Below are 60,948 nucleotides of genomic sequence, written 5' to 3' on the forward strand. Positions count from 1 at the left end.
AAATAGATGCATATAGTCATGCTTTTGGTTTTTTTTTTTAATGTTTTCTCTGTAAGATATTAACTTAGTTACTCAATAGGAGAGAGAGGGAGAGAGTCAGAGGCAGACACAGAGACAGAGAGAGAGAGACAGAGACAGAGACAGAGACAGAGACAGAATGCAATTCTCAGCAGACCTGAGAAATAGAATTACAAGCCTGCTGCTGTGTTCCTTATATAATCATCATACCTGAGAAGAATTCATTTTCATAATCCCCAGAGTCACATCACAGTTCCAACTTGAGGTGATTTTTAAGTTAACATCATTTTTCTTCTTACCGTTTTCCAGTCTCTAGCCCATGCTACACATCTGCACTCCTGCCTTCCCCAGGAGTGTGGATTAGCACGTGACCAGCTCCCTCTTTTGTCCATGTTTATCTGGCAGTGAGTGGTGGGGGCTGGAAAAGATTTTCACCTTCATAGTAATAAAATGTGAAAAGCTACATTTCTTATTTACTAAAATAGTAGGATGCAAATTCATTTCTGTTTTGTTGTTGTTGTTGTTTTAATTTTCTCTTCTTCATTAAACATTCTTCATGCCTGGGACTTTTTTGTCACTTGAAGCAATCATTGTGCTTGTCTATACTAAGCCAAGCAACAAATTCCTCTCTGTTTCGCCATTTCTACAGAAAGAGGAAGAAGAGAGACATGAAAAAATGAATGTCTATCTTTACTGGCCATTTCAAAAAAAAACTCTTCTACTATGGCTTTTCTTGCCCATGTCCTTCTTAAACTGACTTCAACTTTTCTTTGAAATTTGTTAGTCACATAATAGAACTTGCAAACAATTCCCTATTAATTTCTGTGAATAGCTAATTTATTCTTTCATTTTCATGATTGCAAGAGTAATGGTTGCTTCAGAGTAGCTACAATCTTTGTGCTTCATAGCAACCAAAAATGTTTTTCAAATTTTCTCATTACAAAAAAAAGACTGTTTGCATTCATATTATCTTAATGACTTCAAGATCTCCAGGTAACATAATCCACAGAGTAACTGATCCCAGCCATTTCAATTTCTGGATAGCTCATGGGAAAGACAAAATAATACATCCCCAGAAAAACAAGTCTCATTTCTGAGGTTAGTGAATTGTCAGTGAAATAATCCAGCTTGAACAATGACACAATCAGGCTTTGCAGATGAGAGATTAGATACTGATATACCCAAGCATCTAGAAAGCTGGACCTCTTGTTAGACTATATTTCATGAGTACTTCTATGTGCTGGCGACACTCAGCCAAGTGCTTCACATGTATTAGCTCAATTCTCACACAACTTCATGAGGTAAATAATGTGATTTTCATAATCATTTTTCAGACAAGGAAACAGATTTTTTTTTTGTTACAAACTGGAACCAGAAATGTTTAATTGTAGATATGTGGCCAGGGCCCCAACTAGTTGGCCCCAATTAGCTGAGTCAGAGCCAGGCCCTCTGCCCAGGATAGGCACATACAACAGGAAAGGGCAGAGGGGACGTCTGGAGTCTCAGAGCTATGAGAGGGTCTTGGGGGGCAGGCTGAAGGTAAGGCTGGTGCATGTTCAAAGTCTTACCATTTGTCATCTGTCATTGTGGAGACCCTTTGAGATAGATATCCAAGGGGGGCACCAATGAATTGTTTAATAATAACTCTGATCCTTCCCCGAGATCCCAGTGAGATCAGCTAGGAACTGAATCTTTTCTTCCACCTTGTGGGCTTGACCACCCTTCCTATGCCACATGAACCCCTCAGCCTTCAGAGAGTGGCCTGTGCCACAAACCCCAGCAGGTGGGTCTTGGAGCAGCCAGGGGAAAGACTTCAAACAGCACATCCTTCTTGCCCTTGATCAGCTCTGTCAGGTTTACCTTGTTCCCAGGCTCCCCTTTGAATGCCTCCACCAAGGGACTGACATTGCTCATCTTAATCCTTGTCACAGCCTCTTTGGGATATTCCCACCCTCCTGCTCCTTCTTCCATTCTCAGGGAAGCCATGCCATTGAGTAAACAGACTTCAAAGATAACAAACTCTAGTTGGAGCTAGGATCCAAGCCTAGACAATGTAAGCACAAACTCTTGCTCTAAACTACTATACTGTGTTGTACTGCAGCCTGTCTCTTTCTAGAACTATTTAGGAATCAGAATACCTTTCACTACATTTCAGATCCTTCTAATGGTCACAGTAACAAGGGGATCCATATTTATCCTGAATAGATCTCTTCTTTAGTTTTTAGTGTGGGAACTTCAGAAAGGAAGAGTCCAGCAGAGATGTGCCAGGCTGGAAATACATCTCCTGGGAAGTTGTTGTGCATTTTTAGTGTGAACTTTTCCCACGGCCATCCTTGAGTGGTATCACACCTAAACATCCCTTAGCATGGCACATAGCCCAGAGCTTCAAGCCCCGCTGCAGCCTCAACTCCAGCTCCATCCTTCTCACGGCCACCTCTGCTGTCACCCACCCAAATCCGGTATCTCCTAGCTTCAGGTCAGCCATGATGCCTAGTACCTTTCTGCTGCCGTATGTTTAGCTCTGCCTGGAATTCCCTTCCCTCTTTCTGCCATGGAGCAGATCCTTCTTCATCTTTCAGAACCTAATTGTTCTCTAGATAGCTTTCCTTGACTGTTACCTGCACTACCCATTTCCATGAATACCACAATTAACACTCTTATTTGTTTTATCATAACTATATTTTGGTTGTCTATTGTCTCAAAGGTGTGTCATTAAAGACTGGCAGCAGTGAAAACCCCACAGCAGAAAACCATAACTACAATTTCTGTTCTCTGAAATCAATCTTCCTCTGTCAACCAGTTCATATTTTTTATGCTTGTAAAATATACAATTCTAAATCTATAAGATAATGTGCTTCTCCCTATCCCAGCTCTAACCAACCTATTACCTTTTAAAATTCCTTCATTTTTCAACTTCAAATTATTCTTAACTTCACATGGCTGGACAGTTTATCCATACCTCAGTCATTAGAACTAGGAAAGCTGTTTTCTTGGCAAAGAAAAGAATCTGAAGTGAGCTGTGTAGGTTGAAATGAAGTTAAAAATCTATTTTCAAATTTTCCTCTGGTCCCAGGAAGCCATTACTTTATGCTCTCAGCTATCAGGACAGTTTCTTAAAGGATCAAGAGTCATTATTGCCTCCACATAATAATTGTTTGGAGCCCTAGGCATGTACAAAGCACTGTGTGATGTCTAGGAAACAAGGACTTCATCATGTCTATAGTTTGGAGGGAAAGAAAGGTTTCATAAACAATTGCTCAAATAAGTAGGTTATGCCAGTTGTAGAAGTGTAACATTAAAGACACAGATGTTCTTTATAAAAAAAAGTAGTGACTACAGGCTCCATCAAGTCTCTCTCAGAAAACATTTAAACTGAGAAAAGAAAAATGGGCAACAGTCATCCAAAAGAGTGAGGAGGGGAAGTTTTCTGAGATAAAGGAGAAAGCCACTGTCAAGAGAGGCATATTTATTTTGACTACTAAAATACAGAGAACTACTTCCAAAGACAGTGGCTATAACTCACCTTTTTATTTTTATTTTTTAAAAATTTTTACTACACTTAACTACTCATCGATTACCATTCAAAGTAACTATCAGTTATGGGTAGCAAACAGAGAGACACACGGAACGAGACTAAAGAGGATGACAGACAAGACCAGGAATTTTATTCACATCTCTGTCCAAATAAGTAAGAATTACTGAGAACCTCACTTTGTCAGAATATGCATGATCCACAGACAAAGTAAGCTGAAAAATATGTGCATTTTAAATGATAACAATGAATAATTAATTATCCCAGGTTGGTTGGACCTGCCATAGGGAGAAAAGGCATGTTATCTTATAGATATAAGATTTTATATTTCAAATGCATAAAAAATAGGCTCATGTTGACAGAAGGAAATGGATATTCAGAGATTAGCAATTGCAATCATGGTTTTCCATTGTAGGGCTTGCACTATTGCCAATATTTACTGACAAATTTTTGTAACAATAGACAAGTGGTAGAGAAGCCGAGGGGCAGAAAGGCAAGGAGCAGACAAGGGGCTCAGAGGGAGGCACCCCATGTGTTGGAAGGACGAGGCAAAAAGTGAGCGAGGGGAGGTGGCCCCTTTCAGTCTCCCAAACATTCTTGGTGTGCCCATGGAAAGAACCCACAGACTCAATCCACTCATACCCTTGTTGGGATTTTTAACCTTCCCTCTGCTTGGTCTCCTTGCTCATCAGTTCCCACCAGTTTCTGCTTGTGCTGGCTTTCCATGTTGGCTATTTCTTCTTGGCTTTTTGACCCAAGGTCCAGCTATGGTCTGGCTGCTTCTTGCCCCCCAAGTCCACGTAGCTGAGGTAGGAGAGAGCACAGCCCTGGGTGCTGGCCAGCTCCCTGGAATAAAGTTGTAGTCAGATCTACAGGACCAACTGATAGGAAAGAGGCACAGACAGACTGCTGTCTAGATACCAAGGTGACTAGGGTCACATGCAGGCTTTTCAGCCCTGGAGGGAAGCTACCTCAACTGGGTGGGCTGTAATCAGATCTATGTTTTAAAAATGGAGACACATGGGGTATGAAAATGGGTTTGATGGGAACATGGATGAAAACAAGAGGAGACCAAGTAATCTGATGGGATCAATAAAACCTGAGCCAAAGGAAAGGCATAAAACTTGATGATGAATTTAAGAAACATTTTGAGTGGGATTTGAAATGATTTGGTGAACATTTAAGCATAGGACGATGGAGAAAGTACAATTAAGGATGACCCTGAGGCTGTCGGCTGGGAACACTGGGAGGACTGTGATGTCCTTAAGAACAAGGGAGAAGAGCAAGTTCAATACAAGATGGAGCACATAAGCACAAAAGGTCTTCATTCAACCATGTCATCAACAGTACCTCCTCTCTGCAGCCTTTAGTACTAATCTGATGCTGCCTGTAGGATTTGTAAGATGGTTTTGGGAACTGGAGGAGGGGATAGATCATTATTTCCATATAAAAACTTGTAATGCAAATTTACAACCCTGGGTGGAAGATACCTTTCTGCACTGATTCTCCTAACATTTAATTATCCAGCAATGAAAGTCTGTGTTTGTTTGTTTGTTTGTTTTGTTTTTAAGACAAGATTTCACTATGCATTTCAGGATGGCCTCAACTCATGATCTTTCTGCCTCAGCCTCCTGAGCACTGGGATTGTAGGACTGTTTAGTACTCTTAGTAAAGGCCTTTGTAAAAAGTATTACAGTCAAGACAATTTCTGTTTAAGCTTCATAATTTTTAGAAGCCAAGCACCTGCAAGGATCAGTGTGCTGAGAGGTGGGAAACAGGAGTGGGGTAGATGAAAGGATGGAATATTTAGAAAGTAGGTGGAGACAAAGCAGTGTGTCAGCACAACCTGGCCTCTGTGAGTTTCTGGCACAGCAGACAGCTTCTAGGAGTATGAAAAGCACAGTGCCCGAACTGTGCAGAGCCTGTCACCAGAAATGGGAGGTAGGAAGGTGGAGACATGTTCCTTGAGGAAGCCATGAAGAATGACTTTCTGCCCATCTTCACCTCTAACTAGGGTGGAAATGCCAGGGAGCCTCAGTCTGCTTCATCTAGAAGTGTCAGGTAGCTGCAGGGCTGCGTCTCTAGAGCTGGCATCCCCGGGACATGATGCACTGGGTAGGGAGATGTGGGGTACAGGAGCTCACATTGCCTGAGCACAGCCCTTGCTTGCACCACCTCTTTCTTTCTCTTTTGTTGTTTTTAGGGCAGAATTTCTCTCCCAAATGGAAAATTGGACTTCCCATCCATAGGGTCACTGAGCTAATAGGAGAAAATATCCTACTCTTCCAAAAATAGGAAAATTCTGGACAACACACAGGAACAGAATGCTTGAGTACAAAGGTGGGATGAAGGTCTTCTCAGGTACATTTTCCAAAAGCCAGAACTGAATGGCAGTGCCATAAACTGAAACAAAACCAGAGAAACCCTGGGGGCAGCAGTGCACATCTGTAACCTCAGCTTCTCAAGAGAAAGGCAGGAGGATTACAAGTTTAAGGCCAGCCTGGCCAACTCTTGAGATCCAATCCCAAAATTAAAAATATGAAAGGGCAGGGATAGAAAGCCTTTGGGTTCAAACCCTAACTCTAGTGTTAGGGAAAACAAAATTAAGCAAAAACAGATAGACCATGGAAAAAGGTAAACTGAGGCCTCAGCCCTGGCAGTAAGCTTTGAATCCCCAAGAGAGTGATTACTGTCTCAGCGCAAGAGGTTACATGGCACCACACTAAGTTTTTCAGTTTAAATCTGGAAGCCATGAAAGGCCATTAAGTTCCAAAGCTAAGAGTAGAAATTGACCCACCCACCACTTTGGGCTCAGGGGCACAGTGTAAAAGGAACTTGGGCGGAAGAAGAGTTACTCTTACGAAACCAGAACACCAAGTGCCAACCCTGTGTAAGTGGGGAATGGAGGTGGCATTACACGTGAGACCGCATCCAAATTGACAAACTACCATCCAACCTGGTTCAGACCTGCAAAAGCAAATGGGAATGCACCCCACAAGAATGCTTTCAAAATGAGGGCATCGACATGACCTAAGTGGAAACCAGTTTCCACTTAGATAACCTCAAATACAAAAATCACAAGCCACCAGAAGGAAGGAGCAGCCATGTAGAAAGCCAGCAGAGGCAATGAATAACAAACATTGTATCTTAAGAACTTCTGCTCAGGGAACAGAGATTGAGGAAGACATAACAAAATTAACATGTTGAATTGATTGCTTCATATTCCAGATTTCATTTGTTGATCACGCTAACCGTATGAATAGGTGTCACTACCAGGCTTTATAAATTAGATCACATAACGTAACCAAGAGCACATGGTCACTAGCAAATGGTGTCACAGTGTGAAAGGGGACACCTGGCTCCCGAAGCTGCCCTTTTATTCAAGCCGTGCACTAAGCATCTTCCCCAGTAGGAATGCTAAGACAAAAACCTAATGAAAAAGGCCAGACAAAAAATAAAATAGATAAAGAAATGTAAGTACTAAAGAGTGACTACAAGGTTGAAGATTACAGTAAACAGAAGTGAAAGAAGAAGCAAATTAAAAAATAGATTTGGGGAAATTGCCCAAAATATATCATGGAGTAATAAGTAACTGTGAAACAAAATACCTGCAATATAAATACAGGACCCTCAACATTTAATAGAATTTGCAGAAAGCGTAAAAGTAGGTGATATGTGCAAGAGATTTGAGGAGCAAGTAAAGAATTTTTTAGATTTAAGGATTAAAATTCACATTGAAGTATGCATTTGATCTCTGACAATGTGACATTAGTTTAATCACCATGGCTTTTAACAATCTGTTGCAAGTTACTAAATTCCCTGAGGTAGTTCCCTCTTTTGTAAACTTTGAAGACTGAATTTTTATATTTAGGAAGCATTTAACCCAGATTCTAATACATATGAGCACTTATTAGTTGTTTCTTCATTAAATTAGCATTTATTAAAGCTACCAAATGTTTGCATATTGTATTTTATTCCCCTGATAAGTTTTATTTCTAAAGTAGATCTATTAGCTGTTCTTCTGGCAAAATTTTCTGAAAATAAGAAGGCTCATTGGGGAGACAAGAAAATGGTGCCTCTCTGGGAAAAACACCTCAGACACTGGAATTTGACAACATGGAGAGGGCCAGACTGAGGGAGAGGGATTCTCACGACCCAGGAATCAACTGAAAAAAAAAAAAAGGAAGAGGAAGGGTGGAGGGCTGGAGCTGGACCCGCTCATTGAGACCCGTCCTGCACTGTGCTGTGTGCCATTGAATTGGACTATTCAAGGTCACGCTGAATCCACTGTCGCTGATAACAGGTGTTGGTGAGTCCTGTGCCCTTGGCAGGAGGACGCTGCACAGCGTGGAGTAGAGCCAGGGCAGAAAACTGCATTAATTTGCAGTGAGTGCGGGAAATTGGGTCCCACAGTGGGTGTGGCTGGCTGGAAGACGTGTTGGAGTTGGGCAGGATAGGCCTGAGTCCAGCACCATGGTGGTGTCAGTCAGCCACCCCTGGCCCAAACAGAACTGGTGGGACCTGCTTGGGCTGAGTCACACCCCTGGCTGGGACCCAATAACCAGGGACGAAACTGTCCGGACCCTATAACATCTGCCACAGCACAGCCTAAGTTGCTGAAGGCACTTGCTGACTGACTGGCTCAGAGGAGAGGGGCCAGCCCACATCGATAACAGCGAACTGGAGAGGGCAGCAGGCCCCCAGCCAGCACCCTTCAGAAAAACTGTAAGCAATACAGAAGGGGCCTGAGACCTCCACCACACACCTGTCTGAAAGAAACCAGAAACATGACAAGAGAAAGAAATAAGAAAAAGCCTCCAGCCACTGAACCTGGGAAAATAAGTCCAGGAGAGGTATATACAGAAGATATCCAGGGAAGTGATCATGTATTATTGGCCACAACATCAGCGAACATAAAGAAATACCTTCATGACCTCATAGATGAACTTAAAACTGAAATTCTAATCCAAGTGAGGTAAGATATAAAAAGATTAATTAAAGAAATGCTAAGTCCCTCTCTAGAATACACAGATGGAAGAATGGAGGAACACAGAAAAGGAAGAGAAATCTTGGGTGAAGAATATAAACAAAATCTAGAATACATGAAACAGATCCAAAGAGATTACCAGGAAATTAAAAACTCCAATGAGAGCTGGCAAAATGCCTTGACAGAAACTAAAGTTAGCCTTTCAAAACTTAAAGATAGGTTTGAAATGTGTGATCATGAAAGAAAAGATCTCTTAAAAATAATAAGGAACCAGGAAGTAACAATTCAAAGGCTAGGAGAGGACAAGAGGATCTATAGCTTAAGAATAAAAAACATGAGTGAAAAAGCAGGAGGAAACACAAATGAATTACAAAGGCTATTCACAAAAGTAATTAAGGAAAACATACAGAACTCTAATCAAATACAACCAAAACAGATCCACACCTAGACATATAATAATCAAGATCCCAGAAATTCACCACAAGAACAGAATATTAAAAGGGGTCAGAGAAAAAAAGTAGATCACCTATAAAGGAAAATCCATCAAAATAATGACAGACTTCCCAACACAAACTATCAAATCAAGAAGAGCTTGGAGTGAAGTAGTCGAAAAAAAAATAATCTCCAACCCAGATTGATATACCCTGAAAAACTCTCTTTCAAAATTAATGGAGAAACAAGTTGTTTCCAAGACAAGGATGAACTGTGGGAGTTCATGGCCACCAAGCCAACCCTACAAAAAATAATGAAGGACATTCTAGAGAGAGACAGGAAAAAATACCAGGATTCCAGCAACAGTGGCAGAGAGGTCTCAATGAATGGGGCAGACAGTAGAATGAAGGAGAAAAGTGGACAAATAATAGCAGAAAAATTGGATAGCAGAAATAAGGCAGAGAAGGTTGGCTATAATCTCTAATATAGATAGCTTTGATACACTAACAAAAAGAAACACAGGGAGAGTAGATTAGGAGGCAGGATCCATTGAGATGCTCTGACTAGGAAATATAATCAACCTGAAAGAGGGTTAATAAAATGAAAGTCAAAGATGAGAAAACGATGCTGTATGTGACAGGGAACCAGAGAGAAATAGGGAGAACTTGTCCAGATAGGTTGGAAAGTCATGACACTTTTGGCCAATGGAGAACTACTCAGGTGTAAGGAAGGAAAACCTTGTGTCTTTACTAAATAAAGGAATAGAGCTCAAGATCAAGCTCAGGGGTAAAAAGGTTCAACACCACTTAGATAAATAATGGGTTAACCCCCTAATCTAAAAACTAAAGAAGTTAGTGGAACCCAAAATATACAAAGCACTATGAGAAAGAGAAAGGGGAGGAATTGCTTATAAAAGAAAGGCAGTGGACATTGTTAATAGTGTATCAGGATTTAAAAGCCATATTGGCTTATTACTCTGTTTAGTTTGATTTTATTTTGTTTCAGTCTGTCTACTCATACTAGATTTGAGGGCACAGACAGCTATTCCCAAAGTAGCAGAATATACTATGGTAAATATTCTTAATTTGCTATTAACTTAAACTAAAGCCCTGTATTACTTACATTGTCTTACTATGACTGATTTTATTTGAAGCTGGTTTGTTAGACCGCTGTTTTGTCTTGACTGATTTTATTCAAATTTGGTATACTTGATAATATCAAGTCTAAGAGTAGAGGCAACTACTCTGAATATGACAAGATGTAATAAGATACCCATTCCGGTTTGATTATTAACTGCTTTTGAAGTCCTACAATGTCGCCAATGTTATGTTTTTATTAAAATTGCTATCTAATGCTATGTTCAATTATATTATGTCTGATGACGTAGACAGTTTTATTGAAAATAACAAGAGAATGCATAGTAACTACTGTAGATCACCTAATATTATGCTTTTATATGTCATTTTCATTTCATGTTTTTCTAGGAGTTTGTTTTGTTGTCTTGTTATAATCTGTTTTTCCCTTTAATACAGAAAGGATAGGTATACATGTAGAGATTCACACATGGGCAGAATTTCTAAACAGTTTATGGGAACAGATTACATCCACGATGTAATGAACAGATACTCTGAAAAAGAAGAGACACTAAGAAACCCAGTGCTTATTCTGTAGAATTAAGATATAAAATCTAGCAATACTATTATTCACTGTTCAGAGTGATATTAGTCTAGTCTCTTATGTTCAATTTCAGCATACATGAAGATATGGACAGCTACTTCGAAGAGAATGAAAGACATACATAATGGCAGCCATTGTTGACTTCCCTGTCAGGTCTTGAAGACCTAAAAAGCCTTCATCATCCATCCTGTTCTGATTAGATTAGTACTACAATATTCAGTGTGTATTCACTGTGTGTGAAAATGGGACAACTATTTGGAAGAAAACTAGAGAGAGTATGATAGACACTGAAAATCTCCAGTGGACTTGCTTTGAAACCTGTGTTTCTTAAAATTGTTTCCTTATGATCTGTTTTGTTATGTTTGATCTTAACTCTTTAAAATAAAAAAAAAGAAAGTTCATTGGGAAACATTTTCTTCATTGCCAGAATTACTGTCATGACTTTTAATATCTTGAAATGAAAGATAATACTATAATAAAAGTTGAGCCTTAAATGTAAGAAAAATGAAATTGTATACTATATGGTAATAATATATACATATAATTTTAAATGAATCTATTTTGCAAGCATCTAAAATGTATATATAGCCATTTAATTTAAAAATATAAGACTTTGTGAAAGTAAAAAAAAAATCACTTACCTAATAAATTTTTCAATTTCAAGCTTCTGCCAAAACATTAAAATGCGAATGTCTTATGGCACCATCTAGTGTCAAGTGGTTATTAATACAATCTGCTTACCAGAAATAAGCATCTGTGTGAGTTTTCATGAGACATTGTTTGGAAGGGGACATGAATACCTGTCATAGTAGGTAGAAAATCTCTAGTCTCTGTTGAATCAATGTGCTCCCCATGCCAAGGCCCATTTCCTTCTTCATTGTGGCTGCCATCATATGTGCATTGCCTGGAAAAAGGCAGGTGCTAAATAAATCTGAATGAATGAGAGCAAAAATATCGCTCATTTGGTAGGATTATACCACCATTCCAAAAGACATTCACTCCTGACTAGATAAATGTGTACCCTTATAAAGAAAAGGACCATAAATATAGCTACGTGCTGGGCACTGAGGTGCTGAGTTCAACCAATAAAAGGAAGTAAAAGCAAAATTAAAGTGTCTGGTAGGAAAATTAAGCCATATCATTTCTCCTATAAGTTGCTTTAATTGAGGTTCTCTGCTGTTCAATTCTGATTGCTTGATCCTGCGCCTGTCAAGAGTTTTCACAGGCAGTGCCTTACCTTCCTGTGGTACGCTACACAGAGGAGCTGGGGGAAATGCACAGTGGTCACAATCGCTTCAGCATGCAGCCTCAGCATTCTTTCTCTGAGGCCTGAGGATTGGCGCAGTCAGGCTCAGGGAGGAATATTTCAATCCATTTGTTTTTTCTGTTTGTTTTCTTTTTGGTTTTGCAGGGGTGGAACATAGTTTATTAATTATAATTTGAACTGTCTCAGATATTTCAATAGAATAGAATAATGATTATTTTTGAGAGTCCTTATTGACATCACCAAACTCTCAAGATTGAGAAAACTAATGAGCTGCAGACTCCCTGAAAGCGTGACCAAATTGTCAGCTCTACAGAATTTCAGTGCAAACAGTTGTAGACTCTGCAAAGACAAACGCAATTTCCTATCTGTTGTCAACACTGAATCTCAAGGAAGATTTTTCTATTGACAGTCCGTTCCTGCTCCTGCCTCATTTTAAAGATCATGTACCATCACTGCCTACCCTGTCTCAGGTCCGAGTTTAGATGAACCTCAACGTTACCTAGTAAGGGAATCTCCCATCCTTCCGTGGGCTTGTTGCAAGCAGCAAAGCGCTGGATGATGGGATGCGCAGGTTTCCTCATTAAATTAACCTACTTTGTATAGCCTGTTGATAGAAGAGGGCATTTCAACTATGAATTTTTTTATTCTTGATAAGAAAGAAAAGATGGAGATGAATTAAAAAAATGTCAAACTAATACACTATCTGGCATACATATGTCCTTATTTCCAGTCCCTGCCCTCTGGTTTATCTTTAGATAATTTACAATTGGAAAGAGACAAAGGGAGACAGAGAGAAAGAAAGAGGGTATGCAATACAAGGTAAAAACAGAAGGGCAGAAATACCAATCTGGAACCTACTGCAATGGTGAAAAATTTAGAAAAGTAAAACTAAATAAAAACACCTGAGTTGGGATAGGAACGCAACACTGGAGCAAAGGAGACGGGTTTGAAAGGCACTGTGGAGAGAGAGCAGGCCTTGGTGGTGATGTGGAAGGGCAAAGGGACAGAGAGGAGATGTGTAAGGTGACTGACTGCTCATGGCTGAAGAAGCAATTAGCATGACCTTGGATGTTACGATCACCATAATTTACAGAAATAGATAAATTGCTACAGAGCACTAATCCTCTTCAACAAGTGAAACTGTCTTAGAGGTACAAGGGCTCTTTGCATGCATAGAGGATGTGACATTCACTACTCTGTCTCCTCTCAGTGAAAGCAAGTTCAGAAAAACAGTGCCATGAGAATTTTAACGTGGAGTACAGCATCTTCCTGCTCTGGCCTCTGATCCACAGTGTAGATCCTGGAGGTGTCATCTGAGGTGGGAGGTGTGTGTGATCAGAGACTCAGCGGGAAAGCGCACAGTCCTTCCGCTCAGCCCAAACCTGTGCAGGATCTAGAGAAGCGAATGACACTGGATGCTTAAATGTGCCCAAAAAAACACTGCTCAGTCTTGCTCTTCTGCCAAAACAGGGTTTTTTTTTTTCCTCCTGGCTAATGAGAAATATTTTCTCCCACCTAAAGCTAGACCATTTACTTCATCAAGAAAATGCATTAATAATTAATAAGGACTCTGATACACAATGAAGTCATAGGCAGTAGCTGTTAGAAAATGTATAAACTGAGAGGCTCTATTGTCACAAAACAGGTATACTTTTTCTTCTTCTGTGTGTGTATGTGTGTGCGTGCTTGAGATGGAAACCAAGGCCTTGAACGTGCTGAGCACACACTCCTGAGCTAGACCCCAGGCTGGGTGTGCCCTCACTAGACAAATGAACCCAGTACCTCTGACTTGCTGGAAAGAAGGGATAGTGATCTCTTTTAAAGCTAAAATGGTTATTTTTGTTAGATGACCTCAAATGGTAACTAACATAGAGAGACTAATTCACACAACATGCTGGTTTGTTCCATTGCTCTAAAAATAGTTACTTATTTTAAGTTTACTTTAGAAGACCATACACCAGGAAGGGACAGTCACAGTAAAAATTCTGTGAAACTCACTGAATTTTTTTTTAACATCAGAAGAATTTTCACACAAATATTTTAGGATTTTCAAATATAGACTATCAGCGACATTTTCAAGGAGTTTGAAAAGGACTTTTCAAGGGCTTTTCTTTTGGTCACTGCAGCAGGCTCCAGTTTCTGGAAGAAATCCTGGAAGCCTCCAAAGATGTCCCCGCACGCTCCCTCTGTGTGGAGGGGAAGCAGGTTCTGGCCCATGCACTTGGCATGCTTGTCAGCCCAGATCCACCATTGCAAGTTAGAACGTGTCACTGTGCCTCTAGGGACTGACACAGGCAGCCGGGACCCAGACCCAGGTCTCAAGCCCAGCCTGGAATCACTGGCAAAAATCAGTATTTTGGTGAAAAAGTGCTTGGAAAACATAAAAGCTACCCTCTACAATGCCATGAAATTCAATTTGCTTTACTTTATGAATTTTGAGGCATGTACCCACTTACTTCTTTGAATAAACTGTTAGAAAACTGGGAGTCGAGCAAATTTACCCTTAGCAAGTTATCACAGACAGCTATGGGTTTTAATTTTTATTATGAATATCTATGTAGTGACCTTGCCTCCTGGTTCCTTCCATATTTCTTGTTTTTCATTTTCATTTTTTTTTCTGTGTTCCTATTCTACTAAATTCAGATTGATTTTTACCTCATTTTTAGCTATACCAGTTTAAAATGCCTGAAAGCCTTAAAAATAGGAAAATAGAGACGAGATATCTGATCCCTTGAATTATTTCTAAAAGGCAAATAAAATTCTCTTTTCCTGAAAAGATATAACAAGAATATTTTGTTACAGAATTAGAATATTATGCGGAACATTGTTTTGAGCAAATCTGCTAGTTAGTACTAACCACACCATTTCATGAAATACTGAAATGGGCCCAGAAAGTCAAAGCCAGAGGCAACAGAACAGGAAGAACCATGATTTAAGGAGCCAGTCCTGAGGGAGGGCACAATTTTCTTTTAAACCGGTACCAGGGATCAAACTCATGACTGCCTGCTTGCAAGGCAGGCGCTTATGCCACTGAGCTAAATCCCCAGCCCCAGGAGGGTACAATTTCCTCCAGAGCTGCAGACCTTGGGTGATCACTTCCATCTGCAAAGGGCTGCATAGCAATCCCTAAAAGATATATCTGAGTGAAACCTGGGGTGAATGTTTCTATTTTTTTCAAGTGTAATTAAGGTAAGGTAAACTCATCCTGAATCCTGGCAGGCCCTAAATGGAAAGGTATCTTTACAAAAGAGAGAAAAGGAGCAAACACAAACAGAGGAGACGGACAAGTGAAATCAAAACAGTCACATCTCTAAGAATGCCACAGATTGCTGATAACAATCAGAAGGGAGAAAAGAAGCATGGCGCTGATTCTTTCTCAGAGTTTCCTGTAGGAGCCAGGTCCACTAATACCTTTAGGACAGTGAGAGAATGCCATCCTGTTGGTTTTGCCACTTGGTTAGTGCAAATTTGTTACGGCAGTTCTGCAAAGTGATGGATCACATTCATTCTCAAGATCCACACTTGCACTAATTCAGGTTTGTAACCAAGAGTTTAATTCTTGATTAAAGACACTTTTTAAAAGAAAAACTTCTGTGGAAGACTATGAAAACATATCCCAAATACAAATCAGTAGTTATTTGTATATTAAATTAAAGGCTTCATATTTTAGTCTAAAGATTTTAACTTTCCAGAATTTTACATAAAGTACTACTCACCGTTGCACATTTACATGCAATCAGTGCACAGTGGTATGACACGTATTAGTATGAAAAATGACTAAATACAATCCACCTGAGACTGATTCTGTTATTCTGATTCTATCAAACATGGGGATTCCTCAAGGTGTAATCATCAATATTCTGCACATGTCACAAAAAGATCTTTGGGGCAAACATTTTAAAACTATGACAAGAAATGCTGACAAAGAATATCACATAATACAGAGGCAAGGAAGATGGGTGAGAAAAAAATTATGAGGTGAACTCTGGCCAAATAATAATATAAAACAAATACACATTAATATGAGACAATGAGAGACAATATCATTTTATTGCTCAGGAGAAACTTGGTTTTTCCAAAAGGAAAAGAGGTGAAGTGGTTTCACAAAGTAGTTAGAAGAATGTTAAAAGGCAAATGTGAGGTTAATGTGTTTATTATAGAATATTGTGGATGTTCTTCCAACTATATTCATAGGAATCTGTTTGGTTAAAGAAATTGAGTTGCAATACCAAATTCTACCAGAAGATGGTACAAAAGGGTCAAAACATGAAAAAGTGCTAATTCATGTTTTTTGCTCAGGAGGTCTCGACTATATTAAGTGTTGTGTCTAGCAGAATTGTCAAAACTTCTAATTTAAAAACAAAACTTAAATGACATGGTTAGAGTTGTTTTCATTAGTCAGTCTCTCTGGAGGACAGTAGTGGAAGGAGGGTGGGGGAAAACTCTACCTTGTAATATAAAGTATGATGTGCAAGTTCCTTGTCACATTAAATCCACACAAAAGAAATTAAGTCCAGGAGAAAACTCTGAACTTAACAGATGAGCTGCAAAAAGCAAACTGAGTTGATTTGCAGGAATTTCAAAAAATTGAGAAGAATTAATTACTCAACCTCCACCTCCTATTGTGAGGGGCACACGTGGCAGGGGCCAAGGAATACTCAGCAGGAAAGAGGAGTGTTTTCCTCATAAGGAAAATCCCCAGTGTCCATCCTGCCTAGCTTTCCCTTCTTACCACATGCCCTTCCCCTTCTCACTCATCCAGCCTCTAAAAATCACCAAGCAATTTAGAAAATCTGCAATGGGACTTTAGCTGTTGAGGAGAAGATGCTAGAGGAAAGAGAATCCTCCCTCCACCCACTGCCCCCCCCCCAGACCATAATTCATTTCAAACACTGAGTGCCTGCTGTGTGTACGCTACCGGGTTCTGGGGGTTTGAAGATTGACAAGACTGAAAACAGCAGGAATCAAAAGTCACTGGCTGGCGCAGGGTCCCTCCAGCCTGCAGGCTCTCACTAATGCCCTCCATAGCCCTCTGAACAGGAGCTCTGACTGTGAGGGTCTGGCTGGGTACAAAACCCCTCTGAGAGGATCTAACACCTTTCTGCCCCCTCTACCTGGGGTTTCTGATTTCCTCCATCCTCTCACCCCATACAGTGTATTGAACCCAAGGGCCTTTGGACTGAACTATGTCCCCAGCCCTGTTTTATTATTTTATTTTGACAGAATGTCTTGCTAATTGCCCATGCTGGGCTCAAACTTGTGATCCTCCTGCTACAGCAGTGCAGAGGGCTGGGAGTGGAGGTGCAGTGCGCCCCATCACACACCCTGACCCTTCTGCATCGTTTGAAAGGTTTTCTGCTGATTCTTCTGCCCCCGAACATCCTCCCTGAATTCCCAACTCCCTGCCCTTGCAGCTCTGGGAGGCTACAGGCACCCTCTCTCAGACCAGCCTCCTCTCGCTTGCCCTGGCTCCTTGCCCTGCATTCAGTATCTTTTTTTGCTTCTGCAAAAACAAGAGTCCTGTGTTTGGGTTTGAGGATGGGAGTGGGGAGACTTCTTACCAACCACGTCTGACATTGACAGAAAAGCATCTCAAGGTACCCTCCACAGGCCAATAATGGGAAAGTCAGTTATCCAAGGAAACTACCAATATTTACACTATAACTTTGCATAATATTGTACTTCACCATTTCTTTGTGGCAAAATGAACAAATTCTAAAAGCCAGAATCCACCTTTTGCATTCTTATTTCTTGGAAATGATCCAATGCAGAAGCTGAAGCATGAGTTCTGAGTTTCTCATTCTTCCATCCGTTTCTTTTTACCTGCTGGTGATCTTGGATGAATTGCTTCACATCTCTGAGGTTTAGTTTCCTCATATATAAACCCAAACTAAGAATAACACTTAGCTTATCCTAGGTGAGTTGTGAGGACCAAATGAAATAATACTGTATACGAAAAATATATGTTAAAAATTCAGTGAAAGGGCAAATTTGTGGTACATAATGTTATAGGAAGCTGAGTTGGACAGAAATATTCTAGGAAGTCAGACAGGGCTAGGCTCCCAAGCCAGAGCAGAAGATCAGATTTTGCAAACTTGGAGGAGGCAGACATCTCTGCTGTGGGCCAGATCTCAAGACAAAAGGCAAACACCCTAAGTATAAACATCAGGAATTGATTTTAAAAAGCTTTCTTTCTTTCAGTAAATATATTCTGCTCTGAACCTCCGTTGTTCCTAAAATTCATTCTTCAGTTTTGGAGAGCACAAACGCATACCAAACATCTACTAGGTTGGGAGTTTCTTTCCCCATATCACTATCATAAACGCATAATGTTAATTTTGTTCAAATTAAGAATTACTAATTTCATTTAGCATAATTGTAGTAAATAAAACATTTAACATAACATAAATGTTTTCATGTATGATTATATTGTAAAGCGATTACCACAATTCCTCTAGGTAGTATATTTATCACTAAACACATTCACCTTCCAAGTATGGGGCAAACAATTGTCTTAGCAAACAGCAACTGTATAGGGGACACTACACTGATGTCTGTAATCACCCTGTGATCTGTAGGTGTTTTGTAGAGCACAAAAGAAACGTGAAGCCTTTTAATTAGCGTCTCTCAGTTTCACCAAGACTTCATGTGATAGCCGTCATTGTGCTCCGTAATGCTGTACAGTTGACAACTTTAGATTCTAAACATGGCTATGATAAAAATTCGTCTCTGACATATTTTACTTAAAGATTGCCTACCTAATCTATATTTTCACAAATGAAAGGATTTTTTCTTTGTAGTCTAAATAATATTTCATTGAAAAAATAAAATATACTTTATTCTTTAAAGAAAAGTATCTTAGCACATTACTTGGAACAAAGTAAATGTTAAGACAAAATTACATGATCATTTTCTTTTTTAAACTGTTTTCCAATCATTTAATAAATCAGAAAGTATTAGCATTATAAATTTTATTTATATCAATATATTATAGACAGCTAAATTAGTCAGAAGTATTATGGGCAGTCAGACAGAGATAGGCCCCCTAAAAAGTCAGTGCAGAATATACATTACAGCTGTGGGAATGGCACATTTGTTGAAGTCCAGACCTCAAGACAAGGATAGAAAGACTGTAATCTACATACTGCCCCTAGGGGTAGCAGCGAGGGACCTTCTAACTGCCTTGGTGAGACCTTGACCTTGACCCATCTCTTCCAAGAAAGGTCCTTGTTCTTTCCATGCACACTTGCTGTGCCACTGGCTTCTGCACTGGATCCATATTGCTCAGTGAATATATTTGTAATCACATTGGTTGATCATAGTTCCGTCCCACGTTATTCCCATCTTGTGATGAGACTTGCCTCCCCATTGGATTCTTGTTACCTAGCAACTCTATTACCTGTAGTCATATTGGTTGAGCATAGATTTGTCCCACCTTGCACCCACCTCATGATTTGATACCCACTTTGTGATTTTGCAAACTTCCTTTGGGAAGTGGGTTCACTTTCCAGGTCCCTTTCTGTCTCTCTTAGACAGAAACTATCTTTCACTCCATAAATATATCCAACTCTTAATCTCCATTGTTCCTTAAAATTTACTCAATTTTGGGAAACTAATTCAGCATATCAGACATCTAGCATGTTGGGAGTTACAACATTTGCCTTATATTTGGATTTTTTTAGAGGCCCAATATCAAATATCTTTGTAGAAACTTGTTTATAAATTTTTATTTTTAATTCTGAAAATTTCAAATGGCAAATATATAATCTATTCAATTAATTAATAAGAATTGATTTTTACATCAGATTATTCAGTCCTCAATTCTTAGGGACTGGGGATTTAGCTCAGTGGCACAAGCACCTGCCTAGCAAATGCAAGGTTGTGAGTTCAATTCCTGGTACCAAAAAACACCAGAGAAAGAGAATACTTATAGGGCTGCTGATTCTGGCTTCTCTCTTTATAGTTGCTTCCCCTATCATTTACATTTTTAGTTGGATTTCCCTTGGACTTTAGGCTTAAAACAAATACACCAATTAAAAAGTTTTTCAAAGTAGAAATAAGTATAAAATGAAAAGTAAACCATTCCCTCTCATTCAAAACTTTCTATTTGTCCCCAGAAATAATCAGTTTCTCAAGTTCTTGCCAATCTTTCAAGCTTCTGAACCTATTCTTTTTCATACACAAGAAAAGTATACTGCAATAATCCTTTGCATCTTGCTTTTTCACATACTATAAATAACATACAGCATAATATGTAGACCTGCCAAGTGATTTCCAATGACTATGCAAATCGTCACTCTGTGCTTAATGTAATATGCTGAGCTGCCCTATTGCAAGGCAGTAACATGATCCGTGTTTATATAAATAACAATGCTTTATGTGTTTTTGCATATGTACACTTTCTTAAGATGTGGAGGACAAATTTCTAGAAATGCCACTACTAGGTCAAAGTCAAGGCATTTCTAATTTGAATAGATATTTGCTGCCACTCTGTCTTCCACTTTAAGCAAAGTACACAGATATCTGCTGGCCTGCATACTTTGTCCCATTGGAAATAGTTTCAATCTGATAAGTGAAAAAATACTACCTCTTTGTTGTTTTAATCTCCATTTTACTAATTATGAGTGAAACTGAGCATTCTAATGTTACACATTAATGAGCCACCTGTTAAAATATTTCCCATTTGGTATTATTTTTCTTAAGAATTTGGAAGTGTTTTAAAGAAAGCAATCCATATCTGTCATATATGATGCAGCATTGCAATTTAAAAAGTAATATATATTCATCTTTATGTATTATATAGATAGCTACTGCATATATACAGCCTATAAAAGAAAAAATAAAAATTCAGAGTGATTTTATTGTTACAGAAAATGTCATGCTAGCAATGTTATTGTATTTTTAAAATAAATTAAGCAATATAAATACACAAATCATTTATTTACTATAATTATCCATAGTGATCCACATGTGATCCACAGATATAATAATACCTCACTCTTCATAAAATTTACTGTGTTAGTATCAGGGACCCCTGCAGGGGACCCCAATCTCCTGCAAGATGTTACACAATGCATAGCAAAAAAAAAAAAAGAGCAAGAGACAAAATGGCGACGCAATGGGGATGTGGGATGGCCAGCTGTTCAGGAGGAACAAAAAGGCCATGAGGCAGCCAGCGTCTCGGTGTTTATTGATCACGTTTACACTGAAGAACATGGTGAGGGGATTATCAGATGGCTTCAGAGGGCAGCTGTGAGGATGACTTTGGATGACTCAAGAAGCAACAGTGATTTTAAACTAATGAGGGTTTTATGTTGATGAGGACGGTGTGAGAGATGACAGGTTAATAAGAAGTTTGTCCTTCCCCCAGGTGAAACCTTTATTACTACTTGCTTCTCAAGGAACCAGAATGTCTTCAGCTGAGGTATCTTTGCCCTGAAGCACCACGGCATCACAGGACCGTTGAGGCCACAATGGAGACCAGAGGCACATGGGGTGGTTTCCACATGCCAGAGCCGGCTCACATGGCAAGACACTAGGCCTTAAGAGAAGCCCAAATCATGATTTAATTGTGAAATGATTTTTCCAAAAAAATTTATATGGAATGGCCTTTGAAATACTAGGGATTGAGATCAGTATCTTGCTTGAGGAACTGGGTTTTGGAATTTACCTCTTTTAATTCACTGTATTTATTTCAAAGTAGGTATATACAGTCATCAAAGTATTTGATTAAATAATTCTAGAAGAATTGTGCTGATTAAAAAGAGGTGACATAGCAAAAAGAAGTAAAATGATCACATTTCTTTCATAAACTCTAGTGAATGATGAATACTAACATAAGAAAAAAATGATTATTGTCTAATTTTTAAAACTTTTTCAATAAGTAATGTCCCATGTAAAGTGTTTCTACTGGAGAAAAATTGTATCATGTGTATCATTCTTAAGATATGCCCTATAAGTAACAATTTTCCATAAACATTTGCAAATTAAATGTGCAGCTCATAGATTATGGTAACTGTTTTGAGTGTCTTCTAGTTCATGCCATATGCTGGGTCTTAAATAAAAAGCAATAACCTTAAGATAAATAAATTTATTCCCCATGTTTAACTATACCCACTATGTCTCTAATTCATCATGACTTCAAGTATTCATCTCTTACTCACTTGGGGGGAGATATCAGGAATTGAACTCAGGACCTCACACTTGCCAGGCAGGCAAGTGTTACTAAGCTATATCCCTAGCCCCTCACCTCTTATTCTTAAAGCACCATGTTTTATTTAGTCCATTCAAAACTTAAGAGATTTTCTACATCCACTGTTTCCAATGATCTAAACATACATAGTATTTACTACACTTTTAATTTCTTGCAGCAGTATAATTTTGGGCAATAAATACAGGGACAGGAAAAACAAAAGGCCAAAACATGTTAAAAATAAATCCAGACACAGTGATGCATGCATGTAATCCCAGATACAAGAAGGCTGAGGTACAAAGACTACAAATTTGAGGCCAGCCTGGGTTGCAATTCTGTCTCAAAAATAAAACAGAAAGGGCTAAGGGGTAGCTCAGTACTAGATGCTCCTTTAGCATGCATGAGGCCCTGAGTTCAAGGCCCGTGACTAAACACAACCAACAAAAAGGTAAATGTCAACACTATTTATTCAGAAGCAGACATGCTCCCAAGGCCTCGGCGATTAGGCTGCCCTGATCATGATGAAACTGTCCCTCTTGACCCAATGCTGTTAGTAAGGTTGGTAGATCAGGCTTACAATTGGATAAAATAATTCTAGAAGCCGTCTGCTTACAAAAGTGCAGACTGAGAAGTCTCTGCTGTCTTTAAGCTTCTTTTGCTCCACATGTGTTTTGACTTGTGAGAATAACACGACTTAGAAGACTGAGCAGATCCAGGACTGTGAGAGTGGAGAGACACCCTTCGCTTGAGGTTCCTGGAAATGACTCTCTGGAGATTCTTCATTGAAGCTCCTGCAGCCATGGAGATCACCCAGGGATGATCCAGGGCCTGACCAGCTGACATTCGATGACTAGCCTCCAGAATCAGCAGTCTGTCTATAAAGTCCTTCGCCAAGTGGGAAATACTTGGCCAAGGCTAAGAAGAAACATAAATAAATAAGATTATAGAAAATAAAACACACAGAGAGATTCATATTCACAATAAAGCAGTGCCTACCAATACTGTGTTATTATAATATACAGCAAATCTGAAAATTCATTTTTGGGAGAAGAAAAAAGACCTCTTTAGCAAAAGAAAAACATGGAAATTCTCTTTCAACTCTCTGACCAATGAATGGGGAATTCCTTCCCCGTATCTGTCCAGTGTGCTACAGTTACTGAGATTCTCACTAACAATCCCAATTACAGGAGCTGGACTGGGCACTGCAGCTGCTTTTGATGGACTACATCAGGCTAGTGGCATCTTTCCCCACACTGGTCATCCTTCAAAGTCCCTGTGACTCCTAGGATTAAGTAGAGTGGAAAGCAGACTGGACTGAGGAATCATCAACTTTTCTCTCCCTTTGAAAGCTTGTTCAGGACCCAGGATGCCGCCATCTCCACAGCTGGAAGGGGAAAGGGAAGAATGTAAAAGGCAATTCAGCAGAGGATCCCCCTGCAGCGCCTTTCTTCCAACGCACAGGGCCTCTGAGTCTCAAAGAGCTGATACAAATGGGATTCAGCAAACGGCAGAGCTATGACCCACAGCAATATGTACAACTAGCTGTTTGATGTTCCGGCAGCTCGCTCTTTCAATATTTATGGCACGTGCCCAGACTCTGGAGTAATTCACAGTGGCAATTGCAAAGATGGGGACAAAAAAGTGCTGTTGCTTCATACTTCAATTTTGCATGCATGAGGCCCTGAGTTCAAGGCCCGTGACTAAGCACAACCAACAAAAAGGTAAATGTCAACACTATTTATTCAAAAGCAGACATGCTCCCAAGGCCTTGGCGATTAGGCTGCCCTGACACACAGAGCTGAGGAAGTAGCTCAGTGATGGACACTTGCCTAACACACTCAAGGCTCTGGGTTTGATCTCAAGGAAGCAAAAAAAAAGTTTCCACAAACAACACATAACACAACCTAGAAGAAAAGTCCTAAGATTTTCTATTCCCCTGAAAAGGAGAAACACTGAGAAAATTGGCAGTACATTTTTTATATCTAAAACACAATCTGTGGGTACCTATGTTCTTTAAAATTCTGTGTGTAGGACACAACAAGAGAGTCTTGACAATCTTTTGTCTTTGCCCTTGTGTAAGGAAAAAAAAATCAAACTCCACGCATACATGTCACATACTCCAATATCTAAGCATCTGTCAATCTAGAACTTGAACAAGAAACCAGTAAGTTAAAAGGTTAGTCTTTTTTTCTTTTTTTCTTTCTTTTTTTTTTTTGCCTTCAGTTTATTTAAGTAAATGACATACGAAGAATATTTATCCCCAAGTGTTATAAAATAAATGAACATGTCTGTCAAATACTCAAACGTGGAAAAAGTAAAATACAAACTCGCAAGTAGAGACTAAGCACGTATGGGCTTGATATAAAGGCAAACCCTCTGATGTTGGTGACATCTCCTTGGCCCTGGACCCACACACACGTGGGCCCATGACTGCTTAAATGAAGGTTGAATTAGAGGTCTCCAGCGGAGTATTTAAGACCAGCGGCTGAATCTATCTGGTAAGAGAATAAAATACTTACAGCCAGGTTTATGGGGAATTCATTAAATGACTCCAAGTGAATGTACATTAAAATGCAGTTTTAGAAAATAATGTAACTGGTGTGCTGGGAAAAAGTTCTTCAGCCAAAGCTTATTATTCAAACATGAGCTATAAATTACAGAATTCTTGAGCCTTAAAGAACAATCAGAGAGTACCTATGAGTCACTTTCACATAACATATTAGAGAAAGGCACATATGGAAAGGAAAAGAGCTTCTATTTTATTTTTATCTACTTAACCCAAATTTACTTTTGTCTGTGTTTAACAAAGTAAAGAAACTTTTGTGTATGCATGTACTTATTCTACAAATGAGCAAAAACTGTGTATACTCAAAAATTTTGGCTAATAATATTATAGGAGCAAAAGCTATTAGGAGACCACACATGGGTTCCCACTGAACCATCTGTCACCTGAAGACAGCACTGGGTGCTCACTTCAGCTTCCAAAGTTAACAGAGCTCTCATTATTTCTCCTCACAGCCTCGCCCTCCCCCATTGCCTAAAAATTCCCCTTGGCACAGCCTTTGCCAGCAGTCTTGGTCAACACTGCCTTGGAAGCCCAATTCAGTGTGGGGAAAGCGCCCTGGGACTGAGGTCCGCCTGGCCAGGTTGTCCATCCACACTCAGTGCCACAACCTTGGGGTCTCAGTTTCCTCCTCTGTGAAAGGAGGGTCTTCCTATCATTTTCACAAGATCGTTCCTAGGATCTCATCAAATCAAGGACAGAAAATTGGTTTTCAGAGTATAAGATATGCAAATCATCTCTATTGCTTTTGCTACTACTAAATCCTCATACTTTCCTCCTTGATTCCTTCATGGACACATTCACTGATGGCATCCAGAAAAATGCAATGGGAAAGTTACCTTGTACTTCTCTGACCAATTCCGTATATTACTACCATGGTGAATCTGTGCCCCAAAAAGAAAAGAAAAAAAAAAAGCCTGGATAAAGTGGTTCAGCGAATTTGTCTAGCATATGAGAGGCCCTGGTTTTAATCCTCAGCACACAAAGTCATAATAATACTAATTAGTAATAATAATAATAATAAGCAAATGAGGGGGAAGGAAAGGGAGGTGTGGGAGTAGAATTAGCAGTTGTTCTTGGTTAAGAGATAGTAAACTAGTGAAAATTAATGTAGAGCTTTCCTTCACCTAAAGATCATTCAATTAATTATTTGTAAGTAAATTACAATATTTGTGGATAATTCAGGTCTTTTTTTTCTACCTTCTTTCTTCTTTTCCTCATTGTGGTTCTTGGCCTATTTGTCTTCTCCAAAAGAAACTAACTAAACTATACAAAACCACAATAACTCTCCCATATAAAACTGAAAGTTAATACTGGCAAAAGGACTACACACTGCACTACCTTGGGAGGATTAAAAGAAATTAAGAGAATGTTCTTTTATATTTTATGTATGTCTTGACTCTTGTAGCTTAAAAGGATTAAGGACCGAGTGTAGTTTACTGTTTTAAAAGTCCTCAAAATATCATTTATCCCCTGAAATCATAATTTTTGTTAAAAATCTCTATTGATGGCAAACTTGTGACTTAATAATAATTTTTGTTAAAAGTTTATATAAATGGAAAACTTGTAAGTTGCATTTTTCTTCTTCCTTAACATTAGTGTGCAGTCTCTTTTTATAACTATAAAAAAATAATTTTTATATGAGTTTAAGCAGATGGGAACTATTTTTTGTCAATGTCCATATACCAGTGTTTTACCTCATCCCTTGCCTGATATGGTTATAAGATTTATTTTATTATCTAATTATTTTATGCCCCAAAACTACTGTGATCCACTGGAATTTAGTTAGGTAAGAATATATGGGGCCAGGGATATAGCTCAGCAACACAACTTCTGTTTGGCAAGATCCTGAGTTCAATTCCTGGTACAAAAAAGAATGTATGATTTCCAACTTATGATATTGCTTATAATTTATTATTTGTATTAAAATTCTAGTATCAGTCATTTTTCACTATTCCATTTAAATGATAAAAATGGTACACTCAAAAAATGAAGTTTGTACTGGTTTTTAAAAAGCTCAAAGCATAAAACTAATAACTTACTTAAACAATATTAAAACTTTCAGCCTCACTTTTCCGTGTTAATAGTAACAATGCTGAACAGGACGATGTGTGATTATAATCCTATCTAGTTGGGGACTGAGATTGGAAAATTTGAGTCCAGAATGAGAAATGTAATGAAACCCTAAAAATAAAAAGGGTCAAGGATATAGTGATAGACTGCTTGTTTAGAGTGTGCAAGGCCCTAAGTTCAATCACCAGTGCTGCCAGGAGATGGAAAAAGTAACAATAAAAGAAAAGCTAATACAGAGATAGCACCCAGTGTATATGGACCAACATATACAACTGCTCTAAACACATCTATCTATCTTATTAGTGCGTCTGGTCTTTACAACAATCCTATTAGGGAGATACTACTATTATTTTATAAATGCACAAACAGAGATACAGTGACGTTTAAAAAGATGACCAAAATTACATATTTAGTAAACAGCAGAACTGATTGTACAATCCAGTCAGTGTTGCTCCATACTGTGCCCTGAGCTGCATTATGGTCATTATGGTCATTATGGTAACTATTGTTATTTTGCAATGTTTTGAAATCCTGTATCCCTTTTATTTTGATTGCTTTTATTCTGCTTTATCATCTTTAATATAAAATTTTTAAAATGTTTTAAATGACATGTCACTGATGATTTAATGAAAAAAGAATATATTTCACACCAAAATTCATATGAGATCATCAAAACATTAATATTGTAGTTAATGTTTTACTTACGTATGGTTGGAGTTAAAATCTGTATCTGCCAGGTACTTAGTAAAAAATTCTGTATTTATGTCAAGCATATCACTCTTCTTCATAGATACAGTTCAAAGATACAGTTCATAGATCTCTGGAAGAGTTTATCTTATTTAATTCACTTTTTCCACCTGAATTCTAGAAAAGATACTTATAGCAGGTCATATGTGATATTTCTGTGTAAGTGAAAGGATTTTTTTTAAAAATGCAAATTTATTCTTTTACATTCCTCACATCAGAAGTCTACACAGAGTCTTCTTATAGGATAAAATCAAGGAGTCACCAGAACTATGTTCCCTCTGGAAGCTCTTGTTCTTTTCCAACTTCTAGAGATTTCTCTAATTCCTTGCCTCATGACTCCCTTCATCTTCTTTTGGGAGTACCAGGGACTGAGCCCTAGGCCTTTGTTCCTTCTCTAATTTTTTTTTTAAAATTTTTTGCAGCTTGAGTCAAGTTGCCAGGGTGGCACTGAACTTACAGCCTCCTGTCTGAAGCTCCTGAGTGCTGAGATTGCAACATGTACCCCTGGCCCAGCTCCCCCTTCCGTCTTCAAAGCACATCACTTTAATCTATCTCCATCGTCCTACCTCCGGTCTCCAGCTTTGATTTGTCTTCCTACTGCAAAGACCCTTGAACCTCATATTAATTGATTCACCCACACAATCTAGAGTAACCTGTACTTTTTACGACCATTAATTTGCCGGGCATGTTGATGCACACCTGTAATCCCAGCACTCAAAAGCCTGAGGCAGGAGAATCGCTTTGAGTTCAAGGCCAGCCTGGGCTACAAACTAAGTTCAAGGCCAGCCTGAACTACACAGTGAAACCCATTTAAAACAGACCCCCCAAAAAATTAAGTAAAATCATTAATATTATTATGATTAACAAAATCATTAATGTAATCATTCATTTAATCATATCTGCAGACTCCTGCCATGGCAGACAGAGTTCACAGGCTCAGGGACTTAGGGCATAGACATCTTTGGTGGGGCCGTTATTTTTTCTAACATACCTGTGCTTGCAGAATCGATAGTAGCTCTAATACTTAAACAAATTTGAAATTACTAGGCTTGTCGGTAAGTTCTAAGTATATAATAATATGACAACAGAAATAAACGATAATATAATTTTCCAAGTCTCTCAGTATACAATTCCTCAATGTTATTCATATAAGCAACTAAGTTGAATAAAACAAATATACAATCAAAGAGAGGCTGGGGCTTCAAAAAAGGTAACAAAAATTATAGACATCAGAATTGTGGCTGGAGGCAAATCTAAAAAGAGCCAGACTTCCAGATGGAGATTCCAGACCTTCAAGATAAACATCAATTTGAGATTATGCTGTAGTTAGCACCACCTGATTCAGTGGGCCCAAATAGCATCAGACACATAGGTAGGTGACCAGAATATCTGAACCCATACTAGCTTCCTTCCCCAAATGCCTTTGTTCTTTCCACGTATCCTTGTTATGGGACTCATTTTTCTGCTGATCAACATTAGCTAAGTGACTACACTTGTAATCCTATAAGTTGACGGTAGTCTGACCTATGTCAACCCGCAATGATTTTGCTGTATCCTTGACAAAGGACCTCAGTGATGACCCATTCAGGACCTCTCCTGGAAATCTAGGAGCTACCCTTGTTCACCTATATCCATCCAAACTCTTCTAACTTCCTCCTTTGGTTCACAGCTTCATTCCCTAATGTTGTGAGACTACAAACTCAGCACATTTGACATCTAATAGGAAAGGAGCTATAGCTTTCCTATATCTCTATGAATTGAATGTTGTTGGATATCCAAAATTCACATATTGAAGCCCTAATTCCCAGTGTGGTTTTATGTGAAGAAGTGGCTGCAAAGGGAATAAAGAAAGTTAAAAGAGTAAACTTAAGCTAAAGGTGAAGCTATCACCTGATAAGATCAGTGCTCATTCATTCATTCATTTGTTCATTGTTTTTGTGGTACTACAGACTAAACCCAGCACCTTTACCCTGGATGCTACACATCTTGCCTTTTTAAATTTTATTTTGAAATAGTATTTCACTGAGTTGCCAGGTTGGGTTTGAACTTGTGTCTGTGTCTTTTGCATCAGCCTCCCAGAGTACTGTAATTCTGGGCATGTGTCATCACGCCCAGCTGGATTAATGCTTTTTCAGAAGAGAGGCTCATTCATGCTACAAGCCAAGAGAAAAGGCCTCAGAATAAAACCTACTGATCTTGGACTCTTCAGCTTTCCAAAACTGTGAGAAATAAGTTTCTGTTGCTTATGCTACCCAGCCTGTGATACTTTGATATGGCAACCTAAGCTAAAATGTTTTATGATATGAAATATGATAATATGAAATATGATAATATGAAAAGATGTGACTATGACAGTTAATATGACAGACATGTGTGCCTCACAAACACAGGGAAGAATATCAAGAGAATATATTTCCAATAATGTGTGATAATGTCACACTCCCAGTACACAGTATGTGTTGTTAGTACTCTCAAGCTATAGACAGGCATGTCCCCAAGAAGCACAGGGTGCTGTGGGGCCCTTGGACTCCTACAGCAGAGAAAGTTTCAGTTCTCTATGTCAGCCTCTGGCGCCTATTTTCTAGAGGTATGATCATATTTTTCCATTAAATGCTTAACTTCTAAAGCTCAGCACCTTCTTTTTCACTTTGCCTTGATCCTAAAAGCTGGAGATTTCCTACCACCAATGATCCCACCGATGGATATGTGTGAGAGTGGAAACCCAGCTCTCTGCCTCTGAACACTGTTAGGAAATAACTGCTCTGCAGCCTGAGACTGACCCACTGTGGTCTGTGCCTCCTCATCCCTCTGCCTACAATTCTCCCACCCTGGCTTCTTTACCTGTTTCCTGAGCCACCTACCTACCCAGAGCAAATGATGAGCACATCAGTCAGCTTCTCAAGGTTGCTTCTGTGCAACCGTCTAGAATCCTTCCAAATTAAACTTTTGAACAAAATATGTTCATTTTTTCATGTTAGAGAAACTAACCGCTACCTAGTCCACAAACAGACCATGGTGGACCATGCCAAGGTAATCACACTCTACGACTGACTGAGGCAGAAGTGGTACTGGGTCAAGATAACTGTCCACATTCGCTCACTTTCTCTTAGAATATTCCATTTTAGGAGCCCTGAAATGCCATGTAGGAAGTCTGGCTGCCCTGCAAGAGAAGCCTCATGGAGAAAAAGGGATCCTGCAACTCACAGAAGATGAAAAGGAAGAGGTATGTGGTCCCCGTGACCTAGTCAAACCCAACTTTCCAGCCATCCCCACCAACTTTCCAGCCATGTCACACATTTGAGTGGTCCTTAGTGATGCATTGGCACTGCATCCTAGTCAAGTGTCGGAAGACCACATTCCCATCCTATGTCATGTAGGAGGAAGTCAACAAGCAAAGCCTCATCAGCCCACAGAATTACAAATCATGTTATTGGTTTACGCCACTGGGCTTTGATGTGGTTTGTTACACAACGATAGACAACCACAATAGAAATGCGTTTTGTGAAAACAAGACCAACACAAAAATATACTTAAATTCAAAATAGAACAAAAAAAAAACCCAAAATGATCCATAATCCCCAACTCAGGATATAGGGTCTGTTAACATTTTATTACATTTTCTCCTAACCTTTTTCCTAGGTGTACATTTTCCCACATGAACATGGTGATACTATACGCACAAGTTATAGTACAGACTGCATTTTCTCCACTTGACCGTTTATTGTGAACATTTTTCAATATCCTTATAATGTGTGTAACTTAGGGACCATCATGTCCTATCATATGAATGTCTGATAATTTATTCAAACATTGTTTTAGAGTTCAAAGGGCATCCTTACACTGAAACCTTTGTTGCATCTGAGATTACCTTCTTCAGTTCTTAGAAGCAGCGCTGCCAAGCAAATACATAAATTGTTTATAGCTCTAGATGCACACTGTCAAGCTCTTTCCAGGAAACTTGGGACAATCTGCCTTCTGTGAATGAGCAGGATAATCTCTTTTCTCTTCTAGAAGCAATAACCTTGGGTATTATCTTTATCAGTTTGAAAGATCACAAAAAGTATTTTTGTTTTCTTTTGCATTTCTTTGGTTATTAATGAGATTGTACATGATTTAAATTTTAATAAGCAATGGCATGGCATTGTCTGAATTCTTCTCAGCTTTTCCTGCCTCCCTTTATAAATTTTAGTTCTCATTTATTAATTTGTATCAGTTTTTAAAACACAGACATGTACAATAAGGTACTAAATTTCTTTCAGAGGATGAAAATGCTACTCTTTAATTTGTTAATTCATTTTGATTTTGTTCAAGAAAGTACAGCAAACATACATGCTACCTTGTAAGTAGGTATAATCAAACTATCAACAGTTTTATGAGAAATTAAATTTGTTCATTTGCCCTACAAAAAATGAGATTCATACTTGGTTGGGCTTCCTCTACAAAGCTTTGGCAACTTCCCTTCCCTATCCAAAAACAACAAAAAGCTTCACACATTCATGAGCACTGGGAGTTCCAACTTTAAACAATGACTATTTTACACAAGTTGTGAGGTTAAACACATCACTGAAAAAACACTGCTTTGTAAAAAGGGCTTTGATGGTCCAGATCTGAGGCGGAAAATCTGTCACCAAACACCGGAGCACCATGTTGAGTTTTTGAGCACACATGCGTCAGCCAGCTCAGGCTCTGCATGCTGACTTACACCAACTCACTGATCTCCACGGTCACCAATGTCAAGTGCTACCCACACACAGCTCAGTACTCAAGAAAGGTCTCTGCCTCCTTGAAACCAATGGCTCTCAACCAGGAGCAATTTTGTTCAACAAGGGACATCGGCCAGTGTTATCTTTGGGTTTCACAACTGAGGAGGCCACGTTAGAGGCATCTATGGATAGAAGTTGGGGATTTTGCTCAGAATCCTACAGTGCACAGCACAGTCCCTCTCTCCACAATAAAAATCATCCATCCCTAAATATCAAACGATGCCAAGATACAGAAACTATTCTATACCAACAAGGCAAGAAATAGCAATCTCTTACCTCGCCTGTGTAAGTATATTTGCCTTTCAGAATCTTCCTGTAAAGCTCTGTATGGCTTTCATCATCAAAAGGCAGAGATCCACTAAGTAAAACATAGGTGATTACACCCAGAGCCCACATGTCCACAGCACTGGTATAAGGTTTCCTTAGCAAAATTTCAGGAGCCATGTACTCTGGGGTCCCACACAGCGTTCTTATCATCCAGTCACCACTTTTGTTCCCAGAGTGGGCAAACCCAAAATCTGTGATTAAAATTTTAGACTCAGCGCCTGGATGATAGTATAAGAGATTTTCAGGCCTTAGGTCCCTGTGTGTGATTCGCAGAGTATGCAAATACCTAATCCCTTCAGCAACCATGCCAAGGATTCTGACAGCATCCCGCTCCGTAAAGGTTCCCTGAGCAATGAGTCTCTCTAGGAGCTCCCCACCGGTCGCCAGCTCCATCACCAGGTAAACTCGGTCCTGGGCCTCAAAGATCTCCATGAGCTGCACAATATAAGGGTGGCTAACCCGCCTGAGGACACGGAGCTCAGCCTCGCAAGCTTCTCGGCCTTCTCTCTGTCTCGTTTCCATCACTTTTATTGCAAATGGTTTCTTGGTGGTCTTCTGTTCCACCCTGACAACCTTGCTGAAACTGCCTGTCCCGATGAGAGCCTTGATGTCATATCTGTTGGGAAGAAAAATCAAAGCTGTTACCCTCTGAAGTGATGATTCTCAAAATTAGCAAAGTCTATTGTTTTGCGTCATCTAGTCCAACCTCATATTCCCCACCACCACCACCAGTTTTCTTGCTTACTATTGCTTGTGTTTATTGCTGAAGGCACATCAAATCCTGTTTTGAAATGCAAGCAAATGATGTAAATGAAAGTGATCAGTTGGCAGGAAGACAATGTTAATAATAATAGCTACCATGTATGATACATTTATTATGTTCCAGGACTGTTAGTTTTTCTCAAAATCTTATCCTTAAAAAATCTTGATAAATAATATAACATCTTCATTTTTCAGGTAAGTAAATTAAAGCTAAAAATACAAATAAGCAATTTCCCAAATTCCCACAGATTATAGCTGGACTCAATAGAATGTAAAGCCAATCATTTCAAAAGTAATTCACTACAATTTCCTTAAAGAATTTCAGGGCTTCCCTCTACATTTTTCTTTCCTTCCTCCAACAACTGTCTGCAGTATGCTTCAATAGTATCAACCAAAGCAGATGGACAGATTAAAAATGAAACTTAACTCCCATTATAGCTTCTGAAAAGAGGAAGAGTACAATCTTGGGGTACACATGAGAATGTTCCTTGGGGCTTCCTGATGTGAACTTAGTCCCAGAACCCTTCATCCATGGTAGCTCTTGTTACAGAAAGTCAACCTGGCTATGCTGTGGTCACAGGAGGTTTTAGAAATCTGGTAGGAATAATGTTAGATCTCGCCTACTGGCCCTACCCTCTTGCATTTGCAAAATGTAATCAACCAAAGAATTCTAACATCAGGTGTAGATCAATAAAATATAAACTTATTATCATACAAAAAGGCTGGGAAATGAGTTCAGATTTCAAAGCTAAAAGCTGAACTTGAATTTCTGTGTAAACTTCTACTTAAAGTTAAGATTCCTATCAAGTTTAGTCCTCTACCTTTCCTGAAATGTTGAGAAAGTTCTAGAATTAAAATCTTTATTCTATGCTGGAAACAATATTGAAGGATGATTTAATTTGAAGCATCATTGTACAGATGAAAAATTTTAAAAAACACATTAGTAAATTTGTTGTTTAAATCATACTCAGAGGGCTGGGTATTTAGCTCAGTGGCACAAGTGACTGCCTGGCAAGTGCAAGGTCCTGAGTCTGATTCCCAGTACCAGGAAAAAGAAAAACTAATCCAAACATCAAGGATAAATTATATTCAGTATTAGAAACCAGATTTCCTTATTTGCTCCATAATTTAGTGTTCTTCACTGTTTACAAAAATGTCTTCCAAAGAAGAATGCTAAAGGATTAAATTGACTCAAAGGGCATTTAGGAAGAAGGTAATTCTATAAATCACATACTCAGCAATGAAGTTTCATATACAAATATTAATGTGCATTAAAAAGCCTTGTTTCTTTTTGTTACATTTATTCTTTCTATAGTTTTAATTTTTGGCTATTTTTGGCTATTACTTTTTGGCTAATTATTGGCTATTTATCCTTATATTCCTGTACTTACTGAATAAAAATGACATTTGGCTGTACGAGCTTACAGAAAACAACTTTGTTCTACCCAGAGCGTTTAATTTTCTGGCCAATTACCTTATCAAAACAGATAGCAATTTAGCAATCTTAAATAGATTCTTTCTCCTCTTTCCTGTCCAACTCTGCTTTTTCATTTCTGTGCACGCCCAGTGTGATTTGGAAGATAATCACAGTCATTTCAAATCTTACTGCTTTTCAGACCAACTAAGTTTTACATTTTCTCTAATATGGATGGAAGCACTTTGCAAACACTAATTTATCGCTAGTCCCTCAGAACTGCAAGCAAATTCACTTGTTCATGAAATCCATCATCAGCTGTCAAACAAATTACCATTTTTGTAGAACTGTACTCTTTTACTCAAAGAAAAGGAGCTTTTTTGCAATACTGTTAAGTAGACTTTCATATAAAAATATTTGGAAGAAAATGCTGGTCATATGACATTTGGAAGAAGCAGTAAACTTCAAGCCAAGATTTACAGTAAAGGAAACAAATAGTCTGATATTAATATCCTGAGGTCATGTGCCCTACCAATTTCCTGTCACTGCAGCCTTCCGCTCGAGTCCCTGCAGGCCAAGGATGCTGACCATCTGTGACTCTGACCTTGTGTGGTGTTACAGCACAGAAGAGGCGCAGTAAGTGTTGAATGAAAGAATCAGTCCCTGAGTACGTATTATTATGAGTCATCACACACATTCTAAAAACATTAAGCAGGGGTGGCATCAAGCATGGAGAAGGCATTTACAAGTTCTCTCCAGTTCCTCTACTTCCGCTAGTCCCTCCCTGCCTCCCACATAGCAAACTTCAAGTCAGTCAGTTTGTAGGTGGTGTGATTCGCATCGTTCCAGGGATTGCATAAACTGCAGATAGTACTTTAACTTCAGCTGCTACCGCTGTAAACAGGGGATTTTGAACATAAGTTTTTTTAAATGAAACCAGGAAGCAACTGCAATAAACTCCCTCAAAGAAAGAGAATACAGTCAGATTTGAATTCTAACATTCTTACTTTATAAGAGTTATAAATGGAATCACAAAAGGAGGCAAAGATACCTGTATTCTAAGGCCCAAGTCCATCTCTAACTTATCACTTAATCACTTATCTCCTGCAGTTCAACTCTTCATGAGTTAGAGGAGCTCTGAAGCCCTTAAAATGTTGACAGACCTTTGCATGCCAGGAAACTTGGAGTATCCTGAGGTGGGAGTTACACAGGTGCATAAAGACAAGGCCAGAGTAGCATCCTCCCTCTCACTACAGATAACCGGGGCTGCCGTTTGGCCAAGTAGGCCTTGATAAGATCCTGTGTCCACTTAGATTCCGATTCAGTCAAATTGACCAGTTTTGCCCTTCTGAAGCTTAGCAGCTACTGGACTAATCCTCCAGTCATCCCTGGTCTTCAAATTTTCTAGAAAGGCAGGAAACGGACAGAGCACTGCGGTAAAGTAACCACATAATTCTGAGACTAGAAGTGTCTGAGAAGCCAGGTGGGCCGTCCATCACTGTGTCCCCCCAGTCACTGCAGAGTCTAACAGGCACACACTGAGGAATCACTTCTCAGGCCAACCCATCTGCTGTCTTTCCTCACGGTCCACGGAGGGCCAGCTAGGTCTTATGCTCCACAAAGACAGAAATAAGCACTGCACTAGTATTTAATGAAAGCAGTTTACACTTATTTCTTTAATTATGCTCACAATGGAGTAGGTATACTATTCCCATTTTACAGAGGCTGGCACTGAGGAAAAAGAAAGACTAAGGAATACTTCAAATAGCACATGACAGAAGTTATGGAAGTGGACCTCAGGTCCGGAAGACTTAAATGCCCAGATTCCACTAACTACAATCCCACTTTACAATTTGGTAGTGGATTCCTGCAAAGCAAATGGGACAGGACACAGTCCCAAACAGTGATGACAACACACACACACACACACACACAGAGACCACAAATGCACATGCATACAGACACACAGTCATGTACACTCACTTCTTGGGGCTCCGCTTGCTGGTTTCCTCACATCCTTGCTCAGAGATGCCAAAGGGCAATTACAACGGATGGTTACTGGAAACAGCATGGCAGCCTGGATCACAGTCTATAGCAACTGAGGTCAAGAGGTCTTTGAGATGAGGCCAGAGCAGAAACTCAAAAGGTGCTGGTGCCCAGGAGCCATTGGGCCTGGGTGTTTGTTGATTGATTCTAACAGTTAGGCTCTTCAGGTGTAGATTGATAATCTCAAAGAGGCAGGAAAAGGATTTAGGGGACATCCAGGCCTATAACCTGAAAGTCACTTCTTGCAAAATACAGGTACACTAGAGCGGCCATAAGACAGGCTTCGTCCGAGGTTTCTGTCTCCCCTCAGCCCTGGGCCACTCCCTCCTCACGCTTCCCGCTTTACCTGGCGAGGACGCGCGCGTGGAACCTGGCTCGGAAGTGAGCCACCTGCATGCTCCTGGCCGCCTGCGCTGCTGCCTCGGGTCCGGGACCCGCCTGGCCTTGGCCAAGCGCAGGCGGTTCGGGAGGCTCAGGGACCACCTTCCTGCTGCCGCTGCAGCCCATCCCGCTCTGTACCGCCTGGGGCTGGAGGGGAGGGGCGGACCCGGGGCTTCCCCAGGCCCGGGAGGGGGAGGAGACCCCTGCGGAGCCTGGGCCAGCAGGGTCCCCCTGCAGGGTGCCTTTGATCCTCCTCCTCGGTGAGCTCTTAGCTACCTGTGAGAAGGCACAGTGGAAACCAGAGAAGCGCTTTTCTTGGCTCCAAACTGAGGGCATGAAGATACAAAATAAGTTTTATGGCTCCATGGCTCAGCTCACATCCAGATGAAGACAGACAGACAGACAGACAGATAGATAGATAGATAGATAATCGTAAAATAGTGCCACTAATCCTTCAAAATACTTCCCCTCGTGTGCAACACACTTATCCCATTGTTCTTGCCCTTTCCGAAGCATTTCCCGAAGTCTTTTCTCCTAGTCTCTTTAGTCACACTATGCTGGCTGCCTCAGTGTCCTGCATGGATTCAAAACGTTTCCCTTCCATGGTCATTTAGATTTTTAGGAAAATCCAGAAAATAGCTGGTGATAGATGGGGCGAATTAGGCAGACAAGGGCACATAGCGATGTTCTTGCAAGGCTGCCTTTCTCTTGGGTGGCACTTAGCAGCATTCACTGTGTCTCTTAAATCAGACTTCATAAAGAAACTAAAGAAAGAGAATGTTTAGAATTGCTTCAGAAAGTGGCAAGAAAGATAGAATAAGTATGTTCAAATTAAGGGACATGATCTCAAGGGAGGAATTATTGGCAACATGTCATTTACTGTAATAATTTTTTTAAATTAAGCACTCACCATATATTTTGATCATCATATTGCATTAAACAGTGTCACTGGTCTGTGTCTGACAGCCACTAGCCCAGGTATTGTTGGAGGAGCTATGACCTTCATCTCTGAGTAATCCATTTCAGACAGAAAAACAATAGATGCCTAGAACCCAAACACCCTAAGCAAATATGAGAGTCAAAATGTTATTTTAAAATTATATGTTTGTTTTATAATCTTATATTTTAATATATTCCATTTGTGCATATATATGTATCTGGGTATGTACTATTAGAGTTGTATATACTTGTAAAATATGCAATATGTTTATAAATATCACTTACATAAGTTTCATACAATTATTATTGTCCGCATGTTGATTAGATACTGCCAATGATTTTATATATACATATACATATATATCAAGTGAAATACGGACTGGACCAAACACATGTGGGTCAAGTTTTGGAACCGAGATGGAGGCTAAGTCTTCCCCTTCCCAGTCTAATACTCTTTCAATTGTGTCATTTCCTTTCTAATTGTATTTAATTTCATGCTTTGTTTAACAGGAAATGCCCATCCTGGATATATTAGTCATAAGCTCCCAGAAGAACTGTATTTTGTAGGAAAATTCAAAGTATGACTTAGGTATAAAGGAAAGAAAACAAATCCATCCTGCAACATAAACATGACACCAAGTAAAGCACTTTTCTTAGCTAAGAGACCCAGAATTTCCAAGAACCAGAAAACAATGATGAGTGGTTTTAAGAAGATGAAAACTGATCCTTGTATGTTTCAGACTTTTGAATTAATAATGCAGAACAGGCAAAAAAGTAGAATAGGGAAAAGAGGGAAAGGCAACGAAGAAGATAAATGTCAGGGTGTTACTTAGAGATCTGTATCTTCCCTGAGAATGCAGCGGTAAGGATGGCTTTGGCAAATGTCATCCAGCAAATAAGAAGCATCCACTAGAAGCCTTAAGCCCACGAAGCAGTGAAGACATCCGGTCATTCAGAGAGACAAATTGTCTCTGAGCACATCTGGTTTCCCCAGGAGCAAGCTGCTTGTCTGCGGTGCAGAAACTTGTCCTGCCCTGGTCACGCACAGCAGGAAAAGTTTCTTAGAAGTCTCCACCCTAAGGTTGAGCCATGTTTCATGGAATTGGGCTGATGCAGTCAGCGATCTTAAACCCTTTAAAAATGGAAACATTCGTAGAATCACTGACTAGTGCTCTTTCGGAAAGTACCAGCTATTAACTGGAATTGTTGTTGACAATATAAATTCTGTGCCTGAAGACAACATTTAGCTTCCTGTGCATTTGAAAATTGTTTTTTCAAAGATTTGCACCCAACTTTGTTTGCTTGACTGCCTGGTTGGTTGACTGACTTTCAATGCTAAGGGTAGAATCCAGGGCTTCAAACAGACCAAGGAAATGCTCTACCACTGAGTCCCACTGCCAGCCCTCACCAAGTATTGAAAGCCCAACTCTTTCTGAAAAAAAATAATTCACATATTATTATTATATGAAAAACACATAAACATTGAATGTGTAGAATACTATTCTAATAATGCTGCTTGTCCTGTTTTTATGAGAGGCCACTCAGATGTTGTTTGGGAGAATATATTCAGTCTTAATTATTCAGAGACATTGAAATCATGTATTTTAACCCAACTGAAGTGACAAAAAGGTGTTAAAATGACCTTTAGACTCAATTAGTTTTCAAAGAACTCTTAATTTTACATGAATGTATTTAGTGTGTGTAAAGGCCTCCCTATAACACACCAGCTGAACAAATGGAAATGATATTTAGCAGTTGGTTCTGGGAGTTCATGTTAGTGGCAGTTTTTAATTTTTATTTTTAAAGAAAAACTTAATAGTCGGGGATTTAGCTCAGTGGTGTAAGCACCTGCCTGGCAAGCACAAGGTTATAAGTTCAATCCTGGTACCAAAATAAATAAATAAATAAATTTAATAGACAGAAATTCCAGCTTTTAAACAAACAAAAGTCCTACCTCAACTGTCATTAATTGCCCAAACAAATTTACATAGGATTGAATCAACATAGCACAGTGCTCCTGTCAGCTGGTGCCAGGTTCCATCCTTAGTCAGGGTTTTAAAAGCAGAGTGACAAGGGTACACAAAGTCCTGCAATATATCTGGGGCAACAGAGAGTCTGAACCCCTAACAATTTCCTAGAATAACTCTCCGGATTATATTTCACAAATTAAGTAATTAAATAACTTGATTAGAGAAAAATACACTACACAAGGCATAATCCAACCTTACCAAGTATTTTACTGAAAGGATTTAAGGAATTGTGCTAAATCAAAAACTCATTAAAGACTTATACTATCATTCAGGAAAAGTCATTTTCCTGATACATGAGCATATTGGTGAAAAAACATGAAAAACATACAAACATTTATGTTTTCTTCAAAATTAGTATACTTCAGGAAAAGAAAGAGCAAGACAAATAAATCAGGGAATGCCAGGGAGCAATCCACTCAGAAGTCCTACAGTGCTGCATGTGCCTATATCCTAAAACTAAAAAGATATAACCAAAGGACATTTTAAACATGTAACATGAAGGATTTGCTTCATTTAGAATTAATTCCTTTTGAATAGTGCCCTGTTGTTGTTTTTCAAGTCTAAGTCCTTTATAGAGCCCTCCCTGCTGGGTTTAATTTTCTCTAAAGTGATCTCTGCCTTTGAAGATGCTCATCTTCTAGACCTTCTTTTCCCCAAGGTGCAGGATTTGTGTTTGTAATGACAACTGGCATGGGGCTCTTTTAAGCCAATTTCACATGCACCATGACAGGTGGAACCAACAGCACCATCATGTTCTTCCCGGAAACAAATAACAATGAGCCTCTAAGTAGGGCATCTTTGTGTGAAATTCAGGATGGGAGGAATTTTCCTGCTATACTAACACCTTGCAAAAATAGGACCATCAGAATTCACACAGGTCTATTACAGAAAACATTTTCCTTCACTACACTAGTAAATAACCCATGTAAATTGCATAGTTTACAGGTAGCACTAGAGAAAGAATTTGGAGCTGAGGGGTATAGCTCAGTGGTAGAGCTCTTGCCTAGCATATGAAAGGTCAACACTATAAGTCAATCCCCCTTACTATAAATAAATAAATAAATAAATTGCTTTTGTAGAATTTCAATTTTTATAGTTATTTGTTTTTATAACTGCAAACAGTTAGATATTACTATGTAGTAATAAGTTGTAAGTAAAAACCACTGCTGCATAGTAAAAACACAGATTTCATTTTTTAAAATAGTACTGACTCAAGCTACCAGCTATAGCGTTGAATGAAATTTCTGTTTTAATGCATGAATTAAAAAAAGATTAAACGAGAGTCACTATATTTTAGCTGATTTGCCTAAAGGATTTCTGCCTTTTCAAGTTGGCAATTTGCATCCAAAAACCCTTTAAAAATGATGGTGAGAAATATATTTAGTTTCATAGGAAATATGTTGCTGGGAGAAAAACAGAAATTCATATAGCATGATCGCATTTTTAAAGGTAGTGATGATTTCATCATTCACTAGTGAGAATGAAGAGTCTCAGGTCACAGTAAGCAAGGAATTGAAGCTTGTTGACAGCTGAGCAACTGAACTTGAGAACAGATTCTCAGCCCTAGCTAAGCTTTGAGATGACTCTAGCACTGACCCACTGACAGCAGCCTCCTGAGACTAGGCTCTGAAAGCAGACTTCCTGGGCTCAGGTCCTGGTGAGGGCACTTGCAAGCTCTCTAACCTTAAAGAAGGTACTTTGTCTCTCTGTGTCCCCACCCCCTGTATTGTTATCTCTGAAATTAAAATGATAAGAGTAAAAATGTCACAGAGTTCTTGTAAACTTAATTCATGTGAAGCACTTATAACAGTAGGTGGAATAAAATAAATGTTCCACAATTATTAGCTTATTTACATGTGCAACTTAAAGGGTTATGTTGGTTATCTACCACTGCATAACAAATTTCGCCAAATGTAAGAGCTTTAAAACAAGAACATTTATTTTCTCGTATTTTGTGAAAACCAAGGATCTAGGAAGGCTGATCTAGCTCGAGATCTTAGAGGAAGGTTGCAGACAAGCTGTCTGATGAGCCATAGTTGTTACAGATCTGATGAAAGCAGATTCCTTTTTAAACTCATTCATGTGACATTAACTGGCCCAACTTCCTTGATGACTGTTGGCAAAGCCTCCAGGCCTCGCCATGTGGGTTTCTCGGCAGGCTACCCGAGTGTCCTAACAGCATGGCAGGTGGCTTCTCCCACAATCACTAAGAAGTGAAGTGAGGGCATGCCTGGGCACAGGAGCAGGCAAGCACCCAACACAGAAGCTTTGATCTTTTGTAATGTCATCTCAGAAGTAGCACACCATCAGCAGGAATGTGTCGCATGGAGCAACTCTGGTACAGAGCAAGAGAGCATTGTGTACAGGGCTGACCACCAGGAGATGGGGGATCGTTAGCCAGGGCTTCCACCAAGACAGAACTAGGACTGAAGAGTGAAATGTCATTATAATGAGGAATTCTGAAAATCAAATATAGACCTAGGGATGGACACACACCTGTGAAGTTTCAGGCTATTTCTGGAGCTGCCGGAGCAAGGTTGCTACAGCACTTGGCTTTGAAGAGGAAGAAGATACTGACGTGTGAAGGTGATTGAACTGGAGTGTTTACATCGCTTCTTGGCACAGCCTTTTGTGACTTTGTATTTTATGTAGTCAATTCTAACTAGATAGTAGGCTCTTAAAGACTTGGCTTTTGTGTCTAGCCAAGTCTTAAAAACAATGTTAAGATAAGCATCACTATAAATTTTTGTTAATTCAGTTGTAACCTATGTTGCATTAAAAATCTTACCAGCTTGTATCAATAAGAATTTATATGTATATTTGTATGTTCATATATTTTTAAGTATATGTCTATCTGTATCTCTGTGGTCTATTATTTGATCTTGATATTCACTTTTATGACATTTCTTTAAGGATTCTCTCCATTTTATAAACTATTTAAATGTCTGGGATAGCTAATAACTCATTTTATATCAAATGAAACAAAAAAGTACACCAATGGTAGGAAGTTGAGGAGAGGTTCAAATCATCTATGATATTTGAGAGGAGAATGGAAACCCAAAATAAGTAAATAGCACAGCACGATTGGGCTTTTCTAACCTATCCATCACTGCATGTAGATTCCAGCTCCACAATCTTCTTTTGTGGAAAAAAAAATGCTTTTCTAGTCCTGCCCTTGAAATGCAGGTAGATGACATCTAAATAATCAGAATACAATTTTGAGAGAAGAAACAATTCAAGATGTATTATGTTATTTCAGGTCCTCCAAGGAGCAGACAGCAACATAAAGCTAAATGTAAACAGATTCTACCAGGATTTTCATACTTTATGAAAGCTATGCAAAATTTCTGAATGAAATCAAAGAGTCAAAAAGCTGGGCTGGGGATTTAGCTCAGCAGCATAAGTGCCTGCCTTGCAAGCGTGCGGTCTTGAGCTTGATCTCTGGTACCAATAAAAAAAAAAAAAAAAGAGAGAAAGTCAAAAAGGCCATGTTGGGCCAGGGATTCAGCTCAGCGGCATAAGCAGCTGCCTAGCAAGCTTAAGGTTGTAAGTTGACTGCCGGTACCAAAAAAAAAAAAAAAAAAGCCTATGTCAAAGAAAATAGGGAGACTGATGGGGAAACCATTGAAGTGAACTAAAGCAAAATGTCCTGGGTGCCCTGCAGAAAGTCAGCAGGAAGAAGTTAACTGTAGTCAGCTGAGAAAGGAGTCCTGGCTCTCAGAAGCAAGTCTTCTTTAGCATCCCCACCACATCCAGTCATCTAGTAAGGTACTGCTCACAGATTGTGTGGCTTCTATGCAAACTCAAGGATAGAGCACAAAGCTTGGATGCTGAGATGTCCAATCAAGAGATTTTCTAGACACAGTTCTCATGGCTAGTACATCAGTAGGTATCAAGTGTCAAATATAATTATTATAAACAAAGCAATGCTTGATTATTTAGACAAATTTTCAAATGGCACTTTAACAAACAATTTAACTCTTCACTTTCATTCTTGAAGAATGCTTTAAGTTTTTGTAATATTTCACAACTCATATCTAACTTAAATCAAAATTTCATAGTTATTGGAACATGGCCTGGGTTTCCCTGCTGCAATGTTTAAGACAAATAAGACTTTAAAAGCTAACAGAGAAAAGAGGCTTGGATCTTGCCTGAGTTGTGTCTATGCATTTTCACAGCCTACACAAGGTACTTCTGTTACATCAATAATTTGGACACAGATTTTCTTTCCAAGGAAATAACTTTATAGAATATCATCAATTGCACCCTCACCAATCTTCTCCCCTCCAACTGTTAAGTCTGTGAGCAATTTTTCTCTCTGCATCATTTGGAAAAACCTGCTGTGGATTGAAATTGGAGGTCACCGTTACCTTAGAAACCTTGTCTCAGAATGCAGGACACAATCCTACTGAGGAGGAGACCAAGGTCCGGTTACAACCAACTGCAAAAGCTTTTAAGCCTAATTCCCCTCACCCTCTTATCAACCCTCCGGTGTTTAAATTTGTGTCATTTGGAATACCTTAGGAATACCAGAGAATGTTTAAACTGAATTTTATTCCTCTATCATGTGAAATGTTATTCCTGAAGTGCTATTTTTTTAAAAAAAACATTGCTTCTTAATTTATTTACTTCAATTTTGAAATACTTGCTGGGTTCTTCAATGAAGAAGTAAATTTCTGGGGGAAAAATAAGCTTTCAGTTTATTCAAATTGCACCTATGTATTTGTGCCTTTAAAAATGTTAACTATATAATCACCTGCCAGAAAAAAAAAGTTCATAGAAAGAGTCAAATAAATAAAATCTGTCTTAAAAGTATGCATTAGTTCATATATAATTTCTCATTTTTCTTACCTGTAATCTAAGCCATTATCAATGACTTCAATGTATTGGGAAGAGGAGGACAAACTTTAATAAAGTACATAAATGTAGCTCTGGAAGCTAGTTTTGGAGGCATCCCAAAATTTCAGATTCATTGAGCTGGTCTATAAGCCACAATTTGAAAACTAAATAACAACATTATGGGTTTTGGTTATAGGTCTAATTTTTTTTTTTTTTTGAGACTAAGTTTCACTACTTCAGGCTGCTTTTGAATTCAATTTGTAGCCCAGACTGGCCTTGAGCTCTCAGCAACCCTCCTGCCTCAGTCTCTGAGTGTTGGGATTATACCCAAGCTCCATCATGCTTGGCTATGAGTTTAAGTTCTATGAATTTGCTAATTACATCATCAATCTTGATCTTCCCATGCTGATGTTCAGTAGTCTAAATAGGCAGATTCATCAATACATTTTCACTCACAGTTGTCAAAAGAATATTTTTATTAATCTTAACTTTGAATAGCTTCTTTGAAAGGGCATAACAAATGTACAATGAACTTGAGAAGTCACAGTGCTATCCATATTGTTTTCTTGAAATCAACTCTAGTGGCTTTCAAATATCTCTCCAGTCAAAAATGTCTGGAGTTTTACCAGAGTTTTACCAGAGAAATGCAATATAAATTTGTCATATGCCTCATAATTTGTCATAATCTGCTTTGGGTCATTCCTACCCCCTGCTTGTGTAATGCCACGTTTTCCTGTATTTGAAGATGGACTCAGCTTAGACACTGATAGACTGAGTGCTTACTGTGAGGTAAAAACAGGTTATTTCATGGATCAGAGGTTTTTAAGGAATTTCCCAAACTTATTTCCACATGAAATATAATGTGTTTTTTAAAGGATTGGAGATAATGGACTGAGATTGTAGCTCAGTGACATAGTGCCTGCCTTGAGTGCAGTGCAAGGTCTTGAGTTCAATTCCCAGCACAACCCAAAAAAAAAAAAAAAAGATTGTAAAAGATTGGAAAGAAGACAAACTAAGTTTAATACAACACTCAACACAGGATACTTTACATCAGGTCACCAAAATGTGCATAGATTTCTCCTCACTCAACAAGAAATTCTCCAGTTGACACTGCATTAAACAATATTTTTGTCCCTGGGACCAAACACTTGAGAAAAGTAACTTTGAGAAGAAAAGATTTATTTTGGCTCTTGGTTTCAGAGATTTCATTCCATGGCTGCCTGTCTCCATTGCATTTAAGCCTGTGATAAAGCACAAACATGCTGGTGAAGGGCAGGGAGTAGTCACCTCATGGCAACCAGGAAGTGGAGAGGGAAAGCACCAGAGAGGAAAGGGCCAGGGACAAGATAAAGTCCCCAAGGCTGTCCCCTCATGGCCACTCTCTCTCCCACTTCCAAGGTGTTCACTACCTCTCATGACATTATGACCGCATTAATGAACTAACCCATTGATAAAGTCAGAGTCTCCTCCATTCAGCCACCTTCCAAAAAACCCTTCTTTGAACACATGAGATTTTGGAGGGCATTTCAGACCCAAATCACAACTGACACCAACTGGATGTCCTGTAAGTGTCAACTTACTGATGACACTGTCTACCTGGAGATGGTGTCTCATCCCCGGATGAAGGGTTCAACCCCACTTCAGAAGTCACTTGCAATTCCCAGATTGTGACCTGCATTGCTGTCCAACTGCTGTAAGTCAGGGTTCCTATAACCCCTTCCTTGGGTTTAATTTGCTAGGACAGACTCACAGAACTCAGAAATACTTCTGTTTAGTGGCTTATCAGAAAGGATATTACGAATATGTCAGGTGAAGAAGCACATTGTCATAGGGTCATGGAGCTCACATATCCTCTTTAGACATGTCCAGTCCAAGCATCTCTGTGTTCAGCAGTCAGAAATTTCCTTCATCCTATTCTCTTGGATTTTTGTGGAGGCTTTATTAAGTAGGGAGGTGACCGAAACCATTAGTCACTGGTTATCAACTCCACCTTCAGAACCTTTCTCCTGCCTGAGCTGGTTGGGGCTAAAAGTTCCCCTCCTGTAACTGCCTGTTTGGTTCCCTTGGCAATCAGCCCCCAATCCTGAGGCTGTCCAGAATCCCTGAGAGCAATTCACTAGATTAAAAAAAAAAATGCTCCTAGCCCCCAGGAAACTAAGGAATTTAGAAGCCCTGTGTCAGAAACTAAGGTCCCAAACCAAATATTGGGATAAAAGATTCTCCCCAGTGTTCCTATCTACAAGGGTTGTAGGAACTCTATGCCAGGAGCTGGGAGCAGAGAGCAATATATTTACATATTTCTTATATATCACAATATCACAAATAAGTAATAAAAGTGTGTAAATTTGTAATTACATAGTTACTATTATAATTCATATTAATCCCGAGTATTTCAACCTTCGATTAATAAAAGATTTGGAGGGGGAAGTTGTTTTTTGTCTATTGTTTTTGCATTGCTCTGGACAGAACTTAAGAGTACTCTACACTGACCTGCACTTCATGCCCTTTTTATTTTTGAAGAGTCTGGCTCATTTTCATGGCTGGCCTTGAGTTTGGTGGTCTCCTATCTCAGCCTCCCAAGTAGCTAGCACAGTAGGTATGCAGTGTACAGTAGAGTACTTCATCAGTAGCATTGCTTAGGATGGTTGATGGTTAACAGAGCTGATTTTTAGACTGAAAGGGTTTTGGCCCAGGCCAGATACTGTAGCGGATAAAGTCAAGGAGCTCCTATCTCCCCCACCCTTAGGAATCTACCTCTGGCGCCAAACTAAGACCAATGGGCTACCTGTGCATCCCTAATGCCCCCTCAGGTTCCACCCCAAGCAGAGGCTACTTATGTGCCTCACTCCACGTGTTCCACGGACAGATCTCTGACCCCAGGGTGGAGATGCCACACCCCAGGGGAGTCGGGGGTGTCTCTTCCCGCATTCTCAAAATAAAGGTCATTTATATTTCATACTTCTTATCTTTTCAGCCGCCACCGGTCCTCCCCCCACAGTTCTATCAGTTAACAGAACCGTTTTTTAGACAATGTATTATTAATTTTAAATTCTCTACAGACATTGCTCTTGCTTTGCCTGCTTCCAGAGAGTGCCACTCCCACCCTTTTCTTCTTTCTAAGCCCCTCTTTGGGGATATCCTGCTGAAGATAATCACATCTCCAAGGTCACACCTCCTTCCAGCACTACAATGGCTGATAAACAGAAGGTACAAAGGCCTGACTTTTTTCTTGTCTACTCTGAGGCAACTCTGAAGGCCACCTAGGTCCCAGGCCTCCCCCTGGGTGGACTGAGGCCTTGTTTTCATCTGCATCCAAGCTCCCTCTGCCCCTCTTACTTAGGCCCTTCTACTCCTCCCTGCAGCTTTGATCCCAGCAGCCCTGGCTAGCAGAAATCCAAAACTAAAATAAAAATTAAAGGGAAAAACAAACGCGAGAGTGCAGCTTCCTAGTAACCCAGGGTATAATACCAAATTTTCAAATTTGTGAAGAATTCAGTAAAAATGGGTAGATAGAATGTATGTTTCTTCGATTATTAGAAAGGTTGACTTTTTCCCTGACCTTTTGGCCATTTGTACTTTTGTTTGAAAATTGTTTCTCTTTGGTCCTTTGTTTTTAAAGTAGAAGATGAGAGTTGCCCTCTCCCCACCTCAGTGCAATCATCTGCCTCAGGTCAATTCTCTCCTTTTTAAATTCGTTCTTTATAAATTAGAGATATTCATCCTTTGACATCCTCAGACCTGCCCACACTCCCATTCCACAGTCATTTTTAGCAGATGATCGAGGGTATGGAAACAATATAGATTTCATCAGTTACGTTATAATAATTTTTAACACATTAGATTTTTTTCCATCTTTTCCTTCGCCATTTCCGATTTTGCATGGTACTTGGAAGGGTCTTCTACATGGAGTCGTTTCTGATGTTGAAATGCTCTGTGTAATCACTCGCAGCTCTTCACTGAATACTTCTCATGTATTTTTAACAAACAATTTAATTTTTTACTTTTACTAGTACACATTTGCAGTGTAGGAAAGTATTCATGTACATAACACATTTCAATTCTTTTTTCCCCTTTCCTCTCCCTCCTTTCCATTTTGCTTGCATAAGATTCATTTACTTATAAGTCCTGATAAAGTTCATTATCATATACAGCATGTTCCTGACTTACAAATGAGTCCCATTCTGGAAGAACATTCCTAAGTTGGCACACTTTTAGATATATTATCTGCACTGGATTACACTAATTTGTTTCTCATTTTTTTCTTTCTTTTCTCTTTTGTATTTTATTTATATATTAAGCTTTTCATAAAAGAGGAACCACAAGATAGTTAAGTTTGCATGTCTGATTTACTTCATTGAAAATTATGATCTCAAAGTGTATCCATTTTCCTACAATGATTCAAGTTTGTCTTTTTGTGGCAGAATATTACTCCATTGTGTATAAATATCACATTTTCTTTATCCATTCATGTTCTGATGGACATATAGGCTATTTCCAAGAGTTAGCTACTAGGAATTGTGGTGCTATACACAAACTTTGGTTTGATTTTGCTAGAGCTGATTGAAAGAACAACTATTGTGAAGATCACGAGATATACTACGGCACCTATTATTGTTATCCTGGTGTCCTGCTCTGAAGTTCTGTACCAGTTTCACTGCACTGTCTGAATTGGCTTTGCTCTGTCTTGCTCTGTTGTATTTCACTACCTTCAAAGTAAAAAAAAAAAAAAAATCTCAGGCTTCAAGATTCATCAGCACTACCTTATACTACTTTTTAGAGTAAAACAGACTATTCTTCAAGTAAATTTCATGTAGATCTTTATAACCTATCTTTTTTCCTTTTTGTTGACTTCACAATCACCATTCCTCACTGACCGTTATTTTACTTACTTTATAGCTGTGTCTGTGTGTCAGTCAGTGACCTTCTTTCTAGTGGCACGACATGTAAATACTAGTTTTCCTCCCAGAAAAATAACCCACACAGTACATCTCTAAGGTCGACTGAAGACTCTTACATTATATAAAATTACATATAGTTTATAAAGCACTTTTAATGTGGCAAAATGAATCATAAACTTGGAATCATACCATCTTTATTTTATCCCCAATTTTGTCATGATCAGTTTGTGATTTCCGTTTTGAAACAAATTCCTTAACCTTTGGAGTTGGATTTCTCTTTTTTTAAGGTAAGAGTGACATTTTTTATGTTCCCAAATTCTCTGCCACCCCCATATATTCTATAATTCTATTCTATGTGGTCATTAGTACACTCATACAAAGTTTCTTGTCCAGAAAATGAAAAATCATTTTGTGATTTTAGAGAGAATTTCACTAATCAGATATAGATTTAAAAAAAAAAAACCCTATATCATGCATGAATAGAAAAACTGCTCCATATGGATTACAGTTTTGATTTTCTAGGAAATAGCTATTTCTGATACTTGGAAATATCTGAAAATTTAATGACAGACCACAAAAGGTCATGCATTTCTTCCTATTTCTGCAGTTGATATGACATTACATCAAATGACTTCTGGGGTCCTTTCCTATGCTATGATTGTAAGACTTGTTAGTAAAAACCCTTTTCTGGTTACAAATCTTTCTTCTGTGACATTTTTCTAGCCGTATAATGTAAAATAATGACCTTTCTACTTATAATAACTCATTTTTCTTAGTTCACATTTTCTCTTAGAAATAATATTCTCAGAATAATGATGCCATTTATTATTCCCACTGGTGAATTTTCCATCATTAGCTCATATAATTACCACACAAGTTCCCACTGTAACAAGACAGATTCTGGGATTACTGCCATTAAAATAGAAAAAAACTAAAAAATGGGAAATACTTGGGGGGGGAAGCATATTTTAGGCTACTACATTTTCAAATACATGTAAATTTAAACATAATCTCTTCACATTAAAATAAATAAAACATTATACAATAGTATGATATTCATTTTATAACACTTTTTAAATAATTAATGTTATAAATGAGATTTCTCAAGTAATGATCAAAAGCTTGTTTCTTCTTTTGGTTTTCAAAGGTGCTAACCATCTAAACAAAAAGAGCTCTGACCTGGAAATTGTTGAGTCAGAGGTAAGCAATATTTTGACTGTTTGGTTATTTGGTTTAGTTTAGTTTTCTGTTTGTTTTTGTTTGCTTGTTTGTTTGTTTGGTGTGTGTGTGTGTGTGTATGTGTACGTGTTTATAGACAAGATCTTTCTCCATAGTTCAACCTGACCTGGATCTCCCTATGTAACACACCTACACTGGCCTCAAATTCAAAATCCTCCTGCCTCAGTTCATGTGTTGTGGGACTACTGACATGTACCACCCGGCCTGCTTTTGCAGTAAGGATTTCTTGGAGTCTTTACTGTGCTAACATGCACACTGACTGGTCAGACAGGATATAGTAGCTACTACATTTTCCAAACCTATTTATTCACAGAGCTGTTTCCCCTCACCCCCAGAGCTTCTCTCAGAGTTCTTCAAAGCAAGATTAAATTGCTGTGAATTTATAGGGGTAAAGAAACCAAGTTGTGAAATAATGGAAAGGATTAAAAAAAAGTCCTGTACTCTTGAGGAGAAGAAAAGGGTTGGGTACTTGTGACGAAGACCAGCGTGGAGGGACGGAGACAGGGGTAGCAGAACTCGCTGACACTGAGTGAGATGTCTTCAGGGTCTCTTAAGATAAACAGCTGGAAGCCACTTGTGTAACACTTTGCAAATTAAAAATTAGCAGACTAGATGAGTCAAATGACAAGTTGCCTGCGATAATGTTACGGTGACCTCTTGTGGTCCAAGACTATACTGACCCTTTGAAAAATTCACTGGCGTCATGAACACAGAGAGTTGATGTTTCAATAGCCTCATTCAATCCTCTTTCAAGCTGGTTTTTGGTGTCATTTTTTACCATAACGTTTTTTGTTTGTTGATTGTTTGCTTTTATAATGCTGAGAAATGAGTCCAGGCCTTCCCTCACTAGGTGAGAGCTCTGCCACTGTGCCACACCCCCACTGAGTGGCTGCCTTTTCGGGGTAGTTATTAGGGAGATTTGCTTTTGTCACATATGTCTCTGTAATGTCAACTAGAGCACCCATTGCTCTAGTAAGTAGAAAAGATGATAAGGAAAGAACAAAATATAAAATACAGAGGAAATGATCATCTTTCACAGGTAATTGATCATTTTTCTGTAAGCTGGTATACAGAATTTGGATAAAAGTATTAATAAATGCCCAGTACTACAAAAAATTATGACAAGTTAAATGACTTTTCAGGATTCAGCAAATTCTAAACCATGAAATGCTGTAGGACTTATGGCCCAAATTCTTAAAAATCAAAGGTGAGGCAGTGAAGATGTAGCTAAAAGAAAACTAAATGTCATGCAATCTAGTTGTCTCCTCATTCAAGCAAACAGTGCAAAAATAAGCATTATGAGGAAATTAAGACATTTTGAACATTAACTGAATTTTTTTCTTTTTTTCTTTCTTCCTTTCTTTCCTTTACTTCTTTTTTTTTTTTTTTTTTTTTTTTTTTTTTTTTTTCAGTCCTGGGAATTGAACCCAGGACCACACACTGAGCTACATTTCTAGCCCTTTTAAAAAATTTAAAATTTGGGGCTGGGAATATAGCTCAGTGATACAAGCACCTGCCTGGCAAATGTGAGATTATGAGTTCCATCCCCAGTACAAAAAAAAAAAATTCTGAAACCACCTTACTAAATTGTCCAAATGGATCTGAATTTGAGATCATCCTGCCTCAGTCTTCCAAGAAACTGGGATTACAAGCATGTGGCACTGCACCTGGCTCATTGGTAGTGTCAGTTGATATTAAGGAAAACTTTAGTAGACTCATGATTGTGTTATAAAAGGATTTTTATCTTTTAGAGATACTGAAATATTTATGGATGAAATAATACACGTTGGATATATTTGTAAATAATTCAGATTGAGAGAAAGTAAGCAAAATTACAGCTCAGGGTTGGCAAATTATGGCCCAGAGGTCAAATCTGGCCCAATGTGTGTGCTTGTAAATAATGTTTTATTGGAGCACAGTCATACACACTTATTTATGTGTGAATTGTGGTAGCCTTTCCACTATAATAGCAGAATTCAGTAATTTAGCAGCATTTGTTCGACTCACGGTGCCTCAAATATTGACCAATCCCATACCACACAGAAAAGCCTGCTTGTTCCTGCCATGTCTGAACCAAGATTGGCCATAAGTGAAGCCAAGCATGGGAATTTATTACAGTAGCATTCACTTTTCTGTATGTTTGAAACTTTCCATAATAGAGTTGTGCTTTTTCTTTCTCTTTTTCTCTTTCTTTCTTTCTTTTTATGCACTACTGTTAGAGAAGGTCTTTGACTTGACTTTTGACCTTTTTCGAGGGTAACATACGGAGTGCACTCCAAGGTAAAAGGCTTCACAAGCTGCCTCTACGGCACTTTCCAGACTTTTCCAGGGAAAGCAGGGCTCCCATGCTGACACTAGCTCAGAGTTCGCAGCCCTGGGCCTTCCTTAGCTGTATCCTAGACACCTAGAGGAAGGTGCTCAAGCAGCAGCCTGGGTCTCCTTTACCTCACCATGCTTTACCACACCCAGAAAAATATTTTATGGCTGGAAAAATAGACTGTGATCCTGCAAGGACTATCTCCATTCCTTCGAAGAGTAAGTTGATCCTCTATTGCTACAAAGCTAATGACTAAGGCAAGTGTTATGACACACCCCTGCAGTCCCAGCTCTTGGGAGACTATGTAGCCAGCTAGGGCTACATAGTGAGACACTGTCGAGAAAAAAACAAAACAAGAACAATCTTTTGGGAGCTCTTAAAATTGACAGAAATTCACAATAAAAGCTATATAGCCTATACGGTTATACACTATCAATAGATACATACATGTGTCACTGTGGTACAAACCAAATACTCTTCCTGAGTATTTAGATACACTTGTCAAATGTGATGCTTCCTAGAGTCACATGGGATTAAAGATTCCACAAGAATAACTTAAAGTCGTGTTAGTGATCCGACCCCAGTGAACACACAGAGCAGGTGTTGAATACGATTTCCCTGCAAACCCGCTGCTCAGCACTGCCGAGAGAGAACCAGACAAGGCTGTCAGGACTGAATCCAGTGCTGTGTGATTAGGATCAGGCTGGTTTGCTAGGGCCTGGCTCCAGCCACCGCAGTAGCTCTCTTTTGTGGAGCACTCAGCGCACAAGCACACATGTGCTAAGCATTTTAAGAATTTCATCTCAGTCTTCACAGCCACGTCATTATTCCCAATTTACTCATAAAAACACTGGGCTCAGAAAGAGGAAGCAACTGCTGTGCACACCCGTCCCACCACAAAGCCACTCCTAAACATCGCTGGCAGTTTAATCACTGAAATGCATTTATGTTTTTGTTTGTATCATATAGACCTATTTATAAAAATGCTTCAGATCTTGTCCCTGTATTGGGGTTCCTCTTGTCTCACATGAGCCGTTCCATGTTTCATAAACACCAGAGCAGGAGTGAGACATCTTTTTCAGCGAGCCTCAAAGGATAATGTGAAAGAAAAGAGAAACATTCTACCTGCCACAGCCCTCAATTTCATAAGAGCAAAAAATGGAGGTGTCTATCATTTTAAAGAACATTGGGATTTTTCTGTATATATAAATAAATAGTGTGGTAATTACCATAAACTATGAAAGCCTATTTATATATAAAATTTATGCTCTATTGGTTTATTTTAATTTTATTTAAAGAGAAAAAACAAACAGTAAAAGGGAAGAAATAATACATAATTTAAAAAATAAATAGTAAGATATCACTAGTTGATAAATTACATGTTGTCTTAGAAATAGTTGTTCAGGTTACAAAAGTAAAGCATTCAAAGTGGATATTCAAACAGCAAGACTGCAAACAGTTCTATTCCCAACAAAAACTTAGTACTATGTTTATCAATCCTACACCCTTAAACATACATGCAGTTGTATCCTTTAGAGCACTTTCTTTTACTCTCTTTTTTACAATAGCAATTACACATTTTGGGTTTTATTACTCCTACATTTTTATTATTTTTTACACTAGAGACACAATGTGATATTTATAAATACGATTCTTATTTATTTCACCAATGAGGATAGTCTCAAGTTGTCTCCATTTACCTATGAAGGCCTCAAGATCATCCTTTTCTACAGCTAAGTAATATTCCATTGTTTAAAAATGCCACATCTTTTTCATCCACTCTGCAGTTGATGGGCATCTTCATTGTTTCCAAGATCTAGCTATTACAAATTGTTTTGCTTTGAACATGAGTGCACATATATCACTGTGATATGACCTTCTCAGTTTTTCTGGGAAAATACCCTGGAGGGGAATAGTTGGATTGAGTGGAACTTCAAATCCTAGTCTTCTGAGAATTCTCCATACTGATGTCTATAGTGGTTGCACCAGTCTACACTCCCACCAACAGTGGAGCAGTGTTCCTTTTTCCCCACAGCCTTGCCAACATTTGTTATTAGTTGATTTCTTGATGGCAGCCATTCTTTCCAGAGTGAGATGAAGTCTCAATGCCATTTTAATTTACATCTCTTGAATGACCAGTGATGGCGAACATTTCTTCATGTATTTATTTGCCATTTGTATTTCTTCATCTGAGAACTGTGTGTTCATGTCACATGCCCATTTTTGGAGAGGGACTTTGAATTTGGGGGACTTGATGTTTTTCAATTCTTTATACATTCTGAGTATAAGTCCTTTGTCTGAGGAGTTGCTAGCAAAAATACTTTCCCGTTCTGTTGGTTTTCTTTTCACTCTGTTGGTGGTTTCTTTTGAAGTGCAGAAACTTTTTGATAATATGAGATCCCCGTTGTTAATTCTTTGAAGTATTTCCTGTGCAGTTTGCATTTTGTTCATGAATTTTCTGTCCACCTCTATATCTCCAAGACTTCTACCTGCCTTGTCTTCCAGTAGATTTAGTGTTTTTGGTTTAATATTTAGGTCTTTGATCCATTTAGATTTTAGTCTTCTGCATGGTAATAGGCATGAATCTAGTTTCAGTCTTCAGCATGTAGAAAGCCAATTTTTCAACACCATTTATTAAAGAGGCTATCCTTCTTCTTGTCAACATGTTTAGCCCCTTTGTCAAGTACCAGGTGGCTGAGTATCTTTGTCGTTGTGCTTGCATCCTCTAATCTGTTCCACTGATCCTCAGGTCTATTTCTTTGCCAGTTATATGCTGATTTTATCACTGTAGCTTTGTAATATAGTTTCAAGTCAGAAATTGAGATGCCTCCTGCCTTGCCTTTGTTGCCCAGAATTGCCTTTACTATTCTAGGTTTCTTCTGTTTCCAAAGGTGTTTTAGGAGAGTTTTCTCTAGATCTGTGAGGTATGTTAATGGTATTTTGATTGGGATTGCGTTAAATCTGTGTAACAGTTTTGAGAGTATGGTCATTTTCACAATGTTGGTTCTTGCTAGCCAAGAGCAAGGAATATCCTTCCATTTTCTAATATCCTGTTCTATCTCCTCTTTTAGCATAGCACAATTTTCAGCATATAGGTCTTTTACATTCTTAGGTTGATTCTTAAGCATTTCATTTTTTTAGATGCTATTGTGAAGGGCAATATTTCCATAATTTCTCTCTCAGTGAGGTTTTTTGTTTGTGTACAGGAATGCTATTGATTTTTTAGTATTGTCTTTGTATCCAGCTACACTGCTGAATTTCTTTATTACCTCTAGTAGTCTTTTAATGGAATTTTTTGGGTCTTCTATATAGAGTATCATGTCAACTGCAAATAGTGATAATTTAACTTCTTCTTTTCCTATCTTTATTCCTTTTATTTCTCTCTCTTGTCTGATTGCCCTGGCTGGTGTTCTAGTACAATATTGAGTAGGAGTGGTGATAGTGGACAGCCTTATCTTGTTCTTGATTTTAAAGTGAAAGCTTTCAGTTTTTGTCCATTTAGTATAATGTTGGCTATTTGTTTGTGACATGTGGCCTTTATAAGATTGAGTTAGACACCGTGCATTCTGAGTTTAAGTGTTTTTGTCATGAACATGTGTTGGACTTTATCAAAAGATTTTTCTGCATCTATTGAAATGACCATGCGGTTTTTGTTTTGGGCTCTGTTGATGTGGTGTATTACATTTATTGATTTGTGTATGTTAAACCATCCCTGAATTCCTGGAATGAATCCTGCTTGATCATGATGTATAATCGTCTTGCTGCATTCTATTGCCAGTATTTTACTGAGAATCTTTGCTCAATATTCATTAGTGAGATTGGCTTATTGTTCTCCTTTTAGGTTGGGTCTTTCTCTGAATTTGGTATCAGAGTAATACTTGCCTCCAGAAATGATTTAGGGAGGATTGCTTCCTTTTCAATTTCATTGAAGAGTTTAAGCAGTATTGGCATCAAATCTTCTCTAGATTTCTTATAGAATTCAGCCATGAACCCATCAGGACCTGAGCTTTTCTTTCTTGGTAAGTTTTTAATTACGTTTTCAATTTCAATAGCTGATATTGGGTTATTAAAATTGCTATATCTTCTTGGTTGAGCTTTGATAGTTCATATGTTTCTAGAACTCTGTCCATTTCCTCTGCATTTTTCCACTGTATGTGAGTAGAGATTTTCAGAGTAGGTGTTCATGATCTTTTGAATTTCCATGATATCTGTAGTAATTTTCCCCTTTTCGGTCCCTGTTACATGAATTTGGGTTTTTTTCTTTCTTTTTCTTTATAAAGTTAGCTAAAGATTTGTTAATTTTGTTTATTATCTTAAAAAGCCAGCTTTTTGATTCATTAATTCTTTGTAATTTTTTTAGTTTCAATTGCATTGATTTCTGCTCTAACGTTTAAAATTTCCTCTCTTCTTTGAGTTTTAACTTTCTCTTCTTTTTTTAGAAGCTTGAGATGAAACATTAGGTTGTTTGTTGGTGCTCATTTGGTTTTCTTGATATGACAATTTATTGCTATATATTTTCCTCTTAAGACTGCTTTCATTGCATCCCACAGATTACAGTACATTATTTCTGCATTTTCATTGAATTGTAGGTATTGCTTTATTTCTTGTTTAATTTCATCTGTAGCCCACTGGTTGTACAAAAGGTTGTTATTAATTTCCAAGTATTTATGCAGGTTTTGCAATTTCTTTTGCCATTAATTTTCAATTTGAGTGTACTATGGTCAGATATTATGCACGGAATAATTTCAATACCTTTGCAGTTACTTAAGAATGTTTTATGGGACAATATATGGTCTGCTTTGGAGAATGTCCCATGTGTAGCTGAGAAGAATATGTATTCTGATGTGGTTGGGTGGAACACTCTGTAAACATCTGCTAAGTCCAATTGCTCACAGATATGATTCAGTATCGGGTCCTGACCTAGATCCCCGATCTCTCAAATGAGTGTATAGTGGAGGTTAAATAAAGAGACAAATTGTATGATTTTTTAGGGCTCCAGGAGGGTCAAAACTCTTTAACTAATCTTGAGACTCCTAGGGTGAAGACAAAAGCTTCTCTGGATCAGTCCACTTATATTAGGACCAAGGACAAAAGGCAGAGAAATTGGGGAAAGCTCAGCTAATGTGCAGGACCTTGGGAGTCACTTCAAGGACCTATCCAAGTGTGAATGAAGTCAATTTAGTAGCACTGTCTTATCATGAAGACATGGTAGAAGTGAGACTGTAGGAGTAATTTCTGCAGCTGTAATCTCTAGCTTGTTAATTGGGATTGGAACCAAGTGTCCGTAGCTGTGGCCTTATCTTGCCCTTTGAGGTACCTTTGGCCTCACAGGCCACTACAGGTGTGAGTAATTCATAGAGGTTGACTTACTATGAATCAGCTTCCATCACCAGGCAAGGGTTCTAGACCTAGGACAGACTCACAGATAAACATAGAAAGCCAATTAGTAAAATTTAAATCCTGCTCAGAGTCACTTTGTAGTGCTCTCCAACAATTCAGTTCTATTCTTTGTTTGCTGACATTTTGTCTAGTTGATCTATCTCTGTGACAATGGGCTGTTAAGGTCCCCTGTTATAATTGTGTTCTTGTGTGTTTGGTTTTTCATGTCCATTAGTATCTGTCTTATATAGTTGGGTGCTCCTGCATTTGGTGCATAGATACTTAGAACTGTTAGTTTTTCCTCTTGAATTTTTCCACTAACGAGTATGTAGTGACCTTCTTTAATTTTTTAATCATTTTAGGTTTGAAGTTCATATTGTCTTCAAATAGACTGCTTTTTTCTGGGTTCCTGCTGCATGGAATACTGTTTTCCATCCTTTGACTTTGAATCTATGAGTTTCCTTTTGGGTCAGATGTGTTTCTTGTATACAGCATATTGTGGGATCCCATTTCTTGATTCATTCTGTCAACCTATTTCTTTGGATAGGTGAATTGAGGCCATTTACATTTATGGATATCACTGATATGTACTGGCTTGATTTTGCCATGTTATGTTCCAATTGTTTGCTATCTGCTTTTCCCCCTTGTGTAATTGCTTGTCCTGCCTGGTGGTTTCTTTCTGTTGTTGTTCTGGGGATTGTGGTTATTTTTATCTCTGTCTAGTATGTCTTGCAACACTCTCTAGGGTTGGTTTGGTGGATGTGAATTTCTTCAGTTGTTTTTTGTCATGGAAGTATCTTGTTTCTCCATTAAATTTGAATGAAAGTTTTTCTGGGTACATCAGTATGGGTTGAAAGTTGTTTTCTTTCAGGGCTTGAAATACCTCACTCCAAGCTCATCTTGACTTGAAGGTTTGTGCTGAAAAGTCTGCTGTGATTCTAATGGGTTTTCCTTGATAGGTGAGTTGTGTCTTTTCTCTAACAGCTTTTAGTATTCTGTTTTTATGCTGTATGTCTGAGATCTTAATTATTATATGTCTGGGTGTAGATTTATGTTGATCGTGCCTGTTTGGCATTCTATATGCCTCACTTATCAGATTTTCCCCCCATGTTTGGGAAATTTTCTGCTATTACTTCATGAATATTTTAGTTATGTCATTTGCATTGACTCCTGCATCTTCACTGATGTCTGTTAATCTTATATTGTTACTCTTGGCATCATCTTGAAGCTGCTGGATTGTCATTTCATGCTGCTTTGTTATTTTTAAAAGTTCTATCCTTTCGTGATTACTAATTGTGATCCTGTCCTCAAGATCCAAAATCCTATCCTCAGCTTCATTTTAATGGTTTTGCCAGCTTTAAATAGAATTTTTTGTTTCTTGGATGTCTCTTTGAGTTTGTTTCATGAATTCTGCTTGTTTTCTATATTGTTCATTCAAGGTTTCAATCAATTTCCCATGCTCCTGTACTTTTTTCTCTATTTCTTCTTTACCTGTGCTCAGCAACTCCTTTACTAAGGTTGTTATTTCTATCTTTACACGGGGGAGTACTTCTAATTTGATTTCCTCTATAGCCTCATGGAGTTGTTTTTTGTTTCACTCACTATCTTTTCAGAGATTCCTGGTGTGTTACTTATGAAGTCCTCTATTTCAATGTCTCCTGTACTTGCTCCTGGTGGACTAGATGTTTGAGATTGCATTTTGCTTTTTTGTTTTGCCATTTTCCCCTTTTGAGTTAATATTTGGTCCTTCAATCCCACTAGTGTCAACTGTTGGTAGTGTGTATCTTGGGGTCCTAATGTAAGGTTGATGTTTGTCCAGTTGCTGGGTCCCACAATGAATAGGTGGGCCAGTCACCTGACTTCCCACTGCAGGGCCTATTAAGTGAGTCCTATATTCTTCCTGGGCTGACAAACCTAGTAGTACTGATGTAGGTCAACTTTTAGTTCCTGCTCTTACTTTATTTTCAGGTTATTCCAGGTGTCAGCTGAGGCCCTATTGTGTCCCTTATTGTGTGCCTGTGTGTCTCATAAGCCCTTTTGAGTTTCTCCAAGTTGGGGGAGTTCTTATTGGCATACTCCTCACCCTACCTGATGTTTTCTGTGTGCAGGAAGGAGTCACCCATGCT

The 60,948-nt window shown here is 38.7% G+C and overlaps 1 protein-coding gene across 1 annotated transcript; it reads right to left on the bottom strand.

The window, feature by feature from the left end:
- Positions 1-22,313: 22,313 nt before the first annotated feature.
- On the bottom strand, positions 22,314-37,307 carry Pskh2 (protein serine kinase H2). Its single transcript, XM_003479894.2, has 3 exons — positions 37,147-37,307; positions 32,528-33,194; positions 22,314-23,020 (listed from the first exon to the last, which is right to left on the bottom strand). Exons 1-3 carry the CDS (start codon positions 37,305-37,307, stop codon positions 22,715-22,717), a joined length of 1,134 nt encoding a protein of 377 aa, XP_003479942.1. The 3' UTR covers positions 22,314-22,714.
- Positions 37,308-60,948: the final 23,641 nt, after the last annotated feature.

This window comes from Cavia porcellus, unplaced genomic scaffold (assembly GCF_034190915.1).
Source record: "Cavia porcellus strain 051 isolate PalLab524CR breed Dunkin Hartley unplaced genomic scaffold, mCavPor4.1 scaffold_10, whole genome shotgun sequence".
Taxonomy (NCBI): domain Eukaryota; kingdom Metazoa; phylum Chordata; class Mammalia; order Rodentia; family Caviidae; genus Cavia; species Cavia porcellus.

Bases quoted from the DNA above. Each gene is read 5' to 3' on its own strand.
- Pskh2 (XM_003479894.2), bottom strand. From the start codon at position 37,307: ATGGGCTGCAGCGGCAGCAGGAAGGTGGTCCCTGAGCCTCCCGAACCG. The intron at 33,195-37,146 runs GTAAAGCGGGAA...TCTTCCCAACAG, and splicing joins CACGCGCGCGTCCTCGCCAG to ATATGACATCAAGGCTCTCA. The intron at 23,021-32,527 runs GTAAGAGATTGC...GTTTCTTCTTAG, and splicing joins AATATACTTACACAGGCGAG to CCTTGGCCAAGTATTTCCCA.